At 49.0% G+C, this 66,412-nt stretch overlaps 1 protein-coding gene across 1 annotated transcript; it reads left to right on the top strand.

Moving 5' to 3' along the window:
* Positions 1-6,361: 6,361 nt before the first annotated feature.
* On the top strand, positions 6,362-9,906 carry MAFB (MAF bZIP transcription factor B). The gene has a single exon (XM_003825892.5). The coding sequence runs from the start codon at positions 6,891-6,893 to the stop codon at positions 7,860-7,862; it is 972 nt and encodes a 323-aa protein (XP_003825940.1). The 5' UTR covers positions 6,362-6,890; the 3' UTR covers positions 7,863-9,906.
* The last annotated feature ends 56,506 nt before the right edge of the window (positions 9,907-66,412 follow it).

Below are 66,412 nucleotides of genomic sequence, written 5' to 3'. Positions count from 1 at the left end.
TGTTTGTAACCCATTTTCTCAAGTGTAAAACATTTGGACTAGCTGACTATATCATTTCCTTGAATGTCCCTGTGTTATTTCCTAAGGCTTCTCCCAAACCTGAGGTCTACCCTGATCCAGGTTGAAGAAAGATGGGATGGAGGTACAAGCTTTGCCCTATGACTCCAGTGTGTAGGATTTCCCTAGAATGACCAGGACCTTGTCCTTGCTAATAGGCTTTTCACCCCACTCCCATGCCTAGGTACACCCAAGTCCCTCCAAGGCCTGGGAAGATCCATAAAACATGTCTTCTAAGTTCCTCAGAAACAAGAGATTGACTCATTGTAAGCAGGGGAATGGCATATTCAAAGGTCCTGTGGCAGAACACAGCTTGGGCTGTGGAAGAACTTAAATAAATCAGTGTGCCTGGAGCATTGTGATGGGGGATGCAGCAAGATGAGGTGGGAGAGGGTAACAAGGGTAGACCATCCATGGCCTAAAGGCTATGCCAAGGAATTTGGTTCTTTTTCCAAGTGTTAAAGTGATTTGTATTTAAGCCAGGGGGTGGGAGAGGGGGAATTATCAGATTCATATAAAAACTATTTCTACTGCCCTGTGGAGAAGCAGAAAGTCTACAGCCAAAGCCTCTGCGATCCTCTAAGGAAAAGATAAGGGTGGCTTGGATGAAGGTTAAGGTACCAGATGAAGAACCAGAGAGATCTGGTGGATCTCTCTGGTGGAAGGATAGAGAGGCGATAGTTAGACTATGGGAGGTGAGGGCCTCAGCCCTGGGGAGCAATAATGAGGTTTCAGAATTCCTGACACTGGCTCTGGGGTCATGGGTGGGGGAGGTGTAGTGGGAAGGGAACTGTCCTGGTTATCATTCACTGCACAGTGGCTTTGAGTAGCAGTGAGCTTCTCATCAGCACTGAATCATCTCTCCCCTCTCTTTTTCTCTGTCTCTTTCCTTTAATATTTAGGGATGTATGAATACGGACTGAAGGTCAAACTCAGACCAGAGGCAGGACCAAGGATCAGAGGCCAGGCTGACGCCAAGGGTAAAGGACAGGATGAGAGGACTCTGCAAAATTGTTCTCCTTTGGCTGGTACCCCTGCCTTGGTTTCTCTCCAGCCCCACACAGTCAAGGAAGAGAAAACGGAAAGAGAAGTTTGACTGCCACTGACATGAAGGCACATTAAACACTGTCCTCATAATCAAATTATTGGCAGGGACTTGACACTTGGTAAAGGTTCAGCTGTGAACTGAACAGTCACTAATCTTGTGGCAGCTGAAAATCCTGACCCAGAGAACAGGTGGAGAAGCACTGTACTGACACCAGAATCCCCAGGATGCTATTCAGTTGACACAGAAACCACATGCTTCATAGTATTCAGAGCACTGGACTTGGGACCAGAAGTTCCAGCTCATCACTGCTGTATAACTGTAAAGAAAACATTTGGCCTCTCGAGCCTCATTCTTTGTGTGAGATGGAGATAATCCTACTCATCTCATAGGGCAGTTGTGAGGACTGAATGAGTTGAAATGCAAAATGCTCTTAAGACACTGTGATATATCTGCATCCACCCACTTATCTCCCTGCTTACCTATCTCTGTAAAATAGGGATAATAATAGTTACTACTTCACAGAGTTGTAAGAGTTGAGTGAAAAGGTGAATGATGGAGGCTGAGGTGGGCAGACCATCTGAGGTCAGGAGTTGGAGACCAGCCTGGCCAACATGGTGAAACCCCGTCTCTACTAAAAATACAAAAATTAGCTGAATGTGGTGGTGTGTGCCTTTAATCTCAGCTACTTGGGAGGCTGAGGCAGGAGAATCGATTGAACCCAGGAGGTGGAGGTTGCAGTGAGCCGAGATTACGCCACTGCACTCCAGGCTCCAGCCTGGGCAACAGAGTGAGACTCCATCTCAAAAAATAAAATAAAACAAACCAACAACAACAACAACAACAACAAAACAAAAAGGTGAATGACAAAAGGCTTTGCAACTCCCTGTACAAATGAGAGTGACTATTATCAAATATCCCATCTGTGTTGGAAGCAATACTGCCCAGTGGTTATCTAATGCAGGCTTGTCCATCAGAAATAGAATGTGAGGCACATGTGTAATTTAAAATTATTTATTGGTCACATTAGAACACAGTAAAAAAAAAACAGTGAAATAGTTTTAATAATAATTTCCTACCCCTAAGTGTGTGTGTGTGTGTGTGCTCGCGTGCACATTTCTGCATGTATTGGGATGTTGTCCCTGGTCCCCAGGAGAGACAGCCAGGGTCTTCACGGTCAGTGTAACTCTGGCTCCCTACTGGGACCCTCTGAATCTTTTGGTTGCCTAAAGACCACCAGGACCCAGAAACCCAAGAATACCTTTTTAGAAGCACTGGGTTGGAATCTGACAGCGGTTGTATGGGGCAAGGGAAAGTGGAAGTGATAGCTGCCTTTGGGAAGAGGAAAAGGAAGAGGAAGGGCAAAAAACAGAAACAAAAATCCCCCAGAAAACCCTCCTGTCTCTTTTTGGGTCCCATAGACTTTGGGAGAATCCCACGGAATGGGAGCAACATAATACTTTTCCACTGAGCCTCACAAAAGGTGGCAGAGACCTGAGGGCTCCTTGGAAAAGACAGGTGACACTACATCTGGGTGATGCAAAGGCAGAAGTCAAGCTCCTGCGGCGGGCGGGAGTGGGGGGTCCCCTGATTCAGGACCCTCCCTGGCAGAACTTGCCTCTGAGGCCCTTGAGACCACTGGCCTCTGCTTAGCGACTCCGCATAGTACGATCCGGAGCCCACCGAGCTTTGAAGCTGGAAGTTTCCCGCTCCCGCATCCCGCGTGCTGCTGCGCCTCTCCACCAACACACACGCGCGCGGAAACAGCACACGCACGAACACACCCCTCCCGCACGCCTCCAACAGCACCCATGCGTGCACAGAGACGCCTTCTCGCTCACCAACCACCTGCAACCCTCAGGGAAATAACGCCGAAGGTGAACGGCGCACCTTCGGGCTGAATGAGGATGCCAGGAGTGCCGCTCTGGTTTGCAGGCGCACGGGAGGACACGCCGCCGGGCCTCTCTGGAGTTATTCCCTCGGCTGAGTGGGGGCCAACGAGGGCAGCGCGGCAAACCTCACACCTGGCGGCTGGCTGTGGGCTCCACGCTCCCTTAGGGAATAACCTCTTCTCTTACTCCTACCCCGAATGCTCCAAGGCTCTGCAGCGGCTCGGACCCTGCAGAGCTTCCTCCATCACCATTTGTAGCTAAAGAATCCCGAGGCGGTGCGTCCCAGAGGCATAGCCTCTGGCCCAACCTGGCGTGGGTAGACAGGAGGTCACTCTTGGATAAACACCTTAAATGGGAGTTTTGGCAACAAGCTGTTCACTAGAGGGGCTGTGGCTGCCGCAAAATCCCCGACTTTCCTTCAGTATGCCTTGGGACTCCGTGCACTGCTCGCGTGTCTCCTGGCCTCCCTTTACTTCTCCTCGACTCTTCACTTCTTCCACCGTCCCTTCTTTTACTTTTTTTCTTTCAGCGTGTCGGACTCCCAGTCAATAGGTATACAGCAGCAACCCCTCACCCTCCTCACCTCAACCCTGCTTACGTTTTAGGGATAGGGTGAAGACTGCGGGTACTGCTGTGTATCCATGACGGGGAGCCGAGCCTGGCATGCTGATCCAGAGACCCCAGAGATGAGAAGCGGCATCCCGCGACAGCAGTCGGGAGTTGGAGGCCATAGGGCCTGGGGCTCCAAGTCAGCGCAGCAGTAACCGGGGTGGGGGAGGCCAGGCCACGAAGTGGGGCCGGCTGCGCAGCAGCGGCCCTAACTCCTCGGCCACCTGCATGTCTCCGTCATTCGCCCACAGCCTGGCAGGGGTAGGGCTGTTTCCAACATTTTTTTTTTTGGTGGGGTAGGTTGGGGGGTGTGCAGAGGAGGGAGTGGCTAAGCTGGGAGAGGGGCAGAGAAACGGATTTGGGTGGGGAAGTGAGCCTGGGGATGGACAGAGATACCTCAGTCAAAGCCCAGGCGAAGGGAGTGACCACAACAGAGACAGAGGCACAGGGACAAAGAGGAGCGCGGTTGCCCAGACAAAGCCCGAGTCCAAGAGACCCTGAGTCGGAGGCAGGCCGCCCGCAGGAGAAGAGGAGGTTCGGAACTGCAGACCTGGGGCCTCAGGAATCCCCAGGGCCTCAATGGGCCACGGAAGTCTTCGACGGCCAGTGTCAGGCAGAGCCGAGGGGACGTACGGGCGGGGGTGGAGTGGGTCACAGCTTGGCCTGTCCATCTTGGTGCTCGCGCAGAAGTCCACAGTGGCAGAAACACTCTGGGAGCCACAGGTCTCTTAGGACCCTGAGGGAGGGTGCTACCAGCTCTAGTCCAGTCGGGACCAAGAGAGTCAGGCGTGCTTGTCCCGCCCTGGCCGCCTGAGGCCGGAGCCATACATAGTCTGCACAGATCCGAGACACCCGGTCCCGAGTGATCTGGAAACGAGTGTTCTCTCACTGCGTTCAAACAAGACGAGGACATTTACAAGGTGCGAGTCCCCAACCCCCAGCTTCTGGCAGGGGCTGCGCAGCGGCACCGCCCAGGCTCTCTCTCCAGGCGGCCGACTCATTTCTGCGGAGAACACGCTTCTCGAAGAGGGTTGTAGACGCGCTCTTCCAGCATTTAAGTTGCCACCCCACAAGATTGAGTTAAGTTTTAGTTAAAATACACTCATTTTATTAAAAATAGGCGGACCAATACCACGCCGTACCCCAGCCTCTCCGAGGGCGCAAGAGAATAGAGAGTTTTCAGATTAATTGGAGACAAATATTTTACCTTCTAACATTTACAAATAATCTAGGCGCGTCTGCACTGGTGTGGCTCACGCGACCCCTACGCGCGAGGTCAGTCGGGCTGGTCCAGCGCAGACAGCGGCCGGGACTCACTCACCCAGTGCGCGCCTCTCCTGCCTTTCGCTGCGCGCGCCCAAAGCTGGAAAGAAGAAGGTGACGCGGGAGGCGGGTCGGGTCTCCGGGTCCAGCGAATTCGCGATCTATCCGGTTTCGGCGCCTGAGCCGAGGTCTCAGAAAGAACCCGTTAATTCTAGCCATCCTGGATCTGGGTAGGGAGGGTGCGCGGCTCCCAAGCCCAGTCTGGATGCCTAGTGCGGTGTGCTTCGGTCTCCCCGTCTGCCCTCCGGGGAGGTTTCTCACCAGGTAGCCCTGGGCCGCTTCACTGTGGCGCTTCCACTTTTGGCTACCGGCCTTCCTCCGCCCAGGACCTTCCGGCCCAGGGAGCAGCCGACGGGCACCCCCGAACGCTGGGGCACGGAATTTCAACAGGGGCGACCAGAGCGGAGCTCGCGGCTCGAGGCTCGCGGCTGAGTACGAAGACGGGACCCGAGGACCTCTACATCGCTCGAGGGGAACCTGTCCTGGGCTCTGGTGCACACACAGTATGCGTTCTGGGCTGGCTTGGGTTGGGCCAGGTAGGGGAGACCTGGCTGGGTACAAGGCGCCGTCCAAGCCTTCCGGCCGTGGGCCGGGCGGTCGCGGCGCCTTTGCGCACAGTGGCCACTTGGGGTCGCACTTTATGCCTGTTTGAGCCTCTCCGCGGCGGGCTGAAGCCGGGATCTGCTTAATCGTTACAAAACGTTCAAACAAAAACAGGGCCGGCTCCCCAGCAGTGGAGAGCCACTCGGAGCACCGTCCCGGGCCGGCCTCGGCCCCGAGGCTCCGGGCGCTCAGGATTCCGTGTGTGTGGCGGGGAAGAGGAATTCAGAGCCTTTGGGCTGCTTCTTTTCCCGTCGCCTTCACTGTGAACATTGTGCGGTGGGGTGAACGCGGGGAGCGGCGGGGCCAGTGGAGTCGAACCTCAGGGCTCTGCCACTGCACCCGCCAGGAGGGGCACGGCCCTCGCTTGGCCTGAGAAAGGTCCCCTGAGGTTAAGAGTTGGGTCTGAACACAACTCTCGGAGCCTCGAGCCCGCCCTCCCCAACATACAAATACGCGCAGATCTCCAGAAACAGGAACGCACGACACACACGGCCAGAAGCCGCGAGGACACACAGAGCGTCGCCCACTGGGCGGGGGCCGCTTGGGAACAAAGGGCCCAGGAGGCGTTGTCCCGGCGCTCATTCTGAGCCTCCTTGGGGGTGACACGGGATGGGGGTGGGGTGCAAAGGGAACTGAGGGAGGAGAGTGCGCGAGGAGGGGAAAGCGGTGATTTGGCCTAGAGGTGGGGCGCGCACTCCAGGCGAGCGTGCGTGGGCCGGGACCTGCAGGGTAGGGGGGTGGGCCCAGGCTGGCCGTCCCACTCCGCTCCAGCGCTCCGCCAGGCCTCCGCCGCTCCGGGGCCGCTCGGGCCGCCAGTCAGCTGACGCGGGGGGCGGGGGAGCTGTCAGGCGCGCCCCGCCCTGCGCCGCTGGGCCGCGGAGGCCGTGCAGCTATTGGCCCGCGCACCGGGCCGCCCGGGCCCCCGCACCCCAGTGACATCAGGAGGCGATAAAAGGCTGCGGCGCCGCCGGATCCAGCACAGCTGCACCGCCGAGCTGCGAGCGGCTGCGAGCGAGAGAGCGTAAGAGCAAGAGAGCTAGAGAGCGAGCAACGGGCACTCGCCCCACGCCTCCCCTCAGCCCCACCGCGCGCTCAGCTTGCCTCTCCACCCCGCCCGACTCTACCCAGCCCGGTCCCTGCGCGGGCACAGCCCAGAGCTCTGGGGCGGTGCAGGCAGCCTCGGGACTCTCCGGCGCGCCGCCGCGTCCCCAGACAAAGGCTTGGCCGGCGGCCCCGGCCCGCTGCGCCCTCGCTCCCCGCCTCCCCGGCTCTCCGCTCTTCGCCCCCGCGCTTGGCTCGGCGCGCTCCGGCCGGCCGCAAAGTTTCCCGGGCGGCAGCGGCGGCTGCGCCTCGCTTCAGCGATGGCCGCGGAGCTGAGCATGGGGCCAGAGCTGCCCACCAGCCCGCTGGCCATGGAGTATGTCAACGACTTCGACCTGCTCAAGTTCGACGTGAAGAAGGAGCCACTGGGGCGCGCGGAGCGTCCGGGCAGGCCCTGCACACGCCTGCAGCCAGCCGGCTCGGTGTCCTCCACACCGCTCAGCACTCCGTGTAGCTCCGTGCCCTCGTCGCCCAGCTTCAGCCCGACCGAACAGAAGACACACCTCGAGGATCTGTACTGGATGGCGAGCAACTACCAGCAGATGAACCCCGAGGCGCTCAACCTGACGCCCGAGGACGCGGTGGAAGCGCTCATCGGCTCGCACCCAGTGCCACAGCCGCTGCAAAGCTTCGACAGCTTTCGCGGCGCTCACCACCACCACCATCACCACCACCCTCACCCGCACCACGCGTACCCGGGCGCCGGCGTGGCCCACGACGAGCTGGGCCCGCACGCTCACCCGCACCATCACCATCATCACCAAGCGTCGCCGCCGCCGTCCAGCGCCGCTAGCCCGGCGCAACAGCTGCCCACTAGCCACCCCGGGCCCGGGCCGCACGCGACGGCCGCGGCGACGGCGGCGGGCGGCAACGGCAGCGTGGAGGACCGCTTCTCCGACGACCAGCTCGTGTCCATGTCCGTGCGCGAGCTGAACCGCCACCTGCGGGGCTTCACCAAGGACGAGGTGATCCGCCTGAAGCAGAAGCGGCGGACCCTGAAGAACCGGGGCTACGCCCAGTCTTGCAGGTATAAACGCGTCCAGCAGAAGCACCACCTGGAGAATGAGAAGACGCAGCTCATTCAGCAGGTGGAGCAGCTTAAGCAGGAGGTGTCCCGGCTGGCCCGCGAGAGAGACGCCTACAAGGTCAAGTGCGAGAAACTCGCCAACTCCGGCTTCAGGGAGGCGGGCTCCACCAGCGACAGCCCCTCCTCTCCCGAGTTCTTTCTGTGAGTCGTGGCCGGTCCTGGCCCCCGCCCTTGCCCCGGCCCGGACTCCCTGTCCCATGTCCCTAGTCCCAGACTACCCCGGACCCTGTCCCTGCCGCGGCCCCAGCCTTGACCTGTTTGACTTGAGCGAGAGGGAGGAAGGGCGCGCGGGCCGCGGGCGACGGGCGACGGGCGACGGGCGGGTGCGCGGGCGGGCAGGGGACCTTGGCTAAGGCGAGAGTAGCGCACGCCAGCGCCGCCTCCTAGACTCGAGCAGAGCCGGAGAGAGAGACGAGAGGGTGGGAGGTCCCGGAGTAACTTCTCTCCTGGCTGGAGGGCGGCGAGGCATAGTCCCGAGAAGTCACCAAGGCCATCTGGAGACTCCTGGCTTTCTGAACTTTGCGCGTTAAGCCGGGACAGCTGCTTTGCTGCCCGGAGAGTAGTCCGCGCCAGGAAGAGAGCAACGAGGAAAGGAGAGGGACTCTGGCGTCCCGGCAGGCGAGAGGCGAGGCTGAGCGAAAGAAGGAAGGACAGACGGACCCGTCTGTCAGAGTTCGGAGAACACTGGCTCTCAGCCCTGAGACACGGGCCTCAGTTAGGACGCTCGGCGCCCAAATCTCATCAGTTTTATTGCCTGCTCGATTATATAGAAAAATACAAAAAATCTGCATTAAAAATATTAATCCTGCATGCTGGACATGTATGGTAATAATTTCTATTTTGTACCATTTTCTTGTTTAACTTTAGCATGTTGTTGATCATGGATCATACTCCCCTTGTTTCTTTGGGTGAGAAGGGATCGCAGTTTGGAAACTCCGGCGGCTGCGTGCGGGGTTTCAGTCCCAGCTGTAGGCTTGTAAATACCCGCCCCGCCAAACCGCATAGAGAACGTGGCAGCAAGCTGAGGGTCTTTGTTTGGGTTTATTATTACGGTATTTTTGTTTGTAAGTTAAAAAGAAAAAAAAAAGAAAAAGTTCCGGGCATTTTGCATCAGAAAACAACTTTGTCTTGGGGCACACTTGGAAGTTGCATGTTTTCTTTCCTTCCCTTATCCCCATTCGGTCCTCTTTTTCCTCTCCCGCTTTAGTTTTCAACCTTGTTGGTGCTGAGAGAGAGAACCGAGAGGTCCCAGTACAAGGGCAGGGCAGGGCAGGGAAGCTGCCAAGCTCCGCACCCCAGAGGAGTGTACTGGACTCCAGCCTTGTCTTATGGTCAAATTGATACCCTTAATAAGAAAGGAAAGGAAAGGAAAACAGATCCTCCCCTCTGCTTTTTATTGTAACCAGAATCACCCTGAGGTCCCTTCTGAACCCTCTGGGCCTGCGCTAATTGTAGGAGCCACAGCGCTCCTAGGGTGAGAGGCTTAGCCATCCCTGACCCTGGCAGTGCACTGGTAAGCAGACACTGCACTGAACCAACTGCTATGCTCAGAATGTACCAGAAACCCAAACATTGGCAAGTAATTTTGCAACTTTCAAGTGCGTTCTTTAGACCAATGCATTGTGTTTCTTTCCCTGCTTTTGAGATAGTAGGAAGAGTTCTTGGTGGTGTCCCCCCCCTTCAATTCTTCAGTTGTATAGTAGTTATAGGGAAGATATGGGTGTTTTTCTTTATTATTACTTTTTTTTTTCTGCAGGTCAGTAAAAGGATTTAAGTTGCACTGACAAAAATACCAAAATAAAAGTGTATTTTTAAGTTCCCATTTGAAATTGCTGGCACTGCTGGCCGGATGCATTTTTGAGTTTGTATTAGTTGATAAATTAACAGTAATAACAAGATTGTATGAACCGCATGGTGCTTGCAGTTTTAAATATTGTGGATATTTGTCCTGCATCAGAAACGAGCTTTGGTTTTTACAGATTCAACTGTGTTGAAATCAAACCTGCCGCAACAGAAATTGTTTTTATTTCATGTAAAATAAGGGATCAATTTCAAACCCTGCTTATGATATGAAAATATTAAAACCTAGTCTATTGTAGTTTTATTCAGACTGGTTTCTGTTTTTTGGTTATTAAAATGGTTTCCTATTTTGCTTATTAAAACCATGGAAATGGTGTTTATTTAGAGGACTCTGTGTTCGCATGATTTTGACTTTCTTCTCTTGCTTCCTCAAGAGTCGCACCAACTTTGGGTTACTCTCACCCCATGGCCAATGGAATAGCAAACCAAGCCCTAGCAAATCCCTTCCTTGAGTGTCTGACTGTGTGTGTACATGAGCCTCAAATATGTTCTCTGCTTCCCACCCTAGGTACAGACCCTGGTCAAGAGAGCTGGATTATGAGCTGAGAGGGCGCAGGTCCAAACAGCCTTGGAGTCCCTGGGTATGGGGCACACGCCGCTTTTTCAGTGCTTTCAGGCTTGGCCACCAGAACTGACTTGCTAGTCTGTCTGCTCTGAAATAGTGATTGATGGAGACTAGGAAGCCAAGAGCTGCCACCTTGATGGGGAAGCTGGGTCTTTTTGGCGCTCTGGCCCAGCTGACCCGGGCCCTTGCCTTCCTGCCTGGGGTGCAAGTCTCCTTTCTCTTACCCAGCACATCTCTCTGGGAGCAACTGGAGCTGCCCAGAGCCAGATGCCTTCTCTGAATGGGGCCTATCTCCCTCACCCCAAAGCTAATAGAAGCAGGTACAACCCAGCACTGGATCTTGGGGTGCAAAACCCTCCAGGCAGGACGCCCCTCTGTGCGGACTTGTGTTTTTGACGGTAGTATGCCTCGGGTGCACTGGCGCTGAGGCATGGATTCCTCAGTTCTGCAGATGGGCACTGTGTGGCCGAGTCTGAATTTTAGTGGCTCCTTGAATTGGGTGTTGGAGGGGTTTGTGTCATCACTCCAGTGCAGCAGCTTCGGCTGCAGCCTGGAGATCCCCGACTGGGAGGTGGCCCTAGAACCTTTCCTTTTCCGTATTCTTGGAAGAGTGGTGCCCACCTAGGTCACCCCCAACCCCTCTCAGCCTCCTTGGAGTCCTGTCTATAACTCAGGGTTGGCCTCAGACACCCCTGGGACATGGAGTAGGATCTCCAACCCCTGTAGAGTTTTTGTGATCCTTTGGCAATGGCTAGCTCCGAGGGGCTCCGGTCTCCTTAGACTCATTATCTGCAGTCCAGGAGGCTTAGCGTTTAGTTCCTGGGGTTCTCTGGCTCATGGAGTTTCAGAACCCAAATGGGGAGGTATAGGAGACCCATGAAGTGGAGCCCCAGCTGGGAATCTGAGCTGGGAGAAGGAAAAGGAGAGTGAAACTAACAGGGAATTTTGGCCTGGATCCCTGGAAGCCTGGAGGTAGTGATGGCTGAGGTCTAGAGAAGAGGAAGGGGACCTAAAAATTTAGGATACAGATAACATTAACATTCATGTACATTTATATAGTGTGTTGGTGTTGTTCAATAGGAGAGAAGCTTGGAATTCTAGCTCGAATTTAATTCCAAGGCCCAGTTGATTTCACTGGCAGAAAGATGAAAGATGTGTCTGGTGGGGAAGGCTTTGGCTGTGATCTGGGAGGAGAGGGCAGCTGAGCCTGGCTCTGTGGTACCTTTGCCCCCACGTGCATGAATGAAGGAGCAAGGGGCTTTGATGAGTTGGGTAACTGCATACACACATGCTCCTGCACAGAATGTTTTCACATGTACACATGTATCCTCTTTGTGGTGAAAGAGGCTTCGCTCAGGTAGGGTGCCAGAGGAAATCCCACTGCATGGCTCCAGAGACCAAAAAGATCACGAACTCCTGGCTGGTGGAGACCCTAAATCCGGTGGCCTGACTCCCTTTGGAATCGTCCCAAGCGGACTGACATTCTCCATCCTTAGCCTCTGAGCTGGGGAGGGTTGCAAACTCCAAAGTGTTGGCTTTTCTTCCCCAGAGCACAGAAGCACAGACATCGACCCAGTGACCAATACCATCAACATTGCATCCAGAAGACAAAGTGGTTCAAGCCGGTTTGGAGTGACCAGCTGCCTCTCGGAGAATCTGACAATCCCAGAACACAGTCTTAGTGATACAGTGACACACAGATACACAGACAGATCCTGCACACATTGATGCCCTCATTGATACCCACATTGATGGTGCGGGGACTGACATTGAGGCACTGTCAGTCCCCGCATCAACCCTCCAAGTGAGCACTAACCCGCCAGGGGCGCAAGCAGGCGAGAGTCAGGCGGAATCGGCAGCTCCTTGGAGGAGGCCCGGGCTTCCGGAGCCTCCAGGGCGGACTCGCACATCAGGCAAGCCCCGGCTGCGTCTCCTCCTGTAGCCTGTCGTCCTTACCCGCCGTGATGCCCCAGAGCCCACAAGCCCAGGAAAAGAGAACCGAGTCCCAAGGCCCTCGGGCACGTCCCACCCTAGCAGCACCCCGCCACCGTCATCCTCCTTTTCCGTTCCCACCGCTCCCTGCGGCTCGCGGGCTCCTTGCAATCCTTCACATCCCCGGGGGAAAATCCTCCAGCGCCGGGAGTCTTCCAAGTCAGCACCCGTCCCACGTAGACAGGCTGGCGCCTGCACCCGGAGACGCACTCAGAGACAGGCACGCTCAGACACCCGGACGCACGCACGGGGCACAGCAGGCCCCCGGACGAGGGCTTCCCTCCGGACCGCGCCCCTGGCTGGAGCAGCTGCAGTCTAGTCCGGCGCGAATCCCGCCTCTTGCGACCCCGGATCTCTGGGGGTGTGCGGGAGGCTGTGCGGACTGGATCCGCCGCCGCCACTTTCAGAGAGGCGGGTCGGGGAAGGCGCTCAGCTGGGCTTGCCGGGAGCCTCGGGTCCTCGTGCGCGGGGACGGCACCATTCCCTTGCCTCCTGGCATCCTTTTTCTTTCTTTGACATTTCCCATTCTTTTAGCCCTTCCTTCGTAACCTCTTTCATTTCAGAAAACTTTCTCCTTCTGTTTTGATTTCTCTTCTGTTTTTTATCTCGGCGCTGCCTGGCGGGGAAGGGCTGCCGAGCGGGGTCCCGAGGTGGCTGGAGTGTGCGGCGCGGGGGAATGAGAGTCTGGAGTCCCCCGAGCCACCGCGCAGCACTAGGACCAGGGCCCGCTGCTCCGGGCTCTCGTCTTGACCGCTCCAACTATCCCGCTTTTCCCTTCCAGGTTCCCCCAGTGGCGAGGTTCGCTGGGGATCGGCGCCCCGCTGCGGGGGAACCGGCACCCCACTGGCGGGGGAACCGGCACCAGTCGGTTCTCCGGGAAGGGATTTCCGGGGAAGCTGAGCCTGGGACCTGGACCCAGATCCCTCTTTCAGTGAACCAGGCAGGCTTCCCTCGGTCCCGGGTCTCTGGGCATTTCTGTGGCAGGACAACGCCCCTGCCTGTCAGAGGGCACTCGACTCCTACCCACTGCTTCAGCCTGTGCCCGCCCAGAGGCCTCTTGGACCCATACTGCAGTGGGAGCTGCCAGGAACCACGCCAGATCCACCAGGCTGGTCACTTGGCTTTCTCTGTGACCTGGAGTTGCAGCTTCTGCCACACCAGGCAACCCCCCTACTCTCTTGCTCTCCCATCCCCACTCCCCAAGCTCTTCCTGTCCCGGCTTCTGGAGACAGTGGGTTTAGAGTTTCTGGTCATTCCCTTGCAGGCTTTCAGGTGCAAAATCTGCACTCCAGGCCCTTCTGTTTTCAGAAAGGAAAACTCTGAACTGGCTTCTTGCGTAACCCTTCTCTCTGCAGCCTGCAGTCTGCTGGCCTGGCCTCCCATCCCAGAGATAGTTGTGTTTGGATTTGTTATGTAAGGAAGAGAAGATTAGAGGTTTGCTCTGCTCTTCCTCCCCCCCAACAAAATAAAAGTCCTCAAATGGCACATCCATTAGGCAGCATGGTTTCCAGCAGCCCTCCTAAAAGAAATCAATCTGGTTGGTAAAGCTGCTCTGTGCTGTTGCCTAGCCCAGTACACTCAGAAGACAATCCAGCTGCAGTGAAGGGACAGTTCTGCGTCCAGGGAGTACCTGGTCCGTGGAAGTAGCCCTTACTCGGCTTCCCAGGCTGGGCGTTCCCGGCCTAGAAGCCTAGCCTTATTTTGGCGAAGGCGGCAGCTACTACTGCTGAAATTTTATTCTTTCTATAGTTCCTGCCTCTTAGAGCATGTGTCCAGACCATGGAGAGCACCTCTTCCAACTGGGGAGCACATATTCCGTATCTCCTCCGCATCCTCCGTATGCCTCCTTCATTTCTGAACACCGTTACCACGTTCTGTCAATTTCCTGTGCCTCACACTTAGTCTTCTTAATGTCTTTCTCCGTTGTCTTACACATATTATCCTAAAAGATGCATACTAAAAGATGCATCTTATATTATCCTATCTTTTAGGATAATAAAAGATGCATTATATACATTATCCCAGAATGCCTCCTAAAAGATGCATTTAGATAAGAAAATCAGAGCTCAGTGTTCTCACTTGGAAGAAATAAAATACATGAAATAAGTTACTACTTCAATGTGGAAAATCACCTATATTAATGATTTGTTATGAAGCCAAACTCAGTTTTAGCTGCCTCTCTGCATTCTTTCATGTGAAGTTACTTTCATGAAATATACCAGCCACTCATTACACATTCTTTCGTATTTGTATCAAAGGGATGTTGTCTTTGGGCTGGAGGGACAGCTTTGGAGGCAGTGGGAGGAGCCCTGGTACTTTCTGGAAGAAGCCAGTTTCAGCATAAGAAGGGAGATGAAATCCACAAGTCCAACATTTATATTGTTGTGTTTTCTTTTTTGGGGATCTGTATATCTTACCTAGGCTTGGACTCCTTCCAGTAAATGGACAGCAGGGTGGGAGACTACAAGGTGCCCACTTCAGAGCTTTGGAGCATGAGGCAGACATTGATCATAGCCCAGGACTCCATCGGATTCAGGAGCCACAGCTGCCCTTAGCTCACTCTTTGTGTCCCTTTGTTTCTTCTCTGGATCTGGCACCTTCACTTCCCTGCTTCTGCTGGTGTTACAGGTACCTGAGCCTTACTCTAGAGAGATCATGGACCTGGACTGGCCTGGGGGCTCACTTCTGCCTGTCCTGAGTGGACAGAGAAGGGATGTGCTTCCCATTGCAGGGCTTGACACCCATCCTCCTTTGTGTTCTGGGAGCCGGAGCATGGCACAAATGTCCCTTTCTGTGGACAATGGGCAGGAAGGTCACAAAGCAGAAGTGTAACCAAACTGTGAGATTAGTTTCATTATTACATTTCACTTAACTCTATGAAGCATGGGTTACTATTATCTGCAGGTCAGAGATGAGTAAAGCCCAGAGTGGTTACTATTTGCCCAGTGTCACCCTGTGGAGGAACTAGAACTTGAGTTCCCACCTATCTGGTGCTGAAATTTGTATTTTTGTCACCAAACTTCGTAAGTCCACTATGCCTTATCTGAAACACTTGAGTGGGGGGAAGTATGGAGGAGTGGGACATAGTCATCTTTGATGACAGTTTCCTCTCTAAATCCCTCTGCAGAGGGTAGTTACATTTACAAGGGTGTGCTTCATGTTCTCCAGCCATAAGATGATCTCCTTGCATCCCCAGGCAAAGAGATGGGTGATGGGAAGTTGGAGATGCACAAGTACAAACATGATGACAAGGGTGTCAGAGAGAAACTGCAGCTTTGTTGCTCATTTCAATCTCTGGCAGAGTAGTATGGTGGTGGGAAGTGTGTGTGTGTGTGTGTCTGTGTCTGTGTGTCTGTGTGTGGTGGAGGAGGACACTTTGGGCATCATTGTCTTGGGACATTGGTACTGTTTGCAATTAATGAACAGTTAGTTCTTTCACCTTTCATCTGTTCTCAATTGAACTTACCAGTAAATATATCATAATTACCAGAAAAAGTGTTTATAGAAGCAGCAGCCTCTAGGCGAGGCAATTTTTATGGAATCGCCCATAGTTTAATGAAAGCTGTTTCTGGGGTAATGTCAAAGCTCTAGACCTGCACATAGATATGCATATGTTCTTAGAGCAGGTGCATGAATAAACATGCATGTGTATACACTCATGCTTACAAATATGGAGGCAGGCCTGCATACACATTGGAGCACAGAATCCACGTGTGCTCATTTGCTAGATACAAACTCTCATATTCATGTGCCCACATACATGCACACAAACATATACACATACATTATACATGTATGCATATGTATGTATCCATGCCTATATGCATGCATGTCCAAATATTCATGCACATGCATTTACAGTGTGGATACAATGTTCACAATTATGTGCACATAAGTGTATGTATTTATACTCACATTGAGATACAATTGATTACACATGCTCTCCCAAAATGCATAGGAGTCCATGTACATCCTCACACGCACATGCATACATGCATGTATAACTGAACACGGGTGTTCACATTCATTCACAGACAAGCACCATGTAACAAGTGAAATGTGGTACTGGTAGGGTTAATGGAGGCCCCAGACTCCCATAAATATTTATATGAAGCACTCAAGCTCTCAAAGTGGGAGACAAAACCTCTTCCCACAAGGCCTTGTAAATCATGCAGCTGCTGCGTGTTACCTGTCAGATCCAGGGCTGTGCAGTCCGGCATTTGCTCCATGAGGGCGGCCACATACGTGCTGGAGCACACGGCACTCTCCTTGCCTAGCCAGGCATCCCAGCAAATGTGCCAAGGTCGGTCCCCACTCCTCGGATTCGCGAGCAGCAGAAGGAAGCATTTCAATGCTGCCGCTGCTGCTGCTGCAAGCACAGGACTGAAGGAATGAAGAGGCATTATGTGAATATCTGAGACTTGGCTTCTCTGGTAAAGACAGATGCTATGCTGTTGTTATCCTGGAGGGACAGCATGTGGGGGCCTTGGTGAGAAGGTGGGTGCAAAAATGATTAAGGGTCCTGAGCTGAATCCAAGTTTGGCGCAGTAGGGACTCCAGCCTCTGGAGATGCTCTCACCCAGCAAAATTTTGGGTCCCAGGAGCCTACTGAATCACAGTTCTCCACGGTGCTATAACCTTTTGTTTAGTGAATACCCTGCTTCTAGTCCTGCCACCTAAAACCATTCATTGGATTGTTTAACAAATTATTTGTCCTTCATACGTCAGGCACTGTGCTAGGTGCTGGCAATATAACAATGAACCAAATCAGAAACAACGGAGTTTACAATGTATTAGGAGAGAGAGACATCAGTAAGATATTGTACTAATGAGCATAAAATTTCTTCCTTCTCCTCCTCCTCCTTCAGTGGAGTCTCACTCTGTCATCCAGGCTGGAGTGCAGTGACCATAGTTCACTGTAGCCTCAAGCTCCTGAACTCAAGTGATCCTCCCACTTCAGCCTCCTGAGTAGCTGGGACTTCAGGTACAAGCCATCAAGCACTGCCAATTAGTGTACGATTTCACAAAGAGATAACTGATACGAAGGAAAGCCACCTGGCTCTCTGAGAGCATGCATAGGACAGTGGAGCTGATGTACAGGAAGAGTGGTCAGAAAAGCCTTCCTGGAGGAAGTGATGTTTGAGCTGTTAAAGTCGAATAAAAGTTAACCAAGCCAAAAAAGGAGCCAAAACACTCAAGGTCAGTGTCATCTGATAGAACTTTCTGTGATGAGAGAAATTTTCTTATCTGTGCTACCCAATAAGTTAGCCACTAGCCACAAGTGGCTATTAAACCCTTGAAACATGGCTCATGCAACTGAGAATCTGAATTTTAAATTTCATTTAGTTTTAATTACATTTAAAATAAGTGATCAGAATCAGAATCTGTCTCCTCTGATTTTCTCTCCCTCTACTTTCTTGCCTTGCTCACTCTGTTCCAGCCACACTGGCCACCTTACTATTTCTGGAAGAGGCTGGTTATGGCCCTTGCTTAGGGAATTTGCTGAAGCTCTTCCCTCTGCCTGAACCACTCTTCCCCCAGATAAACCTGTAGTGAACTTACTCACCTCCTTCAAGTTCTTGCTGAAATCTCACCTCCTTCATGAGGCTTATTTGGACTACTCCATTAAATTTGGGAACCTACCCCCTTCCCCCTCCCTGGGCACTGCTGACCTGCCTTATTTTTCTTTAATATTTCTTTTCTTGTTTTTTTCTTTATTTCTTTTCTTATAGCACTAATCACTTTAGAATTTATCAGATTATTATTCACTTCTTGCTTATTTCCTGCTTTTGCCTGCCAGCATATAAGCTCTGTGAGATCAGTGTCTGGTGACTGTTTTGTTTACTGATGTTCCTAAGAACGATAAATGGTGCCTGGCACTTAGTAGGACCATAACAACCCAATAATTGGTTGAATGATCATGTGTTGTGTAAAATGTGCTTAAAAAGGAAAGGGGTAATATCTGTGAAAGCATGGGTTTGAGGTCCTGGCTCGCCCTATCAATCAATCATTAATCTATCTGTCAATCATATCTATCAATCATCCATCTGTCAATCATTATCTACCTATTATCTGTCATTCATATCTATCATCTATTAATCATCTCTCTATCAATCATATCTATCAATCATCTGTCGATCATTATCTACCTATATCTGTCATTCATATCTATGATCTGTCATTCATATCTATCTATCTATCTGTTATAATCTATCTATCTATCTCTGTGTTTTTTGGCACTCTAAAAAATATGTACTGCTAAAAATTTTTTTAAAGCTTATTTGTATGTCAACCTCCAAAATCTTGTATACCATCAGTGGTGCACTTGGGGACACACTGTGGCATCTGTGGAGAGAAAGAAGAAGTTGACACCTGATATGAGAGGTAGGTGGGGGAGCGCTGGGGTGGGACTGCAGGGGAGGGGGAAAGGGAAAGGGAGGGGGCAAAGTAGAGCTCAATCTTGTTTTCTCCTAGATCCTGGTGGGTTTTTGGGGGAAAAAGGTGAGGGAAGGAGCAATCAGAGAAGGGGTTTGGGATTCTGAAGGCAAAGAGCTAACCAACATCCCACCTGCTTTCCAACTGCCCCTCCTACTTCTCCTACTCCTAGCTCTAACCTCATGCAAAATAAAAAATCCCCCCCCCCAAAAAACCAAAAAACTCCAAGGCAAACCATTCCTCCTCCCTATGGCTTTCTGAGCTGAGAAGAAAGCCTCTTAAATACTTTTGTCCCCTTGACAAGTTATTTTTAAAAGGAAATAATGTCTGTAAATCCAACATTTACGGCGATATTTTTTGAAAAGAAAACACTCCACAAATCAGCAGCTCTCTTGTTTTAAGCAGTTGCTAGGGTTTGGAGAGTGGCTGCTTGGTAAACACACTTTGTAAACACCCAGAAAAGATTGTATTCAGTGTCCTCAAGTCAAAATCAGCCTTCCCAAACTCCTACTTTCTGTTTCATTGACACAGGAAGAGGCTCTCTAAAAGCAGAACCCAGATGAAGGGTGGCTGTCAGGCTTCCAGGAGGACATTTCTCTGGGTAATCAGGGCTGGGAGCCCAAACGTATCTGGGAGCAGCCATGTCCCCCTACTCCCCTTGTATTCCTCTAAAGATCTTTGACTATTTACCTCGCACTGGAAGGGATCAGGTATAAATGTCACTAGGTCCATTTCACAGCTAGGTAAATACAGTCAGGGGAATCTGTCTCCAAGCAGAGCTGGGAGAGATTGTGTCTCCAGGTGCCTGCTAATACCACCAGCCCAAATAACCTCCTTGAATCCTTGTTTCAGTTTTTGAGAAACAAGCTGATTTCTTGGGGACAAATCTGTTTTTGTATCCCCTCTCAGAAGCAACTTCCTGTCTGTTTCCACCACCACATCTTAGTTTGGAGTATCCCCCGCACTTCCTTCTTGGTCAATTCCCAGAGTCTTAGAACTCACCTCCAGTCCCCACCCTATTCCTCTAAGACTACCAGGGTCCTCTTTCAAACATGGATCATGTCACTGCCTTGTTTGCAAAATCAACAAGTCATTGGTCTTTGCCCCAGAAAAGAGCAATGCTTCAAAATTCAGTTCTGTTAATTGCCTGAGAGTCAGATTCCCCGACTCCATTTACCTAGCTGTGAAATGGACCTAGTGACATTTATATCTGATCCCTTCCAGTGCGAGGTAAAGAGCCAAAGATCTTTAGAGGAATACAAGGGGATAAGGGGGACGTGGCTGCTCCCAGATATGTTTGGTTTCCCAGCCCTGATTGCCCAGGAAAAATGTCCTCCTGGAAGCCTGACAGCCACCCTTCATCTGGGTTCTGCTTTTAGAGAGCCTCTTCCTGTGTCAATGAAACAAAAACAGAACTATAGCTTTGGCAGTCCAAGATGCTGACGTCAGACTCTCAGGTGATTTGGGGAAGATTGAAGGGCAGAAGCTGAGTGCAAGAGTTTGCCCTGGCCCTCACATAATCTTCTGAAGGGGATCCATACTTGTCTGACTGTTAGCTTGTCCAGCCTCTGTCTTCTTCAAGGTCAACAGAGAGTGACCTTGGGTTTTATATTTTTTGTATAATAGGAAAGTTACATATCATTTAGATTGTAGATACCATATGTCTCAAAGATCTTTCTTTTTCTCAAGGTCTCTGAAAAGGATGTGTTCTTTTGGGAACTCACCTTCCTTTCTCTGTTGACATGAGGAAAGAGAGTATAAAAAAGAGAGAATGCTAAAATGGGTCAAAAACTCCAGCTCTCAAAAAAGTGGAAGCATTAGGCTGAACCCTATGAAATTGTTGATATATAATAGGTTTATTCTGCATATGATAGACCTGTGAGACCAAATGTTTTGAGGCATATTATCCAAGGGGTTGTTTTTGGGTAGAAGAGGAATTGGTGATCACAAGGACCTAGAAATGGATCATTAAGAACACACCATATCATACTCATTCTATTTTCATTTTGATAGATAGATCAGGGTCTGTGAACACAAAGATCCTTATTTGACAGATACTTGCCATATGCCTGGCACTATTAAACGTTTTACCACTAACTCACATAACCTTCATAATAACCCAGTGAGTTAGGGGGATATTATTATCCCTATTTTCTGAATGAGGAAATGGAATCACAGAAAGGTTAAGCAACTTGCCCAAGGATGCACAGCTAGTAAATGCCAGTGCTAGAATTCAAACCCGGGAAGTCTGAATCTGGGGGCTATGTTGTTAATATTTCTCCTTTTCTGAGGCCAGGGTTTGGATGATGGCTGAAGTTGGTGAATTTGTAACAGGCTGGAAAATGCTTCTGGGATTTTATTCAGTAGAGATTTAACTTTGAGAGGAGTGTCCCCCTCAGCCAGCTGTGCTTCCACTTCTTAAGCCATCTGTGCTTTGTTAGGGATATTGCCTTTAAATTAATTTTCTTGGCCTGGCATTGTGGCTCATACCTGTAATCCCAGCACTTTGGGAGGCTGAGGCAGGTGGATCACCTGAGGCCAGGAGTTTGAGACCAGCCTGGTCAACATGACAAAATCCTGTCTTTACTAAAAATACAAAAATTAGCCCAGTGTGGTGGCTCATGCATGTAATCCCAGGTACTTAGGAGGCTGAGAGGCAGGAGAATCACTTGAATGCAGGAGGCAAAGGTTATAGCTAGCCAAGATCGCGCCACTATACTCCAGCCTGGGTGACAGAGTGAGACTCTGTCTCCAAAAAAATATTAATTTTCTTTGGAAATACTGGCATCTGGTCCTCCTCAGAAACCACTGATGGCTCCCTATGGTAACCAGGACACATTTCCAATCCTTTAGCTTGGCCTTCAGGGCTCTGCAGCTTCAGCCCTTGCCCCTCCATTCTTTACTCTTCATCCTGTGCTCTGGCCAAACCAGTCTCCAGAAGCTGCCTGGAATTCAATGGCCTCCACACGTTTGTCTGAGCTGATTCCCCATGAAGCTCTCTGTCACTTGTAATCCTTCCCTCTTTAGGGAAGGATGCACCTTCTCCTGCATTGCTCCTAAAGGACGACATTTTCTTTCCTCTTAAATGCTCACTGGAGCCAGAATGGGGGTCTGGAAGAAATTCAGGTTGCAGAACCAGGTGAGGTAGGTATGGTAGATGTAGTTTTAAACCCAACTTCTCCTCTTCTGGTTGTGGAGACTGGAGCTGGTCACTTCATCTCTCTGAGCCTCCTTCGTTGCCTCTTGGTAAGGTGGGGAACATCTTGCTCATTTCTGATTTCAGGAGGGACCTTTGGAGACAGAACTTGTCCATGATGTTTTGTGTGTGGTGGCTGCTGTGATTGTCATGGGCATGGCTGGGCTTATCAGTGGTGTCTCCCCAGGAGGTGTAAGGGGGCTGGATCTGAGTGTATCAAGTGTCTATGGCCAGGACTTACAGGAAGAGGCATGAGCTTAGGAAATACTCCTAGAAGCAACCTGGAAGGAAGAAAGCCCAGACTCTGCATGGCAGCTGGGGAGATCGTCAAGCAGGTACAACCAGTTTTATCCTCTGGCCAAGATCTCTGGTTCAATTCACACTGAAATTAACTGGCAGGGAAGGAAGACCTTGGAAGGTGGTGTGCAAACCCCAGCAGGAGCTCCTGGGAAGTGGGATTTACAGCTGTGAATGTACATTGAAAGGAATCTGGAGTTTCAGTCCTGAGCGCAAATATTCTTACCCCCACACCCCCACAGTTTTTGTCCAGATGCTCAGAGCCCTGGCTGGGGAACGAAGATTTGCATAGTTGCAGCACAGACTTGCTTCCCACCTTGGGAACTACTTTATGGAGTCCTGAGACCAAAGGCCTGGATCCCTAACTTATTGATGACACAGCCAGCTTTTGGTGTCCATGTTGCTGTGAGTCTGTGTGGGTTAAGTTCGTCCCGGTATGCATGTGTGTGTGTGCACATGGGCTCATGGAAGAGTGTGTGTGCACATGCATATATAGCCACAGAAAAGCACTGTGCCTCAGTGGTTAAGATGGGGAGACTGAAGTCATCGTGCCTGGGTTTGACCATCACCTCTGCACTTACTGGCCCTGTGACCTCACACGTATTATGTTACCTCTCATGGTTTCAAATTTTACATCCTGTGAATGGAACTATACTATTGCCAAGTGTCAAAGCTCTTGTGAAAATTAAAAGAGATAATGCAAATAAAGTGCTTAGCACAGTTTCTGATGCATAGTAAATGCTCAATAAATAGTGATTGCCATTTTCATTGTGTTGTAAATATAACATAGGCATTGTGAAGAAAAGCGCAGGCTCTGAAACTTGAGTGTTACCTCTAATACACTATTTGTGTGATCTCGGACAAATTACTTAACCATCCATGTCTCAGTCTCTTCCATAAAATGGGGATAATACTTGTGCCTACTCCATAGGATTATTATGTCATAAAGTGCTTAGAACAGTGTCTGGTGGATACATGGGCCTCTGCTATTATTGCCATCATGATCGCCATCATTGCCACCACCCACCTTCTTCTTCTTTTTCTTCTTCTTCACTGCTGTAATCATGACCTTGCCAGCCATGATTGGTGCCCACTTACTCCTCTAGAGGACAATCTACTGGTGAGGAGATCTCTAAGGCGCTTGGTCCATGCTTAGATCTTAGAGAAGGGCCCAGTGAAGTTCCCAAGTGTCATCTAGGATAGCATGTAGCCTTGAGTTCAAGTCCTGCCCTGCTGCTTTAGGCCCTCTTTGCACAAAGTGCAGTCAGCTACAGCTGTCCTTCTCAAGGCACTCTGAATGGTGAGCAAGGAGCCGGCTCCTGACCCACACTCTGCCTTCTGGTAATGACACTTGGCTCCATCCCCTGCCAGGAGAGCTCAGCTGGCCCAGCAGCCTGGGCCCTCAGCGCTCACTGCTCACTGTTGTCCACTCTTGGCTCCTTGTAAAGGATCTTCATCCAGCACTTAGGAGAGCAGAGGCTAACCTTCCTTGGACCCAGGCAGGAGGTTCTTACTGGGGGTGGGGTGATCCTCACTTTGGCATATTAGCAAGACCCTGGCTTCTGTAGATTGACAGTCCTGGCCTGAAATTCTGGCTTCAACCCCTGAATGGCCTGGGGAGGCCGGGTCATCTCTCTAAGCCTCACTTTCTGCATATGTAACATGGATAGAATCATGGTAATCTGGTAAAGTGGTAAATGAGAAATGAGGGATGAATGGGAAAATGCCCATAAAGCATAAACACAGTGCCTGGCACAGAGGGGGTGCTCATCAGCAAATACAGCCAGCTCTCTACCTTCCCCTCCTAACATCCTTCCCATCCTAGGGGAGTTCCATGGGACAGGAGATGGTGAGAAGCTTGAAGGGGACAAAGGGGCTAAGACATGCTCCCCTAAAAGCAGGGATAAGTGTGGGTTCCTCTGAGGGTGAGATTGAGGATGGGCCAGGCCTGAGCCCAAGGTCTGTTGAGGCCTATCCCTCTCTCCAGGGTGTGTGCTCACCATGCCCTTCCTGGTGTCCCTGGGATCCAAGAAGGTCATGGACAGGTATATGGGCTACTGCCCAAGAGTTTGAGAGTGAAGTGTATATGTAAGTTACTGAGAACACGCTCAGCTTCAGGCACAAATCCACTCATTCACTCATCAAATGCTCGGCGCCTGCTCCATGCTCAGCCCTTCTGCACTCCTGACTTTGCTGATTCTCGCGCAACCCAACCATAACTCCATGTGACTGTGAGTGGGGGCTTCCAGAGCCTGGGAGGTTTGCCAAGTCCTCCTGCTAAGTGGCTGAGCTAGGATTTGAACTGAGATCTGTCTCACCACAAGGCATGTGGTGCTGGCTCCAGAGTCTCTGTCTTCCTGGAGGCTGGCATCTTGTGAGGGATGTTTGAGCCTTATGGAAACTCAGGGTGCAGGGTCAGGAAGGTGGATAAAGGACATGGAGTGGGAGCCAAGAGGAGGATAAGAGCTGGTGGGGAGGATGGAGCAGGCTTAGGAGAGGAGGCAGCCTTTGTGTTTGTCATCAACTTAGACAGATGGAGCTGGGGGACAGGGCTCTCAGTGGAGGAATTAGCCTGGGTGAAAGCTCACAGGTGGCAATGGAGGGAGTTTCCAGAACAGCAAGTAGGCCCCATGTGGCTGGGGAGTGAGGTGCCAGATAACTGGAACTGGGAAGCAGAGGCTGCACACAGGTCCTAAGGGACCTTGAGAGCCAGGGTAAGGAGCCTGGGTATCACCCTGCAGGGATGGAATGCTGCTGCCATATTTCTGCTGTGTGACCCAGCCCATGGCCACAGTTGTTTGGAGCAAGTTGGGCCAAAAGCCTCATCTTTCCTTGGAAATTGGTGTTTGGATTCTGGGTACTGGTCAGAATGTGGTGGGAGCTTGAATGGGAAAGGGTGAGAACAGGAAACCAGGAAGCCTCACCCAGGCCTTGTGCATAAGGAGCCACAGAAAGGCTCTCTGCAGAGAAGGAGAGGCAAAGCAGACATGTAGAGAATGCAGAAGAGGTTGGAGATGGCTTAATGAAACTGTATAATAGAGTGAGCCAAAGCACATTAAAAATTAGTTTAAAAAGACCCCCCAAACAGAAAACAAAAACAAAAGGCAGAAAATAAAAGCAAGGTAGGTAAGTCCAGATTGAACTAGAAGTGACATGATGACGTAAAAGCTGTGTTGAGATGGGCCAAGAGTTGATGCTGGGCCTCCTAGTGGCCAATGGGAAGAGGGAAAAAAGATCAACTGTGAGACCCATGGTGTTTCTCAAGGAAAAGCAAACCCACTGCTCAGGAGAGATGTAAGTATTGCTGGTTCTGGGCTGGAAAGAAATTTCTCTGGTGGCTTGTCAAATACCTGGGCAGATTTTTGTTCAGAGGGAACATGGGTAGAAGCAGCAGAATTTACTCTGGGAATCAGAAGACTAGATTCTGGTTCCAACATCATACATGAACTTGGGAGGTTGCTTAGCCTGTCTGAGACTTAGTTTCCTCTACTGTAACATAGAGGCACATGCTTTAGAGGGCCATGAAGGTGATCTGACAGATGCGATGAAGTAGCAGGGACACAGCAGCTAGTCAGTAAGGCTAGCCTGCTTTATTCCCTCCCTCCAAAAGCTGCCTGTCTTTAATTAAACTTTTTATTTCTCTTTTGCCCTCTCCTGCCCTGGGCCAGCTCCTCCTAAGATCTACTCACTGCCTCTGGGACCAGGACACAGCCAGGCGGCTGCTGGCATGGTGCCTCCTCAAATCAGCAGGGCCCACAGCTCCCTCCTGGGCCTGTGTCCACAGCTGACTGCTCTGCAGAGCCAGGCTCTGCCAGCCTGCAATCTCCTAGAGCCTCCTCTGTGCCCAGCCCTGGGCGGGGCTGAGAACTGTGCCCCCAACCCAGTCCAGCCCCCATCACGTGCTCCGTTAGCACCCTGTACACCTCTTTCCTGCACAAATCCCAGGAATAGATAAATAATTATCTGCTAGAACACACGTTTCACAGGACAGGGATGTATGGGGTGCCTGGTCAGCACTTGCAGCAGAGTGGGTGCTGTATGTTGCTGGAATGAATGAATGGATGAATGGAATGAATTGAGTAAAATTTTGTCATGGCTGGTCCTGTGGGGTCAGGAGATCGCTGTTTCCATTTTATAGTTAAGAAACTTCATTTCCACCGCTTTACCCATTTCTACCTGCCTTTCAGGCTACTGCCAAAATGTTATTCCCTTAGGAAGGCAAGGACTAAAGCTTTAGATTGGGTCAGCTACTCCCCACCTCCACCATGGTTAAACCCCCATGTTTCCAAGATTTGCTCTGATTCCCTTGTAGATATATTCATCTGCTGGGCACTGTTAATTTGGATTTATGACCTCTTAACTCCTAACACCACCACTTACATAATGTGCAGGGCCCAGTGCAAAATGGAAATAAAATAAAATTTTTGTTTAAAAAGTATGAAGACATTCAAGATGGCCAAAGCAGAACATTAAACCAGGCATTGCCCTTTCTAACTGCAGAGTCCTGTGTGACTATGCAGGTCGCATGCCGGTGAAGCTGGTCCTGTCTCTGTGGCAGCATGGGCATTGTAGGTCTGGTTTACTGCCGTCTCCTCCGGGCCCAAGCCTCATGCAGTGCCTACTTCTCATGCACATCTCATTTAAACATCAAATGAATCAATGACAGAAGATGTAAAAATAGAAGTTAAATAACCTTAGTTTTAGCTTTTCCATCTGCAAAAGGGGATTATCTTTCTTCCCTCATAGGTAGGCAGTGATGACTCTGAGCCTTGGGGCCACCAGATCATGTTACACATGTACTGATTCATCTGGGACCACATGTCTGGGTGGCTAGAGGACAGAAGTCAGCTCTGCGTGGGGCAGAGTGAGGCTGACCTGATAAGATCAGTGGACTCTGCTCTCTCCAGGTGGCCAGCAGGCCTCCTATGACATACTCCTATCTGGCTGGAGCCCAGGGAGCTGGGATGGGCTGTGGGCTTCCTCTTCTTCATAAACCCTATTCAGTGAGCACCTACCATGTATCAGGTCCTGCAATAGGCACTTTGCATGCATTATCTTTTATCTGACTTCATTTTGCAGAGGGGCAAGTCAAGGGTCAGAAAGTAACAATGCCATGTCCAGGGTCAGGGGCAGTCAGCTGTGGAAGCCGGATCTGCCACGGCCTAGACCAGGGCTTGCTGAGAACAAATAATGTGCACTGAAAGGGGGATTTGTGCATAGAGCTCTGTGTGTGTTGCTTGTGCCTGTGTGCAGGACTCCAGAAAACATCCCGTGTTTTGGCTTTAGATGCTGCTGACTTTCTCTGGGGTCCAAGCAGCGACTCTCCAGGCAGACCTGCTATGTGCCTGGGGCTGGAGGGATCACAGATTTCCCACCAGCCTTGACTCGAGTCAGTATCAGGAATACCCAGTGGTACTGAAACTGTAAGACAAACATTGCTGATTTTCCTGGTGTAACGTTTTTACACAGACTTTTGTCATATATTTCCTTTTTTGTCTTTGTTTTTTTCTGATTAAAGGAGTAATAGTTTGTTAAGCTTAAACTTGCACTAAGACTTTTGGGATACTTGTATAAGCTTGTTTTAAAAAACTAAGAAAATGTACAATGTAAACAGAAAAAAAAAGACTCAGAGTCCTGAAACTCTTTTCTCCCACTACAAAGCCATCATGAACTTGTATATGCACACACATACTATTACACATATACCACACACATGCACATATACACCCCCCCACATGCACACACACCACAGAAACAGACACCATGTATACAATCCACATATACCACACACTCTCACATACATCATCCCTTCACACACACATATATGTGTACACACACCATGTGCACACACACTACACACACCACACACATGCACACATACACCCCTCCACATGCACACACACACCACAGAAACAGACACCATGTATACAATCCACATACACCACACAGTCTCACATACACCATCCCCCTAACACACATATTTGTACACACACACCATGTGCACACACACACTATTACACACACCATGCACATGCAAGTGTACCACATACACACGCTACACACACACACACTATGACACACCATACACACGCACACACACACCACACACACGCCACTTGCACATACACATTATACACACATACCACATACATAAGCCACACACATACCACACATATACACACATATATGCACACATATACACCACAGATGCATACATACTGGACATGCACACACACACCCCACATGCACACACACACCATACACACACAAACACGCAGCACCTGCATACCCACACATACCACATTTTTTTCACTCTCTTTTCAAAGACTATAGAGGTCAAAAGCTGACTGCCTGCTTTGAAAACTGGGATTTGAATGTTTTTACGCGGAGCTTACACTGTGCAGTTTGACACAGGCCACACTTCTCCCTGGAGCCTCACATCTGTCCACTTTCTACCTTGTGCCTTGAAAACATTTGCATTTTAAAACTTGGCAAGATGGCTACTTTAAAAAAAATGGGTCCAATCCATACTTGATGCTATGACACCCACTTTTTTCTTTTGCTTAACAATGTGTTTGGGACATCTTGTCTGTACAGAGTCTGACCTCATGCTTTTTCACAGCCGCTCGGTATTCTGAGAATTTGCAATGTGAAACATTGCCCTTTATAATACAACAGCAGTGGGCATCCTCTGGATTAGGAAGTGTAAAACAGGAGACTTCAAAGCCACGCCTTGCACTGTGCACCGTGGTCAGGCTCGCAGAACTGTGGGGGGCTGTGTGCGCTGGCTTTAACTTTCAGGTGAACCTGGGTGGGAGGCTCTGGGCCCTCGGGAAGGGGCACGGGGCTGGGTTCTGCATGCCGGGACGCCCTCTCTTACACACTGATTTCCACTTTCTTGCTCCCACATCCACACTCTTTCCTACACACAACACAGTCCCCCACCAGAACCTAGTCACAGTCCCTGATACCAGTATGGGTTTCCTTGCCACACACCTGACTGCTGTGGTAATTGTGCACCTGACCTCCAGGTTGTGGAGAGGGCAGATTGAAACACTTACCGAGCCCCTGCTGCATGCCCCGCTGTCCTAGGAGCCTCGTGTGTTATTGCCTGTGGTCCTCAAAAGGTTTACAGACAAGGAATCTTAGAGGCTTAGACAGGGAGCTGCTTCCACACAGACACACGGCAGGTCAGTGGCAGAGCCTGGTCCACACCTTGCTGCCCTTTTGGATCTGGGAGAAGTTGCCAAACCTGGCCAGATGTGGGATCTGGGGCCCTTAGTGGAGCTGTCGCTTGTCCATCGTGGGTCCAGCTGTCTTCAGCCTCTTTTAGCGCCCAAAGCCCCTAGAAGAGACACTCACTGATGCGATTCCACCACAACAAATTGAGAGCCACGAGGGCCTGTTTCCATTATCCCCCTAGGCTAGAGGCAGAATAATGGTTTTCCAAAGATGTCCACATCCTAATCCCCAGAACCTGTGAATATGTTGCCTTATTGTGGCAAACAAGGACTTTGCAGATGTGATTAAAGTCAATGACTTTGAGATGGGAAAGATTGCCTGGATTATTTGGGTGGAACAAATGTCATCAACATGGTTCTCAAAAGTGGAGAACTTTCCCAGGTGTGGTCAAAGGGAGATGTGGCCAGGGAAGCTGGGTTAGAGAATGCAATGGTACTGGCTTTGAAGATGGAGGAAGGGAGGCATGAACCAAGGAACGTAGGTGGTCTCTATAAACTTGAAACAGCAAGGAAATGAATCTCCCCCTACAGCCTCCAGAACTGAAGGTTGCACCGATGACACCGTGAATTTAGCCCAGTGAGACCTGTGCCAAACATCCAACCTATAGAATTGTAAGGAAAGCTATAATATAGAGCTACCGTTTATCCAGAAAGATTTGCGCATCCACGGGGCCCTTCTCCTATCATACCACACACATGTGCATGAATACAATTAGTGCTACCAGTGAACTTGGAATGAATGCTTATGGGGTCAGGCATGTTTCTAAGTAGTAATCATGGTCATGATAATATTATTAATACTAATTCTATTAATACAGATACTAATGATAGTAATGATGTTGAACACTTCAGTCATGCCCACCACCTGCCTTCTGCTAAGTGCTATGCATTTATTAAATCATTCAATCCTTATTGCCATGCTAGGAGGCAGGTTACTCTTCCTTTATCCATTTTATATCTACTCATTTTACAGGTGGGGAAACCAAGACACAGAGAGGTTAAGTAACTTGCCCAGGGTCACACAGCTGAGAAGAAGTGGAGCTGGGATTTGAACCTAAGCCATCTGGGTTACATTTACTTACTCATACAGTTACAGACACGCATCCCTATACATTCACACTCACAATCACGCACGCACTTTTCATGCTGTTCCAACCAGCCTCCCTTCCCAGACTCTGCTCCCCTCCCCCGCCTTCCCCCCAACAACCCCTATCACTGGCTAAGGGGCATGAAGCACCAGGTAGATAAAACAGTCTGGAATCCCTGGCTCTGAAAGGGGTTTTCTAAGACAGGTCATGTCAAAGCTTCAAACAATGTATCTGTCAAGAAAAAAAGTTGCTATTTTTTTTCCTGGATTTTACATCTCCTTTTATGAAACTTCACTCATTTCAACCAGATGATTGGTTCCATGTGTAATTTAAACGTGAGTCAATGTGTCAGGTTTGGCAGAATTGTTTAGACCTGTCAGCTCACAGAAGAGGGAGGGACATTTTGGGATGTCCTGTGCCTGCACTGTGGTAGGGTCTGAGATGCAGCCCCCTTGTCCGGAACAGCCTGCCCTGCCCACCTCCCCCCCCAACCCCAGGGCCCCTTGCTGGGCTGGCTGGGCAGGCCAGCGGACTGCAGAGGTAATTGGTGCTTTCAGACACTCCAGGAGTCGCCGCCCCACCTCCTTACCTGCCTCTGGGGCAGGGACAGGCCAGGCCAGGCCAGGCCATCAGGTCCTCTGGGACCGGTTGGGCCGGTTTGGAGGTGGTTATTACCGGGGCTCTCTGGGAAGAGATGGAGACCCAGAGGAGGAGGAGGGAGGGGATGGAGGAAGGGGTGATGGGGATGGGGAGGATGGAGACGGGGAGGGTGTGAGGAGGGCAAGGGGGATAGGAATTGGGTAGAAATGGAGAAGACAGAAAACCATTTTGAAAAGCTCCCCCTAAATCACCAGCAGCCCACAAGATGAGAGTTGAGCCCCGCCCTGCTTCTGAGGCTTTCCACTCAGTCCAGTCCGGGGTGTGGGGGACCTTAATTGAGTCTGAGATGCCTTGCGGGTAGGAGGTAAGTGGGGCATGGAGTCCAGTCCACGGGGATCCTGACAAGTGATGGGCCTGCCTACACAGCCAGTTACCTGGGCAATCTGGCTGAACACAGTCACCCGCCTTCCTGTTTCGAGCCACTTTGGACCTAATTACCAAATAATTAAGGCCCAAGTCATTTTCCACTATTATTCTCCATTGTCCAATCTCATTTATCAACCCCCAGCTGCCTTCTTCTGACCCACTTAATTTTTTCCTCTCCCTCCCTTCTCTCTTCTTCCAACACACACCACACAGCTGGCCCTGTGCTGGGGCTCACAGCCCAGGGGCCAGCGCTCAGCCTCCCTGGTCGAGGGACTCACAGAAGGCATCTCAGGGGAGGGGATGTTTGAGCTGAAAGATGAACGAATGTGGAGAGAGGGTGACCACATGGGGCCAGCACAGGGAATATCCACTGAGTTCTCACTCCATGCCTGTCGCGCCTCATATCCCTTCTCAGGGAATTCCTTTGAAAACAGTATGAAGTAGGCCTGGTGGCTCCAGTTTTACAGTTGAGGAAATCAGTGTTCAGAGAGAGGGGATGACGTGCCCAAGGTGACACAGTTGGACCCAGGGACAGCGGTGGGATTCAGATCCCCGTAGGGCTGACTCAAAACCCCATTGCCCGATCCATTGGAGATGCCTCCACTGGGAAGGGTGTTCCAGGCTGGGGAAACTGAATGCACAAAGGCACAGGAGGGTGAAACCACGCGGGAGTTTAGAGAAGCTCCAGTGGTTCTGGACTGTTGGAGTGTGCCTTCTCACCTGTGGGAGAGCAGTGTGTGTGAGGGCCATTACAGGGTAGAGGCCAGGCTAAGACAGACCTTGACAGCCAGACTAGAGAGTTTGGGCTTTATCCAAGAGGCACCAGGGAGTTTAACCTGAGAGCATTGGAGGCCTAAGAGGCAGGATGCCTGGTGCTTGGAGGCAGACAGGCAGGGTTTGAATCCTGACACAGCCTGTCTTACACACTTACTGCTGCTCGACCATCAGCAAGTCTCTTCATCTCATATTGCTCCCCATGAGGCGATAATAGCACCTACTTCCTGGAGTTGTCCTGAGCATTGAAGAAGTGTGGTGTTCAGCACAGAGCCTGGCGTACAGTAAGGGCTGACAGTTATTTTTTCAGAAAGCTAACAACAGGGGCTAGTATGGGGAGTTGTCAGGAAGCCCTAGGAAGGGTGGTTTTGATTTCCAGAAGAGAGATACCGAGGCCTCTGGAGGCTGAGATGGGGAGACTTCTACAGCTCAGGGTGAGAGTGGGCCTGCAGGTTCTGAGAGGCTGGGCTGGGGACAGTTGTCTCCCAACCCCTGTGCCCAGTCTTCTTGCCAGGAGTGATGGGGGGAAAGACAGAGATGCCAAAGGTCATCCATGGGGACCCAGCTCTTCCCAGGGAGCAGATGTCAGTTGCTGGAGCTGACAGTTCCAGGAGGAGGGCAGAGAGCAGCCGGAGCCTCTGTTCCATCTCCAGTGCTGGGGGAGGGGCAGAGCTGGTGCTTCAGGTAGGCTGGATATTCCTGCCGTTGCTCTGTGTGCACAAATTTGGCCTGGTCTGAGTCTCATGGCCGCTGGACCTTTTCTGTCTCTGCCTGTTCAGTTGAAGAGGTGGAGATGTCTCAAGAAGTGCCATGGTGGCTGGGTGTGGTGGCTCACACCCGTAATCCCAGCACTCTGGGAGGCCAAGGCGGGTGGATCAGGTGAGGCTAGTAGTTCGAGGCCAGCCTGGCCAACGTGGTGAAACCCCATTTCTACAAAAATGCAGAAAAATTAGCCAGGCATAGTGGTGCATGCCTGTAATCCCAGCTATTCAGGAGGTGGAGGCAGGAGAATCGCTTGAACCTGGGAGGCAGAGGTTGCAGTAAGCCAAGATCACTCCTCTGTACTCCAGCCTGGGCGACAGAGCAAGATTCTAAAAACCAGGGCAATGCCATGGTCAGGAAGCTGGCCTCCTGCAGGGGTCCCTGGCATGTGCCACAGGAGCACCCCTGACCCACTGGGTAGCTCCCAAGGGCTACATCCTCACAGAGTGGATTTGGTTAGTTTGAAAGGGGACTGACTGCTTGCTTAAGTACAGAGATCACACCCATGAAGCATCTTTGACCAGGGCCAACTTCACCAGCAGGCACAGTAGGCACTGTACCTACAGCCTGCAGTACTTTCAGGGGTCCATGGAATTGTTTCTATTTCTTTAAAATCAGCAGAAAAAATGTTAATATAATGCATCCTGGATTATATTCATCTTTATATTAATAGCCATAAATTAGAATTTTAGCATATTTTTATAAAGAAAGGGGACCATAAAAACAAAAGTTCCTAAGGGCCCATGAAAATCATATGCAGCCTGGTCTTTGCACTTCCTTCTCCTGCAGGACAAGATCCCAAGAGAGACAAAGAACTCAGGTGTTGGATTCACATGGAACTGGGTTCAAGCCGTGATTCTATTACTTACAAGCTTTGTGACCCTGGCTAAGCCACTTAACCTCTCTGAGCCTCTGTTTCTTCATCTGTAAAATGAGATAAAGAATGAATGGAAGGCCTTTAGCAAGGGTGCCCCTGAGCACATAAAAAGGATCCAAAGTACCAAAGCTGTCAAAAAGCTATCAAACCTATCAAAAAAGGCTGTCAGCCTGGTGGCCAAGACCATTCTGAGCATCTGCTATGGGTCAAGCTGTATCCTGGGTACTCTTATCATTTGGCCCCTGCCTGTTCCTGTCTCTGCAGACCCTGGTCCCCAGCCCGCCCATGTCTGGATCTTCATCACCCCACTCACCATTCCTGTCTTACAAAGACCCTAAGATTCCTTGTCTAATTTCCCTTTCTTTTCTTTATCTTCACTTCCTTACTTGCCACTGGATCCTTGGAATCTTCTCCCTGACCTGGGCAGGCAGCCCTACCTGACGCAATGGAGATCAGCTATCATCTTCTCACCTTTTTCTCACTGCAGGAGGAGCTGCCCCAAACTGTATTCCACCCTCACCCCCACATCCCAGTGAGTCCCAGCTGGACACAAGACCCACCACTTCCTTCTCTTCTGCAGAGCCACATCCAAATTCACCCCCAAAGTTGTCTTCTTTAACTTTTCCCCAACAATCTGCAGAAACGTGGGTCAGGTAACCTCCCATTTGAAATGTTGACAACTCCGCTTCTTAATAAAATAAAAGCCTGCTTTCTATCTTTTTCCTGCCAAAGGCATCATGAATGATTGATTGATTGATTTAAAGAAATTAAAACATGTCACATAATTTTATAAGCAACTTAACCACCCGTACTGGAGTCTGGACACCTGACGTAAAAAAAAAAAAGCTTTATTTTTTTATTTTTTATTTCATTTATTTAGTTATTATTATTTTTTTTGAGATGGAGTTTTGCTCTTGCTGCCCAGGCTGGAGTATAATAGCGCTATCTTGGCTCACTGCAAACTCCAGCTCCTAGGTTCAAGCGATTCTCCTGCCTCAGCCTCCAGAGTAGCTAAGATTACAAGCATGGGCTAGCTACCATGCCCGGCAAATTTTGTATTTTTAGTAGAGATGGGGTTTCCCCCTGTTGGTTGGGCTGGTCTCAAACTCCTGATCTCAGGTGATCCACCTGCCTCGGCCTCCCAAAGTGCTGAGATTACAGGAGTGAGCCACTGCACCTGGCAGATTCCAGCTTTAAATGTGGAAATAAATATTTTTCAATACCAAAATCAATATAAGATATGAAAAAGGTGAATAATGAGCAAAAGTAACTTTTTTTCCCTTTTAAATGGCACTAAGAACTTGTTTCTGGAGCCGAAGATTTTTCATGGCTGTATCTATGACTTAAAATAGAAGAAAAACACAAAAAGTAGGTATACAAAAGTAACCATGAATGCAGTCAAGGACACTAGGTCAATGAGTTGGAAGTTGACTCTTCCCCTTGACACATGTACAGCCAAATCTAAAACCCTCCCCTCATTCTCATCTGCTCTTAGGCACTCAGAGCCCTCTAGACCCTGGTCCAATTCATCAGCAGCTTCTTCTCAACTTGCACTTCATACATGCTCCACTTGATGAACCCCATATTCTTCCTTCCCAAGACAAACCCCTTTTCCCTCCCTGCTCTACATGCTCCGCCTGGAACAACCTCACTCCCTGGTCCTCTTAAATATAAGTCCCCTGAGGACAAAAATCTTACATCCTCACTGATGGATCCCAATCTCCTAGAACAGTACCAGGCATGTGATAGATGGTTATTAAATATTTGGAGAATGAATGGCCAGCCCAGAAAACTCCTATGTAAGCTTCAAAACCTCAATCAAATGGAGTCTGCTTTTTGTGCTACCCTTGGCCCCCTGGCAATGCCTGACACTGTAGTTTCCGTTTCCACACTGCTTTGTGTTGACTCCTCTTAGTGCACATTTTACATGTCTGCAAATTAAGAGACATCTTGGCCGTTGGAGCAGACAGACCCCACTTCCAGTCCTGCTTCTGACACTTCATTCATTTATTCAACTCACTCATTCAACAAAGATTTACTGGGCATCTACATCTGTTGTACCAACCATTGGGAATTAAATGGTGAGCAAAGGCAGATTAGCACCTGCTCCTCATGGAGCTTCCCATAGGCATGCCCATTAGCCTTGCTGTGTCTCTGTTTCCTCAGCTGTGACACAAGTAATGGCCCCTTCCTGAGAGGATTGTTGAGCAGATTAAATTGGGAGGTGCAATAAGGCACTCAGTGCATGGTAGGTGCTCAGTAGATTTTGCCCTCATTGGGGACTGAGCTATTCCTCAGGGTCAAGGAAGGATTCCCATTTCTTTCCTCTTTCCGTGGGCACAGAGGAGGTAGCAGTAGATGCCGGCTAGTAATGAGGACGGTGGAGCTGCACTTGGTGCCTGTCTCTCTGTGGCTCTCTCTGGCACACACACACCTACACAGACACACAGACCCACACACGCATACAGAGAAAGAGAGAGAGAGAGAGAAAGAGTCAGATCCAGCCTGTCCTTACCACACTAGCTCTTGCAAGGCCCAGAACAATCCTTCACCTCTGAGTGGGCCAGTGCTAGGGACAAACAAGAGTCTCTAGCACATTGGGACAAAAACCCAGGATTCCCAGGCCTGGGAAGGTGCAGGATTGACCAGGGGACATAGTATGCCCCATCCCTGACCCAGGCGGCTGAGGCTCCAGAGATGATGCGCTTTCACCCAATTTCTCAGTATCTCTGGGGACAGTGATGCAGAGCAGTTTAAAAAATCACCCTCCATCCTGCGATCCACCCCCACACCTATGCCTCTGTCTGGCCATTCACACTCCAATGCCTGACATGTGACCAGATGGCCACAGGCCTGTTCCCTTGAGCAAACAGCAGTGCATGTGAGCAGTGTCTGGCCTCAGGCTTGGACATGGCCAGCTGGCCACTCAGGACTCTTGCCCCACTCTGCAGGAGTGGAGGGGTAGATGGAGCACTGGGACACCTGGTTTCTAGCCCTAAGCTCAACCTCAAGGCAAGGTCTGATGTGTATCCCTTTTTGGCTCTAGGTCTCCTCAGTTTCCCTATCTGTATCAGGCAGGGTCTGGCTGGCTGATTGGAGAAGTAAGCCTGAGAGCCTTTTTAGCCCCTGTGTTTTTCTATCGTATACTTGGGTTCAGGGCAGAAATAAATGCATGGGCCTTTCAGATTTAGATTCTGGGCACCTTGGACACCTGCCATAGGCCATTCTCAGCAATTGCTGGGATCATCTCCAAACTTATTTCATTCTGAGTTTCAACCTCTCCAACCTGCTGTTTTCCTCAATTCCCTCTAAGACTTTTAATGTTCTTAGGAAACTTCCAGTTGATGTGGAAGAGTCTGAAAAGATGAGGGTGGTGAGAACCCTCTGGACCAAAATGGAGTAGTGTCTCATATCTAGGAGTTGGGGTTGAGGCCTTGGGAGGTGTGGTTAGAGGGGCATGGTGGAATTCAAAGGTTTCAGATTACATAATTTTATTTGAAATTATTATATAATTTCATATTTGGAAAGATTTGAAAATGACAAACCTCAGAAAATAATAAAGTCAAGACTTTCTCTGCTGATTGGGACACTGCAGAAGATAACTTGAAAGGGGCAATAGCTTAAAATTAAGCTGAACCATTGAAATTGCTGGGTGATGTTTTTTCTTAAGTCACACATGGTCAAACATTGCCATTCCCTGTGTTTCAACTTAATATTTTGGGGTTATCAGAAGAGCGCATGAGCAACTGAGAACTATGAGTGTTTTGTGAGGAGGGAATGCTCACATGTGGCAATGATTGGAGAACGAGAAGGCAGCCAAGGAAACGGAGAAGGAACAGTCAGAGATGAGAGGAAAGCCAGGGGACTCCAAGAAGCAGACGTGGTCAGCTGGCCAGCAGTTTGGGACTGGGGCTGGATGGGGACCTAGGCTGGGATAACCCATCCATTTCCACCCAGCAGCCCTGTCCAGCATCTCCTCTCACCACTCTGCCTCAGTGTCTTCGTTCCAGCCACACCAGATATCTGTTGTGTCCTTGAATGCCTCATGCATTCTCTCAACATAGCCTCCCCTCCGGCTGTTCTCTCTGCCTGCAGTTCTTGTCTCTGCCTCTTCCACATCAGATGGGCACTGCCTCTGTTGTTCAGCCCTCGGATGGTCACCTTCTTAGGCCTGTCCTGCTCCCTTGGCCACACATGGTTAGATGACCCTAAGGCTGTGCATCTCCATTTTTAACTTAAAATTTCTTATGTGATATCTGTCTCCCCCACTGGAGTGTGAGCTCCTGTGGGCAAGGCCGATGTCCATTTTGTTTATCGTGGTATCTCCATGCCTAGCACAGTGCCTGGCACAAGGTGGCAATGCAATAACTACTAATAAATGAACAGATGGGACACCAAAATTATCAGGACGCTGAAGTCCAGGTCTCTAGCAAGCCTAGCCTCTTAACTCAGCCAAAGTATCTGGGTCAGATATGACTTTCTGAATGGTCCATATGGAACTTCTGACTTTGAAAATCAAAGTGCATTTCCATCAACAAGTTCAGAGCATTGAGAAATGAGCTGTTGGGTCAGATGGTGTTCTGATTATCTCCTTTTTGCTGCAGAACAAACCACCCCACAACTTGCTGGTATAAAACAACACCCCTTTCAGTACACTCACAAGTTCAGTGGGTCAGGAATTAGGAAAGTCACAGAAGAGACAGCTCATCTCTGCTTCATGACATCTGGGGACCTCACCTGGGATGACCTGAATGGCTGGGGCTGGGGAATCCACTTTCAAGATGGCTTCTTCATTCTTATTTCTGGTGCCTGGGTTGGTCTGGTTGAAGTCAGGGCTCACATGCAACTGTCAGCTAGAACACCTACATATAGCTTCCAGCATTGTGGTCTCAGGTTAGTAGAGCATTAGAGTTTCTTAATAGCAGTCTCCTGACTCTCAGTACAATGGCTCCATTAAATAAGGTAGATGCCTCATGGCATGTTATGATATAGCCTAGGAAATCATATAGTGTCACTTCTGTACTCTATTGGTCAAAGCAGTCATAAGTCCCTCTGGTTCACGGGGAGGGACCATAGGTGCACATCCTACTGGGAGTAGTGTCACAGGATTTATGGCTATGTTTTAAAACTGCCATAGATGGTTTATGCTGTTGCAGCTCTCTGGGATCAGGCCTGTGAGCTGAACTGCATGACCAAATACATTTTCCCCTCAACTTTTAGCATTAGAAAAGCACTTCAAAATCTTCCAGGTCACCAGGTGTGGTGGCTCACGCCTGTAATCCCAGGACTTTGGGAGGCCAAGGTGTGTGGATCACCTGGGGTCAGGAGTTCGAGATCACCCTGGCCAACATGGTGAAACCCCGTCTCTCTAAAAATACAAAAAGTTAGCCCGGCGTGGTGGCACATGCCTGTCGTTCCAGCTACTCTGGATGCTGAGGCAGGAGAATCGCTTGAACCCGGGAGGCGGAGATTGCAGTGAGTGAAGATAGCGCCATTGCACTATGGCCTGGGCAACAAGAGCAAAACTCTGTCTCAAAAAATAATAATAATAAAAAAAATAAAAAACAAAAAATAAAAAAATTCTTCCAGGTAGAGGAGGAAGGTGGCTTGTAGCTTTATAGGCCTGGGTTCAAATCTTGCTTCTATCACTTCGTGTCCATGGGGTCTTGGGCAAATCACTTAATTCATCTGAGTCTCAGTTTCCTTACCTGAATAGTGGAGGCAGCAATGATGCCGTAGTGAGGATTTGGTGAGCCAGTACAGGAAGATCTGATGCCTGCTGAATGCCTATAACAGCTACCTTTGTGATCATTAATGCTGTTTCATGTAAAATGAGAATAAAAATAGAGACCTCACAAAAACTGTCTTCCTGGCTCTAGGCCATCTGTGAATAGGGGAAATTCAATTCATGTTCTTGGGCCAGTCACTCGGCAAGAATCTGGAGACACAGAGATGAACGCAACAGCGTGGTCAGCCCTTGGATCTCCACATCCAGGGGACAGGGGAGGCATAGCGAGGCTGAGGGAGGTGGTAGGGGGCAGAGCATTCATTCCCATGGAATGGTCATCAGTGCACTCATGGCACTCTTGATGGGGAGTCTCTGGACCATGCCAAGGGGTCTTCTTTGGTCCATTCTTAGTCAACATATTTAACATGGACTCAGTTAAAGTCTGACAAAGTCTTGCTGACTTTGTTGGAAAAGACCAAAGATGGGAAAAACCCAGTTTCAAAAGACCTCACGTGAAAGAGGCATAGCTATGGCTTTTAGCCGGCTCCCAATATTACCTACACTTTTTCAGTATTGTGTTAAGAGCTTTTCGTGTATCATTCCATTTAATCATCCCAACAGCTTTATGAGTTAGGTGCCTGTATTGTCTTTACTTTATGGATAGACACTGAGACTCAGAGAAACCAAATGGTTTGCCCAGGGCCACATGCTGTGTTCCAGCTGCCAAAATGCTGATGCAACCCCTGACTGCATGAATAGAAGAAAGTGTCCCGAGCAGGGGATGAGATACATTGTGTTCTGCACTGCCTAGATCACCCTCACGGGTGGCTCTCATTTAATTTAGAGGTACTGGAGACCTTCCAGTGGCGGGAAAGAGTGAGACCTTGGAGACATAGGACCTCACAGTCATGTTCTGTGAGGGAACATGCTCCTGATGTGGGAGAGAGAAAGCTGACATCAGGACCACTCCCTCATATTTCCAAGAGGCTGTTGTGGGCAAAGAGAGCTCCATGTTTCCTGTGAGCATGGTTCTGTATTAGCCATTTAGAGCTGTTTGAAAATCTATCTGGTTCCCTTGTGATGTAGTGAGTATCCTATCACTAGAGGTGTTCAAAGCACAATAGGTTAGAAGTGCCATTGAAGGCAGGCCCGTAGTGGATGGGCTGCTGGACGTGTGTAATGCCTGTAGCACAATGCCTGGCATAGGGTAGGTGCGTGTATCAGGGAACCCTTAAGGTTTAGGATTAAACCTGGCTTTTCTGTAAAAATCATTTTTTTTAAATCCAGGCAGCTCATTATATACTTAGGAGGTAAGAATCATTTTAATGATGACCAAACATATTACATACACAATTTCATTAGAATTTTGTAATAATGCTATTAATTGTGCCTACCTTATGGAGTTACTATAGTTGAGGAAACTGAAGTACAGACAGATTGAGCAACTTGCCCAAGGCCACACAGTAATTGGCAGATCTGGGATTTGAATCCAGGCCTCTGGCTCTGCCTGCGGTTGTCCTCGCCCACGGATCTTCCAGGGGCAAGCTTGACCCTCGAAGTTTCTGGCCAACATTTATAATAATGGAAGGTGCTCCAAGTTTCTTCTCAAGGCTCTGCCTCTGGGATCTTTGGGTTTACTAGCTGGAAAAGTGAGGACATGTGATAGAATCCCTCAACCAGTGGTTGGCTTGTGGACCCACCCCAAGCAGGACATAATTTTGATTCACCCAATGTGCCTATGTAGAGAATGCAGTCATAAACAAAATGGAAGAGATGCCTGTCTGCCTGAAGCTTATTTTCTGGTTGAAGAGACAGCAGGGAAGAGGCAACTGCAGTGTGGGCTGGTGGGGCTGTGAGTAGAGCAGATGTCAGGGCCCTACTTATCTCCCTTTGGACCTCACCACTGTAGTCCTGACTTCCCCCTGACTACTCAGTCCCTGCCCGGGGACTTTCTCTCCCTGCCCAAGCCCACTGTGCCTACACTTGGGGCAAGCTAGAAAATTGATGTCCATCTGGAATAGCTCCAACCAATGATTGATGGGCCTGGTGGATTAATACCACGGCTCCTTCCCTCTAGGCTGAGATAACTCAGAGCTGTGTGTTCTACACTGAACTCTGGAGCTCCTAGCAGAGTGAACCTCTAGTTGCCCATGGTGGGAACTTGCCTGATAATATTCTTTATTGGCTGCCTTCCTGTCCCTGCCTCATTTCTCATTTCCCTGCCAGCAGATGTTGCGTTCACCTTCCACATAAATTACCTTCAATCTTCATTGTAGAGTTTACTTCCAGAGGGACCCAAATGACCACGGCATAGGACAAAGCTCGGGGGCTCTGTGAGCCTAGAAGAGGAGGCACTAAGCCCAGCTGGGACAGAGGTCCACAGAAGATCCCTGAAGGAAAAGAATGGAAGGAAAAGAATGGAGACCTCAAGGGTGAGTGGGAGTTAGTCGGCTAAAACGGGGTGAGCAGAGAGAGAAGAGAGACAAGTGTTCCAGTAGGGGGACTGGCATTTGAGGAAGCTCAGAAGCAAGGAAGGGTGGTGTGTCTGTGAATGGTGGGTGGACCATTACAGCTGGTCTGTGGGGGTGGGGGGTGGGGGATTGTGAGTGATGAGGCAGACCCCAGACTTGGAAGCCACAGGGAATGATTTTTATTTTATTCTAAGAGTCCCCAGGGACAACTGAAAGATTGTCGGCAAGGGAGTGCCAGCCAGTGGGCCAGGTAAGAAGACCTGGGAGCTGGGAGGGTGTCTGAGGAGGCCAGGCCCCACAGTGCCTCCTGGCTCTGCTTTCAAAGCCCCTCAGAGAGCAGGGAGAAAGAGGCCCTTCTGGAAAGATTCCTGGGTCCCTTTCAAGGAACTTCCTCTTGCTGCAAAGTCCCCCTCGCTGGAGCCCATAAAGCAGGGCACTGAAAGTAATTACAGGCTGGGAGAGGCCAGGGCAGAGACGCTGGGGATGTGCAGGGGGCAGGGAGGTGGACAGGAGCCGTCATGCTGGCCTGGCTGCCAGGGAGGGAGCATGCAGACACCAAAGCCCCCATAAAGTCACCCAGAGTAGGCCCTTTTACAGGCATTCTGGGCTGGGGCATGACATCACCAGCAGCCAGTCAGAGGCTCCCTCAAGCCCCTTTTTCTTCTTTGGGGACTGTTTCTGTGGTTATTGAGGTACATTCTTGGTGAAGGGGGTGTTTTCTTTTGGAATGCTTGAACCCAATAGGTTTTGCAGCCGCTGGCTGGGCCAGTCCTCCTTCAGGCAAAGCCAGCCAACTGTATGTTCCCTTTCAAGACAGAAGGGCCTCCCAGGCAGCCTGAATGGGCTGCCGGGAGTTCCCTTCAAGCCACAACTTCGAACTTATTTTAGTGAATCAACTTCTTTTAAACTATATCCATTTGAGAAAAATAATCAACATGAATTGGGAAACACAACAACAAAACAGGCTATGGAGTGAAGAGTTGTGGATTTGAAGCCTGGCTCCTCTCCTTACCACCTGTGTTGTTCCTGGACAACCTTCAGTTTTCCCATTTGTAAAATGGGGATGATACAATCCACTATGCAGGGTTGTGGAGGACCAATTTTTCTTTTGACAGAGTTTTGCTCTTGTTGCCCAGGCTAGAGTGCAATGGCACAATCTTGGCTCACCGCAACCTCCACCTCTCAGGTTCAAGAGATTCTCCTGCTTCAGCCTCCCGAGTAGCTGGGATTACAGGCATACGCCACCACGCCTGGCTAATTCTTGTATTTTTAGTAGAGACGGGGTTTCACCATGTTGGCCAGGCTGGTCTCCAACTCCTGACCTCAGGTGATCTGCCTGCCTCGGTTCCCAAAGTGCTGAGATTACAGGCATGAGCCACCACGCCCGGCCCACGAGGACCAAATTTAATGGATGGGTATGAAGTGCTCAACTACCATCAGCCGTTGTTTTGACAAATCCATTCTTCCTCACAGCACTGGCCTTAGAGACTTAAAAAGACTTGCCAGGCCCGTCTATTTCCCACACTACATTTATGGGGCAAAGGATCTTAAGGAACATGGAAATGAAGCCTAGACAGGCTGAGGGTCTTGTGAAAGCTGCTGTGTCTAATTAGGCACTGTTTGTAGTTCTTTTGTGAAGCATGATCATTTGTTAGCTCCAGTTAAAAGAAACTATAAAACCATATAGAACCCAACTGGAAGTTTAGAAAACAAGGGCAAAAACCTTCTCCATAAGGCTACCAGCCTCCCATTGCAAGTACAGTGGCTTATATGTTAATATGTAGTTTGTACATGCTGGTCTTGATAATAAACTTGAAAGGTGAATACAGTATACGTGTGCCTTTGCTTGCTCCACCAATATTGCAGATTATCATGTTAATGGTTCCCTATTATTTCATCAAATTGACGTTGAGTATTGTTGAATTTTACTTTCAATTTCCCCCTGTTTGAAATATTGCTTCAATGAACTCTTCTCCTTTTCCACAGAGAGTTTCTCTTTGTCTCATTTCCTTAGGATAAATTCCCAGAAGCAGAATCAGTGGGTCTCAGGGTAGGAACATTTCTGTGGTTTGTGATACATATTTTCCAATTTACTTTCCATAAAGGATGTCCTAATTTACATTGCCTCCAGCAAAGTTCGTCCGTTTAGCCACTTCAAGGAAACCTTACCAGCATTAGGTATTATTTTTTATTATTTTGTTTGCTGCTAGATAAACAGTTATTCCTTATTCTTCTAAAATAAAATAAAATGATTGATTTGTGGATTCAAAGATGTATACATATATAGAATATGTATCAATAGATTTATATTCTCTTTTTAACATTATTTGATATTTGGGGAGGTGTTGAGTCAGGTGAGTCTTTTGCTACAAAATGCAAGAATGCCATTCCTATGTACTTGTGGAAGGCAAGTATATTCTCTCCCATGCCAGACAGTGATAATTGTAATAAACCGGGGCTGCCGCCAAAGTTGAAATAAACAAATGGTTACAGCAGACAATGGAAGCTCAATCCTGACCCTGATGAATGAAGTTGCTAATGTGACTTCCTGGAGTGGATGTCAGCCAATGGCCTCCCCTCTGACTTACATTAGGTCCTAGTGACAGTGGTAAGTGGTTTGAGGAGGTAAAAACGTGCTTATGGGGCTGAGGAGGGGGTGCTATTTGGGGTGAGTGCGCAGTCTGGTTTCTATAGCCAGCAGAAAAGGACTGATTTGGAAGAACTTCACATGGAAAGTTTACAGAGTGTTCATGAAAAGACAGAAAATGAGAGTATTTGAGGTAGGGGCATGTGGTGGTGAGGTTAGCCACCTCAAACTGAAGCTCATAACACAGCCCAGAACTGAGCACCTCTGTTGAGTCTGACAGAGTGTCATGAACAGCCAGGTACAGGTTCCAATCTTGGCTCTGCAATGGACACTTGTGGAAGATGTCACTGTGGATTGAGAGACCACTGAGAACTCAGGCAAAACATTCTGCCCTTTTGCTCCTCCTGCTTCCAAGGCCCAGCCTGAGTCCAGCTGACTCCAAGCTTCTCAGATTTCTGTCCTCAGAACTCCACCACTTACTTCTCTGTACACTGGAAGGGTAATGAGTAAAATCTGCCTGTGTCCACCCCTCTTGTGTCACTGAAGACATTCCGATTCTCTTATTAGAGTGTAAGCTTGCTCAGACTTAAAAGGTGAAGCTTCAATGTCCATTCATCCTTGCAGCACCAATGCTAACTCTTTTTCTTCCAGGAAGCTTTCCTTGACCTCACCAGTTAGCTAATGACCACCTCCTTTGCCCTCCTCTGTAGAAGCTTTTGTGGCTGTTCTTATTGCGTCAGGATCATAACTGATCTTCATTCCCAGATGCCGGACTCTGTAGCCACATCTGTGTTTCCCTTACTTCTTGCTCCTGTTTGATAATCTCATTCCTAGCTGTAGCCTTGGCCCTTTGCAGGCTGTCAAGGAATGGTTAGCTGAATGAATGAGTGATAAAATAAGCACTCCACCATTTATAAAGCACACTTACCACACATGATCTTATTTGATACAACTTTATTATAAAGGTGGAGAGGCTGGGTATTGTTATACCCATTTTACAGAAGTGATCAATGACACCAGCTGGCACTCACTGAGAGTCTCAATGCAGCAGGCCCAGGGCTCAGCACTTTACAAGCAATGTCCCCCAACAACCAAAGGAGGTAGGTACCAGCATCATCCTCAGTCCACTTAATGGGGACTGAGACTTGCTGAAGACAAGTCACTTGCTGGGGTTGCATTTCTGGGAAGGGACAGATCTGAAATCTGACCCCGGTTCGTGTGTTGCCAGTTTCCACTCTGCTATGCTGCCCCTCCTGATGATATCACCTCCACTGTCTCCACCTCTGGCACTCGAGTTCTTAGAAACAGTGTCTTATTTGTCCATTCACTTCCAGTGCCAGGTACGAGGCTGGGCATAGGTAGGCATCCATAAATGCTGATGAAATGGAAGGATAGATGGATGAATGGACAGTTGGTGTCTGCTCCAGCTCTGTTGCAAATGGAGGGAGTTTCTGCTTTCATGCAGTGCAGTCAGGGGATGGGAGTTGGGTTTAGCTTGGGGCTGATCTTGTACCTGAGTTCTTCTGGTCATAAAACATGAGGGTGTGTCTTCTTGGGGACGTGGTGAGCCATGTGCCTGCTTTCCAGTGCATCAGATATGTCTTGCCAATCTCTGAGGGCAAAATGAAATGTCTTGGGAGAGCAAACAGCCGCCTCCCTCCTGTGCCAGGAGAGCAGGATCATTTTGCTCTGTCTACACACGCATTCCTGTCCTCTCCCTGCTGATGGCCTTGGGAGATAATGTGTTCCATGTGTGTCCCTGAGTACTGGGACAGCTGTCGTAAATGTAGTGGGAGCTGCAATGGCCTATGTGTCTGGGTGAAGTGGCTTCCATGTCTTTCTAGGTTGCAGACTCTTGAGGGAAGCAGGATCCTGTATCCCAGGGCTGTAATGTCAGACAGGGCCTGCCAGGGTCAGTATTTGCCTCTTCACCCAGCTCTGGGCAGAGCCTGAAGGGCTGGCTAGCAGACTCCAGCCATGGAAGGTAGAGCTGGAATTAGTTCTTCTGCTCTAAGAATGGAGTGTGGGGCCTACCTGGCTGGACATGGAGCTTAGTTTTTGATCTGCACCCAAGGTCCCAGTGCAAAACACAGGGCACTGGTTTTCACGTGTGTCTTATCTGGTTTTCCCATCAGAGAACTCAACTTTGTTTATGAGACCGTCTGTGGATTCCAAGATGGGCAATGATAGAAATGAGCAGAACTAACATTTATTGTGCATTTGCTCCGTGTCAAGCACTTTACACGGAATTTCTCTTCTAAGCTGTTGATATCTCAAAGTGCTTAACAGCATGGATATTAGAGTTAGCAGGACTTGGGTTTAGATTCTGACTTTTCTGCTCAGAGCTGTGTGACCCTGGGCAAGTCACCTGTCTGAGTGTCTGTCTCCTCACCCTGAAGCATGTTTGGACTAGTGACGGCCCTCGTGCCTTGCAGGTTGACAGAGAGCCTGCATGTGTGTGTTTCTGTTCAGGACAGTATGGTGTTGGTGGGCAGGCATCATCATTCCACGAGGCCTGCCACTCTGCTGTTCCCTGAGATCTCTGCCCTCCTAACCGTGAACCCAGGCTGCTTCCTGGCCAGGGTTCTGACTTTCCTTGCCCTGTCCCCGTCAGCTCCCTCTTGCTGTAGCCTCTGGCCTGGAAGTCCTTTTCGCCTTCTCTCCTCACTTGCATCTTGGATGAGGGCTTCCTTCTTTGGTGCTGTTGAGGACTGCCTGGGAGGGCTTTCCTCTGCTGCCTGCTTCATTCCCTGCCTGCTCCATTCCCTGCCCGCTCCATTCCCTGCCCGCTCCATTCCCTGCCCGCTCCATTCCCTGCCCGCTCCATTCCCTGCCCGCTCCATTCCCATGTGCTGTCTCCATCATGAGACTCTGGGTGTGTGAAGGGGTGAGAAATTCGTGTGAGTGCCTATGACTGTGAGGGTTGTATCCATGGCTGATATCTGGCTGTTTGTGCGTGTGTATGCGTGAGTCTGTGCCGGCATGGGGAGGAGCACGGATATCTATGGTGGTGAATGTGCAGGTGTGACACCCTGTGTGCCCATGAGTGAGACCAGGGATGCAGGACTCTCACTTGTGGCATTAAGCCCACATGTGTGCAGCCTGCGGATGTGTGATGTCGGAATGTGCCAGTGAGGGGCTGTGTGTGAGATACACACATATGCACATACACACAAGCACTGTGTGAAGAGGTGTGCAGGACCGTGGGCAAGGACATCTGCCTGTCAGGGCCCCACTCTGCACTGCTGGGGGCTCATTCTCAGCTCTTTACGAAGTTCAGGGCAGGGGCAAGACCCTCCCTGGTGGGCCAAACCTGCCTGCTCTCTTTCTGTCCCACATAGGCTGGACTAGAGATAGTTCTGGGATTTGCTGAGGGAGAGGCAGGCCTAGGGCCTGGGAGAGTTGGTAAGAAGAGGAGGCCTGGCCTAGGGCAGGTGGATGGAGGAAAGAAGAGACCCCCTCAACCTGGCCTCCGGAGCCCTAGAGGGGACCAGAGCTTGCCTGGTCACACTTAGGTCTGAATTCGCTCTTGTATTCCCAGCCATGCTCTCTCCAATTCTCTATGCTGCTTCCCCAAACTGGGGTAGGAATCACAAAGCAGGTGACAATGACTTTTCTTCCCCAGCTGTATGCAGAAGACCAGGGATGTCTCTCATCCTTATCACCAGTGTCCTAATGAAGCTTCAAGAAAAATGTTTGTTGAATGAATTAATGAAATGAGAGAGAATGCTTATGGTTGCTGGGGGAAGGAGAGAATATTTGAAACAAACTCACCCTACAACATGTGGGACAGGGCATGTGGTCGTGCAGGGTAGAGTGTGCGTGCATGTGTGCATGTGTGTGTGTGTAGATATGGGTGTGTGGAGGGAAAGAATCAGGTAGCCAGTCCCTCTGACCATAGCTGCCCCTAGAGCTGAAGTTTCCCAGGCGGGATTACAATCTACACGTTTCACCTTCCGGCTACTAGGAGGATGGGATGGGGGCTTTGGGGGGCTGAATGTCAGTCTGGGGTTCCGGTCTTCCTGGGAGGGGGCACAAGTCCTCAGCGGGGGATTTGTACCAGCCGCTAAGCAGATAATTGCTTGTCAGATTGATTGAAGGCTTTTCAAAATGTCTTTTCCTTGGAACACCCTCCCATCCCCCCCACCCCCCGATGAGTGGATTATTTGAATTGGAACTGTTCCCCCTCAGTTTTTTTCCCCTCCTTTCTCAAAGTAGTAATTACTGCCAAGTAGCCCTCCGTGGCGTTTCCTGTCATTTGGAGGCTGAAGCCAGCGGCTGTTTCCTCTGCTGGGTGAAGGACAAGCAGGCCAATTAGGGAAATACCCCACCCCCTACCCTGGCCCTGAGCCCCTGGGGCCCCTGGTGGCCTCGATGGGGCTAATGGGGCCTGGCAGGTGGAAAGGAACTGGTCGACTGATCAACTGAGGTAGTCCTGGCTCTCTTCCAAATCCTGAGACTTTCTTCATCCTTTGTGTCCTTGCTCCCTTGTGTGTGTGCGCACACACACGCACGTGCGTCTAACTGTGTGTGTACATGTAAACTGTGCACAGGCTCTTGGGCCCCAGTAAAAATCTCAACCTGCGTCACCCACAGTGATTTTCCCAAGGGAGCTTAGCCTTGACCATTTCTTCAGATTTGAAGAAGTCTGCAAAGTATCTGCATTGTAAGTGGATCGATGGCTTGCAAGATGCATAGACAGGAGATAAAGCAAGAATAGTGAGAGGCTCATTGCTAAATCAAGGTAGTGGGTTTAGGGGCGCTCATGGCACAGTGCTTTCAACTCTTCCATGCTTTCAGAATATTCACAATAAAATGTGGGTAAAAAGTTTACAAGGTTGCTCTACAATCCTCCTATCCACCCCACCCACACTCAGGATTCGTAATCTCTGCTAGCCTTGAGTTTTGTTTTAATGCTGCTCTTCTTTCTTCTCCTCCTCCTCCTCCCTTCCATCTTCTCCTCTTCCTCCCTCTGAGACTTGGTTCTCAGTCACAGAAGCCAAAGCTGAGCAGGACGCAGACTAAGATGAGATGAAGAGTTGAGGCTCATGAGTCAAGATGGTTTGAGTCCATTCCAAGCTCTCCCTCTTTGTGACCTTGCGGGAGTGACTTAACAACTTTGTGCCTCAGTTTACTCATCTGTGAAATGAGGCTAATAACAATAGAACATTCATAAGGTTGTAGTGAGGGTTGAATGAGAGAATGCACGTAAAATGCTAAGCACAAAGCCTCAGTCCATAATCTGTGCTTAACAAATGTTTGGTAAACAAATAATAAAACGGACCTCATAAGGAGATGTGGACCTCGGAAAGAGATGGAAGGGAACATGTCAGAGAGATGAGCATGGCAGCAAATTGTGTGTTTGGGGGATCCCACAGGTTTCAACGTGTCTGGACTACGGATGGGTGGTGAAGTGTGGAGGGCTGGGAGTGAGAGGGAGGCTGAGAAGGATACTGGGACCACTTTGCTTTAGTGATTATGAGCATGGTCTCTGGGATCAGGTGGCCCAGATCAAATCCCACCCCTACCACTTCCTAACTATGTGACTTTGGATAACTGACTCATCTCCATGGCTTAGTTTTCTTATCTGTAGAAATGGGAATCCCAATAGTTCCTACCTTAGAGGGCTGAATTAACTGAGTTAATAAATGCAGGGAACTGCCACCTGGCCTGTGGGAAAGTCGGATAAAAGTGTTTGCTATGATTATCATTCTTAGATATGTGGACATGGGCTGCATGTGGTTGCACATGTGTGGTTGTCTCACATGTGTGTGAGTGTCTGTGTGCACGTGGGCATCTGCAGCCAGCACTTGTTTGTGGGTGTGTTTGTGTCTATATGTAAGGGTGTGGTGGGGACTGGGGTCAGGGAATCCATGGAGCAATTAAACCTCTGGGAGAAGACCCATCCATCCTGGGCAAAGAAGCCCTTTGGTGAGAAGTAGATGGCATCGCTTAGAAATAATAATCAATATTACTTCCTTACTGAAAAGCCTCCAGAAGTTCCCCTTCATTCATTCAGTCGACAAACATTCGCAGAGCTCCTACTATGCACCAGCCCCAGCCTCCCTTTCCACTTGCTTTTGGTTACATATAGCTTGTTCTTCCATGCACATTTCTCTTTGGCCTGCTAGACCCAAGTCAGATGCCGCTTTCTCTGAGAAGCTTTCCTGACTACAGAAGCCCATGCTGACGAGTTCCCTTGGCACCCAGGTTTTTATGCCCGCAGCAAGGTCAGCGACTCTTGTCTAGTCACCACTGAATCCCCAGCACCAGGTGCAAGCCTCAGCCCAAGCGTTTTGAATGAGTGGATGAGTGAATTGTTCAACAGGAGGACACCCACAAGGGGTCCCGATTCTGCGGACCAGTTCAACCAAGAACCTGGGAGCTGAGGTTCACCAGCTTCTTAATTCCTGCCACTGTCACTTCCATCTGTGCCACTGGCTCCCCACTAGGAAGGCAGCTGAGCCTGGATGCAGACGGCTCAGTAAGAGTTAAAAGAGCAGTAGTAGGCGTTGGCTGCTGGGGACAGTGAGCTCCCCAAGGCTGCTAGAAATGTTGGAAGCAGAGGGAAGCAGGGCAGGAAAGTGGTCAGCGTCCTTCAGATAAAGAGGGCATTTGACCTTGGGTGCAGTCCAAGGCCCTTCCCTGGAGGCCCCTAGCATGCCAGGCCCTGACCCCAAGGGGAGGCCAAGGAAGCTGCCTTGACTGCAGGAGCCACACATGGGACTGGACACCAAGCCTCGCGTTATCTCCTCAGGCCACACGTTGGCTAGGAGTGTTGGGCACACAGCAGGAATGGCTCACAGGAAGCTGGAGGAGTTTCTGTCTTTCTAAGGGTCAGAGGTGGCTGAGATTTGGCAGCCAGGGAAATGGGAATTTCCTGTGTCCCTCCCCGGAGCTGAGACTGGCAGCAGGAACCCAGACGGAACTGGTAGGCCAGAAATGCAAAGATGTGATTTTCACGGCCTGTTCCCCCTGCAAGACGTAGCGGGATTGGATTTCACTGTATATACATGCATAGCATGTGTGCATGTGTGTGTGTGCTCACATGTGCCTAGTGTGCATGTGCACATACATGTGCATAGTGTGTGTGTGCATGCACACATGTATAGTAGCTGTGGGGCAAAAATTCGGGGTTTGTGTGTCTCTAGATGAATCTGTTTTTGTGCCCAAATTTGTCTGCCTTGTTGTGAATACTCTTGGTGTATGTGTGAAGCAGGAATTTGTGTGTGTCCATGTGTGCTTATATATGTAAACATACATCTGCCTGAGGTGTATGTAAGCCTGTGTGCTGAACACATGTGTATGAATGCATAGGGGGCCTGATTTTAACATATGTATGTGTGTGTTGGGGCGGGGTGCACATCCTGAAAAACAGTTTTGGAGCCTAGCAAGATGGAACCACCGAAGGAGGGGACACAAAGCCATGATGCTGGAAACATCTGTCCCTTCTTTTGGCCCTGGGGTCTCTGGAGAGGGTTTTATGTTTCCTTCTTGCCAAGAAGGAAAATGTGATGCTTCTAACTCAAATATATGAGCACAGTCACTCTCTATTAAATAAGATGCCCAGTTCGGCTCACCCTGGGTTATAATTGGAGACAAGTTATTGGAAGGAGTGGCAGGAGGATCATCTTTAAGGATGAGGGGTGAGCAGAACTTCCCTTCTGCTAGGGAGGTGTCCTAAACAAGGTCCACCCCAGCCCAGCCCCATCTGGCCCCAGCAGGGGCACCTCAGGCAGGAGTAGGTGCAGCATCAGCAGTGGGTCTTAAGGCGTCTGGTTGGAAAGGTGGTCCCTGCCTTGAATGACCACACATGAGCCCCCTAAACTCAGGAGCTCTGAAAGCACAGAGGAAGAGGCCACTGCTAAAAGATCTCACAGAGTGGGGAGAGTTTGAGTAGAATCTTCGCCTTCACAGGATTGAAGAAATTTGTTAAATCCGGCATTTGTGTGATATTTGCTCAATGTCCGTTTTGAACAGACCAGGAGTTGGTGAACTACAATCAATAGGCCAAATGTGGCCTACTGCCTTTTTTTGTAAATAAAATTTTATGGGAACACAGCCATACCCAGCTAATACCTTCTATGACTGCACCCACACTACAACAGCAGAGTGGAGTAGTTGTGACACAGACCCTATGGCCTGCAAAGCCTAACTATTTACGATCTGTCTCTTTACAGACAAAAATTTGCTGACCCCTGCACTAGACTGTTGATTTCATAAGGGCAGGAAGGATAAGCTCAACACATAGCAAGTGCTTAATAAGTATCAGTTGAATGAATGAATGACTTAATTTTGGAGGATGATTCCAGGAAGAGGAAATAGTGTATGCTGAGGCATGGGGCCAAGAAACAACCCTAGGTGTACTGGTGATGGGAGGGTGGAGCACAGAGAAAATACGCACACACAAACACACACACATGCACACACACACTCACACACAGTACACACATGCACACACACGCACACACAAATGCATGCGTGCATGCACACACACACACACACATGCATGCAAGCATGCTGGGGAATGTGGCAGCACAGAGGTTAACACAGCAGAACGAGTGTTTGGCCAGGGAAGGCATCTCTGAGGAGGTGACACTGAACAGTATCCTGCAGACCTGCAGGCATTTTGCAGGAGAAGATGGAGGAACAGCATTCCAGGTGGTTGGACCGGCAGAGGCAAAGGCCTGGAGGCCTGATGGAAGGAAGTGTGGGTGCTGGGCACCGCTAATTACACTGAATCTATTGCATATGCCTGTGATGGGACCCTTGGGCTGACATGAAGCTAGAGAGGACTTTAGGGGCAGATTTGCAGGGCCTGGAAGGGCTGTCCTCAGGGAGTGTGGACTTTGGTCTCTGGGCACTGGGGAATCAATCACTGGGGGTGTCAGTGGAGACTCCAGGGAGACCCAGGTAGGTGAGGAATTCAGGACTCTGGGCAGGCCGCTTTTCTTCTCTAGACTAGTTTTCATGGCAAAATGGGAGTGATAATGCCTGCCTCGCAGAGTAGGGGAAGGATTATCTGAGATCAGAGATGTGAGAAATTCAGCCTGTGCCTGGCACAGAGTGGCTAACAAGCAGGGTTGTTGGACAAAATGCAGGACACCCAGTTAAAGTTGAATTTCAGATAAATAACAAACCATGTTTTAGTATAACCATGTTCCAAATATTGCACGAGACATGCTTATACTGAAAAATTCTTCATTGTTTTTCTGAAATTCAAAAATTTCAGAAATTCAAAAGTTCTAACTCAGTGGCTTGTATTATTCTTTGCTAAATCTGGCAACCTAACTGCCCAGGGATGCTGGCTGAACCTGGGTCTTTGTTGGTGGCTTCAAGGCCCTGAAAACCTGCCAGTGATGCAAGAAACAGGATGACAAGCTTGTGGGGCTGAACACTGGGGAGGTGAGGTGTCATGGAACCCAGTCATCTTGGCTAATGGGGAAGGAAGTAAAGGCTCAGAGAGGGGAAGGAACTAGCTGAAGGTCACCCAGCCAGATGTGGTCCTAGTGTTCTGCTTTTCTCCGTGGCTGGTCAAGAGAGAACTTTGACTCATGGGGGTGCTCCTTGGGACAGCTTACAGGGATTCTACCAGACAGATGTGAGAATTCCGAGTACAGCTTCTAGAATCTTCAGGGCCATCCCAGTCTTGGCAGCAGATGCAGCGTGTGATCTTCACCACATCCCTCACCCCATCCACGCCTCAATTCATCCAGCCATAAATTGGGTCTAATTACACCCACCTCACAGGTGAGTTGTGAGGATTAATTAATGTTTGTAAAGGCTTTGTAATCCTTGGATGAAAGATGCTCCTTACATATAAAGGGTCATTATTTTTATTATTATACAAGTGCCAAGTATTATTACCTTAATTAGCTTTTCTAGATATCAAAAGCAATTAGACAGATCACTTGTTGAATGCCATTTTGGAAACCCAAGTCACAGAAACTCACACATTCACCTGTCATCTCACATTTTTGGCAAGGGGCCAACCTAGGCCAAAAGGTAGGGCTGAGATTTGCAAAAAAAAAAAATTCGTTTCTCTTTCTGGCCAAGTTTTACCCCATTGCAAAATTTTCCAGGCATTTAAAAGTACCTAAAAAACAGAGGCTTTTGTTTTTGTTTTTGTGGAAATTCTTATAAAGGGGGTTTTTCGGGGAGAAGGCTTAGTTTTGCAGCCCAGGCAACCTGGTCTAAGAATGGCAATTTGTCCTGTTTTCCCTGATGTACAGAGAAGACCAGGACTTAGCCACCAGAGCCAGTCCAAGTGAGGTGAAGGCATCTCTCGATGGGGGACTACTGTGTTTCAAGCTCCATCCCAATGTGTGTATATTTTAAAATTATAATCCCATGCAGTAGGTAGGAGCTTTCTGACCTTCATTTTACAAACAAGGACACTGCGGCTCAGAGGTGTTAAGTGACACAGCCAGGAAGTACAAGAAGAATACAAACCCAGGTCTTGCTGATTCCATAACCTACATCTACGTTTGATGTAGTTTCTACCTCTCTGTGTTACCTGGAATCTACCTGGCCTGGGTCTAAACTGACTCATAAGTAGTCAAGAGGTTTTCTGGTATTTAAGAGATGGGACCATATAGACTGAGTAGGCCACTGTGGTGCTGGGGGCCACCTGCAACCCCAGCCTGGTGAATCTGCTCAGGCCTTGGTTCAACATGGCTTTGGCTGGTCAGGGTCTTTGGAGTTGGCTCAAAACCCCAGGGTTTAGGCAGAGGAGGGGACTGTGGCCTGGTTGTGTCCATTAGGGCAGGCAGAACAGGTCAGGGCAGAAATCAGGGGGGTAAGCCTCCCTCTGTACTGTCCAGTTAGTTGGGGTGGGTGGAGAGGGGTGAGGAGCTGGCTGTAATTAACTTTACCAGCGTCCTTAACAGAGGTGAGAGAACCTTTCCCCTACTTCCCTTTCTACTCTGTCCAGCTTCCTCAATGGCCTTGAGGACCTTCCCAAAGCTGTGACTAGGCCAGGGAGCACTGAACTGAGCCATGCTGCCAGTGTGTTCCAAACCAAGATTATATCCCAGCTCTGCAGTTCTAGAAAACCATTTTCTTTTTACAGAACTTCCCTGAGGGCTGGGTTGGGGCCTTTGTGAAGTCAGTGGGTGCATTAAGAGATTGTTGGAGTGTTGGGGGATTGAAGGATGGAAGGAGGGAGGAGTTGACAGTGTAGGAAGAGGTTGACATATTGGAATGGAATGGAAGGGTTGCTGAATGGACAGATGAATGAGATGGTAGATGGGGTTAGGTATTGGTGGATTAGACATGGAATTGTATGTATAAATGGAAGGGAGCATGGCTCACTGAAGGGATGGGTTAGCATGTGAATGTAGGAATTGATGAGGGTGGAAGTAAATGTAGAGAGGGGTTGGAAATTTTGGTGGTTGGATGGAGGATTTGGAAAAAGAAGGGATGGTAGGTGAAGAGTTGGAGGAAGAGGGAGGGGTTGACAAATGTATGGACAAGTTGGCAGATGGGTGGAGGGATTGGTGGATGGATGAAGGAGTTTGGAAGATAAGTGGAGAATGGTGCATGGATACAGAGAAGGTCAGATGGAGAGGAGCTGGGAAATACAGGGGCTGATTCATGGATGGAAGGATTGGCATGTGGATAGTGGAAATGGTGGTGACTGAAGGTTCTGTGGAGGTTGAAGGAGTTGGAGGAAGGGTGGAAAAGTTGGCCTATAAAGAAGCATGAATCGATGGAAGAGTGTTTGGCAGGTGCATAGGCAGTTGGTAGAAGGATGAGGAGTGGGATTTTGGAGCTTCTGGTGGGTGAAAGTTTAGATGGATGGGTGGAGGTGGGTAAATGGAAGATGGTAGATACAGGAGGAGATGTCAGATAGGAGAAAGGATTGGCAGACGGGGAGAGGAGGTAGTAAAGGGGCAGAAAAAAATGGCAGACTGGCAAAACCCTCTGGGGAAAGTTATAGGGATGGGTAGAAGAGTAGGAAAGCTGTCTAAATCCATAATGGAAGAATTGGCTTTGTGGCTTAGGCATTAGCCCCAACAGACCTCCCCTTATTTCCTTGGGCCTCAGACACCTTTTGCCTGTGGGTGCTTAGGGACCATTCCAGGTAGTAGAAACCTTCAGTGCCCAGCTCAGTAGGTGACCCTGACTGTCCTCTCCCTCACATCTTCCATCTGCCTTCAGAACCAGGCTCTCCTGAGGCTCATATATCCCCAGTCTGGCAGGCTTTCTGTAGTTAACTCTGCAACATTAGCCTAAAAGGTGGGGCAGGTGGGGCTGTGAAGAAAGGAGCTGACTCAGAGGCAGATGTCTATCTCCTGCTGCTGTGTCAAGTGTGGCCACTGTCCAGCACAATGGGGGCAGTGGCCAGGGTGCCTCCCTTCCCCACCAGCTGTCTTGGGTTCCACTCTGGTCTCCTCCCAAAAACTTGGGACCAAGGGAGAAAGTTAATTATGTAGGAACCTGGCAGTCACCTCTCTCTCTCTCTCTCTCTCTCTGTCTTTCCCTTTCTCTGTCTCTCTCATTCTGACTCTCTCTTCTATTCTCACCTCTTTCATCCATCTTTTTCTCTTCTTCTATACCTATTTCTCCCATTTATTCTCTGTTTCTATTTTTCTTTGTCTCTGATTCTTTCTCATTTTATGTCTTGTTCCCTTTCTCTCCCTCCTCTATATCTAGGTTACTTCCCGCTTGCTGTTTTTGGTGGTTCCCCCTCCCCCTTTTCTCTGTCATTTTCTCCATTTTCATCTGTTTTCTTTTCTGCCTTTCTTTGCCTCTCTCATGGGCAGGTCTCCACACCTCGCAATGGAAGCCTGTTTCTTTCTTCTGCACCATCTCTCCTATCATATGTGTCTTTACACAAGAGCAGAATAGTTTTGAGGGATGTTCTCTCCTGGGTTTGTGTTTTTTTTTGAGATGGAGTCTTGCTCTATAGCCCAGGCTGGAGTGCAGTGCTGCGATCTCGGCTCACTGCAACCTCTGCTTCCTGGGTTCAAGCAATTCTCCTGCCTCAGCCTCCCTAGAAGCTGGGATTATAGGCACCTGCCACCATGCCTGGCTAATTTTTGTGTTTTTAGTAGAGGCGAGATTTCACCATCTTGGCCAGGCTGGTCTTGAACTCCTGACATCAGGTGATCTGCCTGCCTCGGCCTCCCAAAGTGCTGGGATTACAGGCATGAGCCATCATGTCCAGCCCTCTCCTGGGTTTTTAATTAGGCTTAGAATCTTCTCAGAAAGCTTTTCTCCTTTTCCTATTGATTTGTAATAAAAATGGTGTAATCAACCCACTGGGAACCTCTGGCCAGAGCTAGAGGGGAAACAGGGGAGAGAAAATAGTGGCCACTCTGCAGACAACAGGCCCTGGTCAAGGAAGGCTCTTCCCGTGTCACAGTGGATGAGCCTTTGTTGGGGGCACAGAGGAGCAGGATCCTGGCATGGACACAGGTGAAAACCTGATATTGCGTTGACCATCTCATGGGGCCCAGTTTTCTTCTGAAGGAGCTCACAAAATACCATAGTGGTCAAAGTACTGGTGTTTGAGAGGCCCGGGTTCAAGTCTCAGCCCCAATACCACTCACTAGCTGTGGAATCTCAGACAGGTGACTTAGCCTCTCTGATTCTCACTTTGCTCATCTCTAAAATAAGACTAACAAGAATTTTCTTGTGGGGTTGTTCAGAAAATTAAATGAGAATGTTGGAAGAAAAGCACCCGTATCAGTCATGATTCAGCCAGAGAAGCAAAACCACTAAGAATGGCATAAACTGAGAGCTTTCTTATGAGGGTTTGGTCCTGTGCAGTTGTGGAAGCTGGTTCAACCATCTACAGGGGGCCATTGCTTCGGTGTCTGGGCCTACAGTCAACAGAACAAGCAGGTGGGGAAGGAAGGATTGACAGGAACTGTAGGGCAAGGGCAAAGCAGAATGTGAGCTGGATTATATAAGGAGGCATTGAATCTGCATAGGTCTCTTATCTCCTCGAACTCCCCAACTTTGATGATGTGAGTAACCTGCTGGAGAAGTGATGGCTATTGTCACATTGCTGCACACATTCATGGCCAGGAATTGAGGAGGCTGGAGGAGGAGGCCTGGCAGGAAGTGGAGGAGCTACAATCTGGGTGCTGCCCTACGTCAACCAGCAATACCTACCGGGGCAGAGAGGCCTAAAGTTACACAGCTGGTGAGTGATGGCTCTTCCATCCGACTGCAAGTCCATGGTTCCACTGTACACACTGTGCCCTCAGTGGGAGTGGAGACATTCATGGACTTGTGTCATTGAGAAGCAGTCTAAGGAAGATGAGGCCCAGGTATCCATATTTCCATAGGTCCTGCTTCCCCTTCTCCCATGACTTCCAGAGCATGTTCTGTTCACAGTACATTTTTAGCTCTCAGAATCTGAATTGAGGTTGTGGCTGGGCTAACCCACATCTCGGTGGCAAGGCCCAAGATTTGGAGATGAGGTGATGACTTGTCATGTATGGCAGTGGCAGTGGCTCAACACTAAGTGATCTGTGACCCCTTTGCATGCCTGGGAAGAAAGTGGCTTACTAAGAAGGAGCCCATCCAAGGACTAAATTTCCCAGGTCCTTTTGCAAAGGTGGGGCCTATGACATGTGAGTGGAAGGAATGTGCATCACTTTCTGGCCAGGGAGCTTAAGAAGAAGGTGGAGTTTCTTCATTTGTTTGCTCTCCTGCCAGTGGGATGTCAACACTCAGAGTAATCTTAGAAACCAACTGTTGATTATGGTGGAGACTTCATCAGCCTGGGTCATTGACCTAACCCAGTGGTTCTCAAAGTGTGATCCCCAGACCAGCAGCATCAGCATTGTCTGGGAACGTGTTAGAGATGAAAAATCTCAGGCACCACCCTAGATCTACTTAATCTGAAAACTCTGGGGTGGGGCTCAGTCATCTGTGCTCTAAAAAACTTCCAGGGGAATCTAATGCATGCTCAAGCTTGAAACCCCCTGCTCCTCTTAGTTACCATTCCATTCATAGCTCCTGAATGGACAGCCAGGCTCATGATGGCTCAGGAGCTTTACTGCTTACTCCCATGGCCATCCTCACCTTCCACCCCACCCTTGCCTCTCAGGGGGTTTCATGAAGAAGGCAGCAGTGGCACATGCTCTATATAATTCTTAACATGAAAGAAGCAGAGGAAAATGGCATTTTCATGAAATAATTCATTAATTCCTTCCTCATTTTTTCATTCCCTGAACAGTCATAGAGAAGCATTAGGTTGACTGGAAAACTTCCCTGGAGGAGCTACAAAATACAGTTTGGATCAACAGCCCTATAGGTAGGTTTTATTATCACCACAGTTTTATAGATGCAAAACTTGAGGTTCAGGGAGTGTGGGTGAGAGGTGGGGCCAGGATTCAAGTCTGGTTCTCTCTGCCTCCATCTTCCACATTTTTTGGCACTCTCATGGCTTCCACGCTTGCATTTCCAGGTGGTTGGTCTTTTGCAAACAGAACTCACCAATTGCAACCTCTTTGCACCTAAGGAAGAATCACATCGGGCATCCAGATCATTTGAGAAAAATCTGCTTGTCACATTTCCCCAAATATGTTACACAGGGGCATATGTTTGCATTATGCCTGTGACTATAAATTCAATACATCCTGAAAGAGTGAATTAATGAGTTAATTAGCAACTGGGTAGCTAGCTTGTTCTCATCTAAGTTTGCTTATCTAGAAACTTCTTGTATTTTTCCAGATTGAGAAAACATTTTCTGCAAAGAAGCTGGCATCCAGCTGTAATTGCTGCAATTGTTTGTGGAGGGCAAACAAATGGACATAGTCCTCGTGGAAGATGAATGACGTGGTACAGGTTAGGGCAGTGGTTCTCAAACTTTAACATGTGTTCAAGAATCACCTGTAGAACACCAGAACACAGATTTCCGTGACCCACCCCAGAGTTTAAGATGTGGTAGTTCTGGGACAGACCCCAAAATTTGCATTTCTAACAATTTCCTAGATGATGCTGATGCTGCTTCTGTGGGAACCACACTTTGAGAACCACTGGATTAGGGTAATACTAGATCCTGCAACAAAACGGCAATGGCTTAACGTTGTGAACATGTATTTCCCACTTCCTTACAGGGGAATGACTGAATATGGTGTGATATGACGTAGGATACAGCTATGAAATGAATCAAATATAAGTGGATTGATCTGAAGTGATAGCTGTGGTCTGATGACTGAGATAAGCAACTTGCCAAGAAATTTATATAGCATAATCTCATTTTCGTAAAACAAAACAAAAAACTAAACCAAAACCAAAATAAAACAACCTACTTCTCCAAACCTCAAGCCGTATCTATGTTTTATAAATATAGGACAAAATACATAAGACTATACCTGATTATTAACATAAGGGTACCTCTGAAAGTTAAGGGACATTATTAGCTTTCTAATAATATTCCCTTATTATTGATTCATTCATCAAAACTGCCATGGTTCTGACATCATGGGCATCCTAAGAGGAGGTAATGTTTAAAATAATTTTAAAATGCAAGAAATAATGAAAATCACTCAGCTCATAAAAGGGTGGATTCAAGGCTGCTTTGTTTCTTTGTATGTGTAGCCCCCGACAGGGATGGGGCAGTGTTTCTTCTGTCTAGAGGGCAGATGATGCTGGAATCATGGCAGTTTTGTTGAATGAATGAATGACCATGTCAGTGACCACATGCATGCACTGAGAATCTTACTTTTGGGGGCCAAGGCATGCCTACGAGAGCAAACCATCTAGGAGTCCCCAAATGGGGGTATATTGAGAAGGCAGCTACTCCAGGATGTACTCCATGATGCCCTGGCTTTAGATGGGTGAGTATTGCACCAGCTTAACCCTCCCTTCTTGAGTCTAAGTCTCTGTTGGATCCCAGAGGTTCATCCTTGAAACTGATAGTAAGTGGTAGAGGCTTCAGCACTGATAAGCAAGGACGTATTTCTCCCAAAGGAGGGAAGAAGAGATGTGACTCAATAGACACCAAAATCAGAGTCTTTGGGCCCAAAGTGTCCCAAATAAAGCCAGGGTAGGATTCCAGACTCTACGCTTATAGGCTGCAGTCTCTTCCTCCTTGGTGAATGGCTAGGCTGACTTTCACAGGGATATTAGAGACCGGGTTCCTTGGGGTTTGTGAGCCCACAGTGGGAGGGCTGCTTTCAAAGTTCACTTAATTATACCTCCGAGCAGGTTCAGGGGGCTCTTGGGCACAGGGGCCTTGGGCCATGTGTTGGGGTCTCTGATAGCCCTCCTTGGTGCTGGCTTTCAGGGAGGCGGAGGCTGAGGCTGAGTTATACCCTGCAGCTATGCCTAGGGATCTGGTTCCTTATGGGAAGTTGGGAGGACAAATCAGCTTGAGAGCCACTTGCAATTATTCAGTGGGGGAAGAGAGGAGATCATTTCATGTGGCGGAGATGGTGGGGGGAGGAGGGAAAGGATTTCTTAGGGGGAAAATCTCTGAGGAAAGGATCCAGTCCACAAGGTTAAGACAGGAAGTCCCTTCATGAGAACTAAAATCATCAGCAACTTGATTCAGGCTGCTTGGCACAAGGTAATAAGCACCAAATAGGAAATTTGAATCCCAGTTCAGCCAATGTTTAGCTGTGTGGCCATGTGCCAGGCTTTTTGCTTAGTTAAATGTCAGAAATAGTGGCTGCATTCATCTTCACAACAGTCCTAAGCAGTAGGTGTAGTCACCATCCACATCTGCATATGGGAAAACAGAGGCTCAGAAGATCTCACAGCTGGAAAATATCAGAGTTAGATCTGAGCTCAGGCTCTGTGCTGGTGTTTTCATTACTGGCATTTCTTTTTTCTTTCTTTTTTTTTGTTGAGTACTCATATTTCTATATCTTCTCTCTTAAATTCTCTGAACCTCACTTTAGGGTTCACCTATAAAAAGGGTTTGTATTCATCAATTGCCAGCCAAGAAATGGGAATTGCTCAAGGTTTTTCAAACAAAGAAAATTTAATACAGGGAGTTAGTCACACAAATGACTGAAGACACTGAGAGGCAATTCAGATTTTAGTAAGAGCCGGAAGCTGCACCTGCCCCCTTAGGGCTGCAGGAACAATGGGAGGAGGTATTGTTATCAGATTCTAGGAGTCTGGCCATTGGCAGAAGCTAAGGCCATGTTGGTTTTTGCCCCGTGGGTGTGGCACCATAGCAGTAATTACTGCCAGAGATGCCACTAGGAGCAGAGGGGAAGGGAGAAACATATCCTGGCTTCTCCCTTGTAGTCTTGCTCACATGCTTCCCATTGGTTAAAATTACCCTGATGCCGGAGGACAAGGGACCCTGGGGAGCGTAGATCCCACAGGAGGTCAGAGGAAGGGTGCCAAATGGATCTAAGACCAGACAGGCTGTTGACGGGTTCAGAGCTAAGGGTTGTTGGGAGTACTAAAGAAGACCATGTGGGACACAACGTGACATAGGGTGACAAAACTTGTAGGGCACTGCGTGTGTGACCAACCCGGTTGATTACCGGCTACCACTGTCAGATAGGAACAGAATAATAGACTAAACCCCAGAAAGGTTTAGAACATAGGAAGGAAATAACAAAATAAGAGCAAAAGTTAATAAAACAAACATAAGGCCTATTAGGGATTCTACAAAACCCAAATGGATTCTACAAAAAAAGCTGGAAATGAAAAGGAAAGTCTCGCTACATATACAGCAGACAGACATTACAAATAACAAAATGATAGGTGAATAATTTTATACCAAAACATTGGACATACATTTTTTTTTTTCTGAGATGGAGTCTCACTCTGTTGCCCAGGCTAGAGTGCAGTGGCGTGATCTTGGCTCACTGCAACCTCTGCCTCCCGGGTTCAAGCAATTCTCCTGCCTCAGCCTCCTGAGTAGCTGGGATTACAGGCGTGTGCCACCACGCCCAGCTAATTTTTGTATTGTTAGTAGAGACAGGGTTTTACAGTGTTGGTCAGGCTGGTCTTGAACTCCTGACCTCATGTGATCTGCCCACTTCGGCCTCCCAAAGTGTTGGGATTACAGGTGTGTGCCACTGTGCCTGGTCACCAAAACATTGGACATCTTTATGAAGGGAATGCTTCTAGGAAAAATATAATTTGCCAAAACTGACTTAAGTAAAAATAAACAATTCAAATAGATCTATGGCCATTATCTTATTATTCCAGACAAAATAGTATAATTCCTATTTTATGAATAAGGAAATTGAGGCCTAGAGAGGTGAAGAAAATTTCTTAAGAATCTGCAGGTTGGAAGGGGCGGAGGCAGAGCCAGGTGTGTCTGGATGGCAGGATTCTTTCTCCTGTGCTGGGAGGTGGGAGGAGGTGATAGGGCGAGGCCCCTGCTGGGAAATTCCCCAGAGATGCCTGCTATTTGGGTTGGTCAACTACCAGACACTTTTAATGCGCCTCTAGGAGAGGCATTTGGCACCTGAATTTCCCCTGAAGGTTTCACCATCACCGTCTCCAATTAAAGTAGCACAGCAGCCCTGCATTGCCTGGAGAACATTCAGTACCACCCATCTGAGGGGAGCAGGATAGGGTAGCCCGTGCCTTGGCCCGCGGCCCTTTGACTCAGCAACTGCCCGGGCCCAAGAATGCCCAGTGCCTGACTGGGCGCCCACAGCCGCAGCCCAGGCCTCTGAGCGAGTTTGCCTCTTATGAAGAAGCAGGTGGCGGCTTGCTGCAGAGTCCATGTGGGTGACAGACTCCCACCATTTGAGGCCTCCAAGAAGCTCACACCCTGTGGGTGGGAAATGAGTCTTGAAATGGAAATTGTGATTGAAGACGCAATGGCTGACCTTGGCCGTGAGAACCCTTGTCAAGTGGCATCTCTCTGTCTGTTTTGCATCCCTTCACCCTTTCTCTTGGGAATATCACCTCACCCTTCCCTTCTTAGGGTTCTGGTGAGGTTGCCAAGGACAATATCCTACCATCTGTGGCCACATGAGGCAAGCTGACGAGCTCTTCCCTTGGTTGATGCTAAACAGCAATGATGTCAGCCTGGGGTTGTCTGGGGACATGCCCACTGCCCTCTGCATCACGATAGCTAGAGGAGAAAATGAGGAAACGTACAGAGGGACACAAAGCTGAGAGAAAGTGGAGATGCCTGACAATATTATTTGAGCTCCTTGATCCAGATAAGCATGCAGTACCATTACCCCATTTCCCTTCTGTCGTAGGGGACAATATTGTCTTTAAAAAAATTTTTTTTGAAACAGAGTCTCATTCTGTGGCCCAGGCTGGAGTGCAGTGGTGCGATCTCAGCTCACTGCAACCTCTGCCTCTGGGATTCAAGCAATTCTCCTGCCTCAGCCTCCCGAGTAGCTGGGACTACAGGCGCCCTCCACCATGCCTAGCTAATTTTTGTGTTTTCAGTAGAAACAGGGTTTAGCTATGTTGGGCAGGCTGGTCTCAATCTCCTGACCTCAAGGGATCTGCCTGCCTTGGCCTCCCAAAGTGCAGGATTGCAGTTGTGAGCCTCCATGCTCTGCCAATCTTGCCTTTTTATTCTTAAATATGTTTGAGTTGGGCTTTTGTCTATTGAAACCCAAAGAGTCCTGACTAACACAGTTTGTCTTGGCTTCCCTCTTTCTGTGTCCCTTCTCAGTGACTAATTTCTCCGACACCTTACGACTCCCCTCAAGTGCTCTCAGGAAACCGGCCACACAACGCATTCAACTAGCTGTTTTTAGTTGAAATGTTTCGCTTGGCCCTGAATATTTTAATGGTTGGCATAATGATAAAGAATCATGAAAAAGAGCCTGCAGAGGTGGAGACTCAATAAAACATATCTGCCTGGGGAAGGGTAGACAAAAATATTCATCACTGCTAACATTGATTGAGTCAGAAATGGTGCCCTGTGCTCCCAGTGAATCAGCTCATTTCATCTGCACAGTGACTCTACACTTAGCTTCTATTGTTTTTTCTGTTTTACAGATGAGGAAACTGAGGTTGCAGAGCTTAGATAATTTGCCTAGAGTCACAGAGTTAGGAAGCGGTGGTGCCAAATTTTGAAGTGAGGAATTTTACTTTGCAGTGTATGTTCTGAACCACTTTGTTCACTTAGATAATTAAGTGACTTAAACAAGTTTAGCTTGGTGAAATTGGTTGGCTGTGGTAGGGGGGAGTTCTGGGCTTTTTTCAAAATTATCTTTAATGTATTTAATACAGTTTTCTTAATTTAAAGACACTTAAATAGAAAAGGTATTTTTATTTTGAGGGGGGTTGCATAAGAAATGCTGTGAGTTAAAAGAAGAAACTAAAACAAACAAACAAACAGTAAACCCTGAAACAACCCTTTCCATGGCTGCCAGAGTTCCCCCACCAATACAAAGTGATTCTGTTCTCTTCGTTAAAGGAAAAGCCCCTCTGCCTGGAGGTTAAAGGCTGTATTTCAGCACCTGACTGAAAGCTCTCCAAATCTGGTCCCGACCACTTTCCCAAAACTACCCACGGCAGCCATTGCCCTGAGGCAGCCTCGCTGAGCAGCCCCTGAGGTTTTTCAGCTTTAGAGTCCTTGCTAGCAGTCCTAGCAATGTATTCCCATGGCCATGTGGTTCTGCCAAATTTGTGAAAATAAGATATTTAAACTGATACAGGTTAAGGCCACTCTCTCTTCTTCTCTGATATTTGTACCATTCCTCCGTCTCTTCTGTACTGTCAGAGTGGTCCCAAGGACTTTGGGAATCTGGCTAAGAAGATACTGAGTTGGGGATACACTTAGTTTGGGCTTATAGCTGTGTGATTTGCAGTCGCTTCCATATATAGGTAAGTAATTGCTAATCATCCCAGTGTCGAAATCTGCTTCCAAGGACACTGGTAC

The sequence above is a fragment of the Pan paniscus genome, chromosome 21, assembly GCF_029289425.2.
Source record: "Pan paniscus chromosome 21, NHGRI_mPanPan1-v2.0_pri, whole genome shotgun sequence".
Taxonomy (NCBI): Eukaryota; Metazoa; Chordata; class Mammalia; order Primates; family Hominidae; genus Pan; species Pan paniscus.
This window is presented reverse-complemented; position numbering and strand designations above follow the sequence as displayed.

Excerpts from the sequence above, each read along its gene's own strand:
- MAFB (XM_003825892.5), top strand. The coding sequence starts at position 6,891 with ATGGCCGCGGAGCTGAGCATGGGGCCAGAGCTGCCCACCAGCCCGCTG.